The sequence below is a fragment of the Neoarius graeffei genome, chromosome 3, assembly GCF_027579695.1.
Source record: "Neoarius graeffei isolate fNeoGra1 chromosome 3, fNeoGra1.pri, whole genome shotgun sequence".
In the NCBI taxonomy this organism is placed as follows: Eukaryota; Metazoa; Chordata; class Actinopteri; order Siluriformes; family Ariidae; genus Neoarius; species Neoarius graeffei.
The window spans coordinates 50,502,110-50,570,296 of NC_083571.1; the positions used below are offsets into that span (position 1 = coordinate 50,502,110).

At 41.9% G+C, this 68,187-nt stretch overlaps 2 protein-coding genes and 1 long non-coding RNA gene across 3 annotated transcripts; all 3 read right to left on the reverse strand.

Annotated features, from left to right (window-relative positions):
- Positions 1–14,867: 14,867 nt before the first annotated feature.
- LOC132882814 (uncharacterized) lies at positions 14,868–28,721 on the reverse strand. Its single transcript, XR_009654229.1, has 3 exons — positions 28,142–28,721; positions 16,791–16,859; positions 14,868–16,701 (listed from the first exon to the last, which is right to left on the reverse strand). It is a non-coding gene; the product is annotated as an uncharacterized LOC132882814 (long non-coding RNA).
- A 101-nt stretch (positions 28,722–28,822) lies between these two features.
- LOC132883390 (uncharacterized) lies at positions 28,823–34,259 on the reverse strand. Its single transcript, XM_060916968.1, has 4 exons — positions 33,434–34,259; positions 32,745–32,899; positions 32,606–32,659; positions 28,823–30,071 (listed from the first exon to the last, which is right to left on the reverse strand). Exons 1-3 carry the CDS (start codon positions 33,993–33,995, stop codon positions 32,630–32,632), a joined length of 747 nt encoding a protein of 248 aa, XP_060772951.1. The 5' UTR covers positions 33,996–34,259; the 3' UTR covers positions 28,823–30,071; positions 32,606–32,629.
- Positions 34,260–35,113: 854 nt separating this feature from the next.
- Positions 35,114–55,144, reverse strand: LOC132882567 (inactive histone-lysine N-methyltransferase 2E-like). The gene is made up of 11 exons (XM_060915660.1): positions 55,039–55,144; positions 49,456–49,618; positions 49,118–49,310; positions 48,872–49,021; positions 45,240–45,311; positions 43,444–43,605; positions 39,659–39,823; positions 38,908–38,979; positions 38,659–38,764; positions 37,713–37,783; positions 35,114–37,625 (listed from the first exon to the last, which is right to left on the reverse strand). Exons 1-11 carry the CDS (start codon positions 55,142–55,144, stop codon positions 37,593–37,595), a joined length of 1,293 nt encoding a protein of 430 aa, XP_060771643.1. The 3' UTR covers positions 35,114–37,592.
- Between the last annotated feature and the right edge of the window lie 13,043 nt (positions 55,145–68,187).

The following is a 68,187-nucleotide window of genomic DNA, read 5'->3' on the forward strand; positions in this document are numbered from 1 at the left end:
CCAATATATACAGTGCCTTGCAAAAGTATTCATACCCCTTGAAATTTTTCACATTTTTCCACCTTACAACCACGAACTTACAAGTTTTTTATTGAGATTTTATGTGATAGACCAACACAGAGTAGCACATAATTGTGAAGTGAAACGAAAATGATAAATGGTCTTCAAAATTTTAAACAAATAAAAATCAGAAAAATGTGATGTGCATTAGTATTCAGCCCCCCTGCGTCAATACTTTGTAGAGCCACCTTTTGCTGCAATTACAGCTGCAAGTCTTTTGTGGTATGTCTCTACCAGCTTTGCACATCTAGACACTGAAATTTTTGCCCATTCTTCTTTGCAAAATAGCTCAAGCTCATCCAGATTGGATGGAGAGCGTCTGTGAATAGCAATTTTCAAGTCTTGCCACAGATGCTCAATGGGATTTAGGTCTGGACTTTGACTGGGCCATTCTAACACATGAATATTCTTTGATCTAAACCATTCCATTGTAGCCCTGGCTGCATGTTTAGGGTCATTGTCTTGCTGAAAGGTGAATCTCCTTCCCAGTCTCAAGTCTTTTGCAGCCTCCAACAGGTTTTCTTCCAGGATTGCCCTGTATTTAGCTCCATCCATCTTCCCATCAACTCTGACCAGCTTCCCTGTCCCTGCTGAAGAAAAGCATCCCCATAGCATGATGCTGCCACCACCATGTTTCACAGTGGGGATGGTGTGTGCAAGGTGATGAGGAGTGTTAGTTTTCTGCCACACATAGCGCTTTGCATTTAGGCCAAAAAGTTCAACTTTGGTCTCATCTGACCAAAGCACCTTCTTCCACATGTTTGCTGTGTCCCCTACATGGCTTCTTATGCCTGTCTTTCAACAATGGCTTTCTTCTTGCCACTCTTCCAAAAAGGCCAGATTTGTGGAGTGTACGACTTATAGTTGTCCTGTGCACAGATTCTCCCACCTGAGCTGTGGATTTCTGCAGCTCCTCCAGAGTGATCATGGGCCTCTTGGCTGCTTCTCTGACCAGTGCTCTCCTTGCTCGCTCTGTCAGTTTAGGTGTAACGGCCATGTCTTGGTAGGTTTGCAGTTGTGCCATACTTTTTCCATTTTTGAATGATGGATTGAACAGTGCTTCTTGAAATGTTCAGAGCTTGGGATATTTTTTTATAACCTAACCCTGCTTTAAACTTCTCCAGAACTTTATCCCTGACCTGTCTGGTGAGTTCTTTGGTCTTCATGATGCTGTTTGTTCTTCAGTATTCTCTAACAAACCACTGAGGCCTTCACAGAACAAGTGTATTTATGCTGAGAGTAAATTACACACAGTAGGACTCTATTCACTAATTAGATGACTTCTGAAGGCAATTGATTGCACTGGATTGTATTTAGAGGTATCAGAGGACAGGGGGCTGAATACTAATGCACACCACATTTTTCAGATTTTTATTTGTTTAAAATTTTGAAGACCATTTATCATTTTTGTTTCACTTCACAATTATGTGCTACTCTGTGTTGGTCTATCACATAAAATCTCAATAAAAAACTTTTAAGTTCGTGGTTGTAAGGTGGAAAAATGTGAAAAAGTTCAAGGGGTATGAATACTTTTGCAAGGCACTGTATACCCAGAGTCTTGCCCCTCGTGTTGCGTGCGGGTCGCATGCACCGTGTGCAGGTTGCGTGAGCTGCGTGCACACCACACATAGGGGTAGAAAGTGAGATGTATCTCTGTCTTGCGGGCCACACACATAGCAAGTGTGGAATAATTGTGTAGTATTTCTGAGGCACGTCACTCATACAATGACCATGCGTCACTCTTGCGTCTTACTGTCATTGCAAAAAGCCCCTACTAGCCATTCTGTTGACTTGGTTCAGGCGTACAAAAGGAGTACAGGTCCCTTAAGTAGTATATGCGTTCTTGATTTGTTGCAAGACCCGTAGAATTTGCATGTGCAGGACCAAAAGTCTCCACGGGCAGTCTGCGACCTTCTACGGTGCTGAACACACGTAAGTGTCGTGCAAGTCTCAAGCACGGTTTTGCCAATTTTTTTTACCGTGGACTGCCCATAGCAGTACATATGGTGGGTTGTGAGTGAGGCTTAGTCAACAACTAAAGTCAACTTGGCTTTGGGTTGCATGCTTTTGCTCTGCTCAGTTTTTGCTTTAACTTCCTTTTTGATGATGGAAAACTGATATCCATTGCTAACAATCTATTATCTGTATCAAATAGATGCAAGGGGTCAGGATATGCTCGACACTGTCACATAATTAGTTACCCATGGTGAAAATCCAAGATAGCGGTGTGGTGGTAACACGTACACAGCGGCCTCTCCGGATCCAAAATGGGGGGGGGGGGGGGGGGTTGTCATTTTGTTCCTTTGATCGACCCTGTAGAGCACATGGAACCCAGATCAACTGGTGTTCATGTCTACCATCACCAGACACTCCTACCATACAGATACCATTGCAGAAAACATCATAAAAGATTATCTGCTGGACAAATTACGCAACCTCGGCCAGCTGTGAGGAACAGGCCTCCAGTCCTCGGCCTCGCCTGAGGCCCGTGACATGGGGAGGAGTCATCGGAAGCAGTGTGCAAGGAGGCAGAAACGTGGCAAGCATGGGGGTGTTTGTGCTAGGCTAGCAGCTAACCCTAGCCGTCCGGCTCTCCCATCCATTCTACTCTGTTCCCTAGAAAATAAACTTGACTACATCCGACTCCAATGGACTACCCAGTGTGAGTTTAGAGACTGCTGCATCCTTGTTTTCACGGAGATGTGGCTCAGCAACCGAATTCCAGACACCGCCATTCAGCCAGATGGGTTCGCTTCATTCCGAGCCAACAGAGATGTACCTCTGTGTGGTAAGACTTGTGGAGGTGGCGTGTGTATTTCCAGTAACACACAATGGTGCAGGAATTTGGTGCTAGTCTCTGGTTATTGCTCATTGTTAGTGGAGTTTGTGACTGTTAGATGTAGACCATTTTATTTACCACTGTGCTCTGTGTACTGTATGGTGCTATCAGCGAACTGCAGAATGCACACCCAGATGGACTGTTTATTGTCACCGGAGATTTCAACCATGAAAATCTCAGGTCAGTGCTCCCTAAATTCCATCAGTATGTGGATTTTGCAATGAGAGGGGTGAACACGCTGGATTTTGTTTACACAAACATTCCCGGTGCAGGCGGCACGGTGGTGTAGTGGTTAGCGCTGTCGCCTCACAGCAAGAAGGTCCAGGTTCAAGCCCCATGGCCGGCGAGGGCCTTTCTGTGTGGAGTTTGCATGTTCTCCCCGTGTCCGCGTGGGTTTCCTCCGGGTGCTCCGGTTTCCCCCACAGTCCAAAGACATGCAGGTTAGGTTAACTGGTGACTCTAAATTGACCGTAGGTGTGAACGTGAGTGTGAATGGTTGTCTGTGTCCATGTGTCAGCCCTGTGATGACCTGGCAACTTGTCCAGGGTGTACCCTGCCTTTCGCCTGTAGTCAGCTGGGATAGGCTCCATCTTGCCTGCGACCCTGTAGAACAGGATAAAGCGGCTAGAGATAATGAGATGAGATTCCCGGTGCATACCGTGTGGAGCCCCGCCCCACCTCGGCAACTCAGACCACATCTCTGTTATGCTATTTCCAGTATACAGACCGCTAGTCAGATGCTCCAAACCAGTTCTAAGATTGGTGAAAACCTGGCCAGAAGGAGCTATCTCTGCTCTCCCAGGACTGTTTTGAGAGAACTGACTGGGACATGTTTAGGGAGGCTGTAGCCAATGGTGACTGCACTAACTTAGAAGAGTACACAGCATCAGTGACCAGCTACATCAGCAAGTGCATTGATGATGTTACTGTCTCTAAGACCATCACCAATCACCCCAACCAAAAGCCGTGGATTACTGCAGAGGTGTGTACACTACTGAGGCCTCAGATGCTGCCTTCAGAGCGGGTGACAGTGTGGCCCTGAGAGCAGCTAGGGCCAGACTGTCTCAGGCCATCAGAGCAGCAAAGCACACACCCACCCAAAGAATCTGCAGCTACATGTTTCCACTTCCAAGTTTCAGGATCAAACCATGTTCCATGGTGGATCCATTTGCATCTAAATATTGTGTTCATAATCAATTGATTTTGATGGCACCAGGTAAGGAATCTTTCTCCATTATCATTATTTTCTACTCTGTCAGAGTTGTTGTGACCTAGAACAGAGTCCCATGCATTGGAATCCTTACTCTTTGAAGAGATAGTGGCATTGACATGACCTAAAATTATCTGTTTGAATTTGGAACAATTTTTGTTGAGATTTTTTTTTTTTTGCCTTTGTCAAGCAATGATAGAACAACAGTTTTGATGCCTTGTCTGTTGCTGCATATGAATTCAGTAGTGCAAGATGCATCCCTTTGATGATAACAATAGTAGATATAATTCTACCTTTCAGGTGTTCTTGGTACTCATCCATTGCCACATAAGGAGCATATAGTATGGCTACACCATGCTCCTTTTTACAGTCGTATCCATTCCAGATGATTTGCCATCCTTTCATTGAGTCATCATCAAGCTCAAAGCTGCCTTTTTCCATGCATCTGACTTCCTGCAGGGCTAATGCATCAATACCAAGTGGCTCCGTAACCTTGATGATCGTTGCTAGTTTGATATCATCATGCAGTGTTCAAACATTGATGGATGCTATTCTTAACCTGTTATGCTTGTTAACTTGTTTCCATTTCGAGTTCTCATTACCAGATGGTTGGAGGACAGGGACAAGCTGTCACAGTCAGTAGCATGCTTTTCACCAACCTCAGCCTGGCTGGTCACTGAGAGACATGCCCTTTGTTGACCCGCACAACGGATGATGTGCTATAATTTTCTTTTGGTTGACATGTTCATATGCCTTCAGTTGTGTTTTTCTTGTGACACCATCACACCATGGCCAAAAAAAAAGAAAGAAAAAAGTGGTCTTTGAGAGGAGAATCCACATCCCAAAACTGAATTGCTCCACAAAATCATCTTTGCCATGTTGTGACTGAAGAGGAACTGATCTGGTCAGTCGATGTGTACTATTATTCAGTTTTTATTTCAGAAAATCTGTTAGGTAATAGTGAACAGTCTCTAAACATTGTAACATATAAACCTTTCAGCTATTTTCATGGGTGACGATACTGCCCTTCAAAATGAACATGTGTAGAAGTAAATAAAGCTTTTATTTATTCACTGAGCTTCCAGGACTCTCAGGCTGAAGCTGAGGAAAGAGCAAAGATTGCTCTTGAGTCCAGTGGTCAGCTGAAATATAAGAAGTTCATCCTGAAGTACCAGGTAAAAAAGCTGAAAGACTCAGTGAAGATTTTGGCAGAACAATGCTATGAGACTCCCAAGACACATGTCAAATTATGCAAAGTGAGAAAAGCCTGACATTAATCCTTATTTTTCAAAATACTGCGGGATAAATTGCACCATAGACTGAACTCCTGATTCCCAGTAACAACATTCTTGGTGACTTTTGTTGTTGTTGTTGTAGTATTCCTTCTTTTTAACACCTTTATAAAATGTTATTGGGTGCACATTAGAAGAGTGTGAAAATAATGGTCCCCAAATGATATGTTAAATAAATGAAACCTGCAGGCGGCACGGTGGTGTAGTGGTTAGCGCTGTCGCCTCACAGCAAGAAGATCCTGGGTTCGAGCCCCGGGGCCGGCGAGGGCCTTTCTGTGTGGAGTTTGCATGTTCTCCCCGTGTCCGCGTGGGTTTCCTCCGGGTGCTCCGGTTTCCCCCACAGTCCAAAGACATGCAGGTTAGGTTAACTGGTGACTCTAAATTGACCGTAGGTGTGAATGTGAGTGTGAATGGTTGTCTGTGTCTATGTGTCAGCCCTGTGATGACCTGGCGACTTGTCCAGGGTGTACCCCGCCTTTCGCCCGTAGTCAGCTGGGATAGGCTCCAGCTTGCCTGCGACCCTGTAGAAGGATAAAGCGGCTAGAGATAATGAGATGAGATGAGATGAAACCTGCAGTACCACTGCTGCAACCTCCATAAACACTGGAATAAGTGCTTTGACAGTCCGCATACAAGTGTAACTTGTAAAGTATTAAAGCAGATAATTATGATGTGGGTCAAATGTGGGTCAGAAACACATCGATACAGATATTTTATTTTATAACCCCCCACACAGTAATTTACGAAAATGAAGTCTACTTTGGCATTTGGCTGACCACCCAGCCCACATTTCAAGGTATATTCCAGAAGAAAGAAGCTCGGATTCACATCCTGACCAAGTAAAACAATGCCCTGCAATTCATTGATCAGGGGGTTAAATATATATATATTTTTTTAGACTTTAGCCTCTTATATCATGCAGTGAATAACACACAGGACTTACGGCAATGTTTATTATGACAATTTAACACAGACAGATTAACGTCAGAATACGTATTGCATATTTGTGGTAAAGCAAAAGCTTACAAAGGAACCATCAAACTAGAAGCCATCAAATGTGGAAAAAAGAGCAATAGAAGTGACATTTAATGTAATATTATATACCAAAATATTTAATATCATATTGTTGTTTTATATTTATTGCATGAACAATAAACATGAACAGTTTAAACAGTAACTTTTCATTTCTCCTGGAAATAAATGTTATTTACCAGCTGGGAGGTCCGTATAGTGAAATACCGTGACGGAGGTCTTGAAAGTGCTGAGCGAGGCCCTCTGGGCTGAGGTCAGTATTCAAGGCCGAGGTCACGGTATTTCACCATACGGACCGACCTTAAGATGGTAAATAATATATTTATTTTTTTATTTACAAAATTCTAAACAGAAAACGTAAGCGCCTGAAAGGGAAAACCGAGCCGAGCCGCCATTTTGAATCCTCATTCACGGCTGTAATGCAAATGGTTTTGTCCTCGGTATACACATGCACTTCCATGGCAGGAAAAAAACTACATTTTGCTGCCTATGTCGTCCCCTATTTATACAAAATTGAGTAATTCAGGATTCAGCCAAGGCTTTTAGCTTTCTCCTGAAATGTTTTCTTTTATTTCTTCTTCCTCAGGGTAGTAAAACTCGCTTTTGCTGTGAAGACTGTCGTTATCACTATCCTTGATGTAAAATTAATGATATTCTCCTGAGAAATGTATAAATAAATGTTGACAAAAATTGCTACTGTGTTTGTTGTTGTTGTGAACGAGCGAGTCGCCAGAGGTCCATAACCGGGGTCTGTATCGTAGGATACGGACCCGCTCGCCAGCCAATCAGAGCGCAGGATTTGATGGAAACCGGACCGCGAAAAAAATAAAATTATTTCATTAACATTTTTTTTATTAAACCTGTAACGATTGCTAACGCTGAGCAAAAACATGGCTGAATCCTGAATGACTCAATTTTGTATAAATAGGGGACTACATAGGCAGCAAAATGTAGTTTTTTTCCTGCCATGGAAGTGCACTTGTATACCGAGGAGAAAGCAATTTACATTACAGCCGTGAATGAGGATTCAAAATGGCGGCTCGGCTCTCCCTTTCGGGCGCTCTCATTTGCTGTGAGAATTTGGGAAAGAAAAAAAATAATTATTTACCAGCTTAAGGTCGGACCTCCCAGCTGGTAAATAACATATACATATATAATTCATTTCATCCCCAACTAGTAAATAAGGGATCTCTCATTGTGCGGCAAAACATATTCAGTGTTGCCAGATACTGCTGACATTTTCCAGCCCAAAATATGTTCAAAACCCGCCAAAATGCACTTAAAACCGCCCAAAATGTAAAATGTACTCGATGCCTATCTTGTAAAGTAAAAATATGCAGCTAAAGACCAGTATACTATTTGTAAATCGAACAACAATGCAAACAACTTCTAAATGGCAACATGAGACTGTCAGTGCTGGAGGTGAAAAATCTGCTGTCTGGTACTCGGCTCTGTATGGTTGAATCAGATTATAACTTTGCAATCATCTGCTGTGTTCTGAATCCTACATGCACCAGTAGGTGACGCACACACAGAATATTATGTCGGCTCTGATTGGGTCACAGGAGTGTTTAATATGGATTGGATTGGATTGGATGTAGACCAGTGGACGTAGATAGTACATAGAATGTGCTGCATCAAAGTCCTTCTAAGGCTATATAAGTGTCTCTGGCTGCATTCTCACACAATGTTGGTGCGAAATATTTATAAACATCTGATAAAAACCCGCCGAACTAACGTCAAATTTTTGTCAACCAGCCCGAACCGTTTTTCGCCCACAAAGTAGAATTCGAAACCGCCCAATCTGGCAACACTGAACATGCTTTGGTTTGAACCAAATGATTTCAGACATCCCAACCTGCAGAAACTCGTTTCAGGGAGGTGCCGTGACCCCCCGATGGGGGAAAAAAAGTCATGCCCCCCCCCCCCCCCCCCCCCCATAGATATACATAGAAGACTAGATGCCTCACCGCGTATTCCAGAACGTCCGCACAGGGCGGCCATCTTACCACAGGCAAGCTTTTCCACAGAATTTGCAGTACACTGAGGTAAGACCATTGAGATGCTTAAATGTTTATACTCTTATCTCGCTGAAATTTTGACGTATATACAAATGGTTTGATTTCTTAAAACATTATTAATGTGGTTGTAATTCTGGGTGCTTGAACATGCTAAAATCGTACCTTTTCTCTTCAAAACGACTTACTGCAGCTTTGTCAAAGTTGTGTTTCATGCTAGGCTAGCTCGTAGCACCAAGTAATTTTACATGGAAGGTCATGAGATAATATTTTCAATAACTGAAGTTGCACTTGCACATGGTTTTCATTTTCGGGTTGGTTAATTTAAAACAACTTACATTATGATTTCTAGAGGAAATTAAATTACTGACTGTGACGAGATGCCAGACTTCTGCGCGGCTTTCGGTTGCTCGAACCGGCGATGTCTGGAAAGTAGGGCACGCGGGATCACCTTTCACCAGTAAGATACTACATCATTTTTTTAAGGATAGTCGGTAGCGTTATTTACTTAGTGAAATAATGTCCAATACAGTTCCTGATATGAGCAGCCGGGCTTTTTTTGTCACAAACTACTGTGAGTCGCTGTCACTATTTTATACTATTACTTACTCGGACAGTGCATTTGTTATTATGCTATGATGTGAGTTTGCATTTGTTATTATGCTATGCTGTGAGTGCATTAGGTTTTTGAGGTGGATGAAGTATTTCTGAAGTTTCAGAAGTGAGTAAGCTGTTTATTTAACTTTAGCTTCCCCTACAGCCCTATCACATGTAAAAATATTTTCACTAAAAAATGTAAATAAATTGTATGGTTATTTGTCCTAAGGCCGCAGTTATCCATAAGTATGCAGTGTTGGGCTTCTCACAGCATAGTAATTTCAGCATGTATTTTTTTTAAAACATAAAATGATTATTCATCATTAATATCATAAATACATCCGTTTGTTTTTTTTATATATATAACAAACCAAACCGTTTGAATATCGATTGAAATTTGAGGAAGTTACGGTCATCTGAAAAGTACATATCGCTACCAACACAATGTAATGGGTAAGCCAGCTGTCTGAGGTAAGATGGCCGCCATGTGCGGACGTTCAACTTCGTTGACGGGCAACGGGGACGAGGCATCTAGCCTTCTATGTATATCTATGCCCCCCCCCCCCCAAAAAAAAAGCTGATTGGTTGACTCAGCAAAATAAGCCAATCAGGATGCTCTTTGTCGAGCATGCGCTACAGGAACAGGCGCACACGCAGTCTCTCTCGCGCTCCGGCACATGCGCGATGCAGACATTAATGTTGCGTGTGCGCGCTCTTGCTCTAGATTCCGGGAGATATTCTCCGGTTTGCGGGCATCAGGGAGCCGCTATCAATATGCGGGAGACTCCCGGAACTTCCAGGAGACTTGGGATGTCTGCGATTTTCCCTGCAGACGAGAGCACAGAGGAGGGGCTCTGAAATCAGCCTCATACTCACCAGAACCTCAAACATAAAAGGTAGATCAAAAAAACAATTCAAGTAAAATGGCACATATAAAATGATCAGAGTAAACATGGCAACACTTAGCACTAACACGCCTGGCTTCCTGTCTGTGGCCTGGTTGGTGTCAGCAGAGGCTTTACAAGTCACTGTACAGGTGACTACACACACAATTACAGGTAACACACACAAAAATACATTTATATCAAGCATGTATATTGGAAGGAACTGGAACCCAATTGCTAACACACACACAAAGATGCATAGGATAACAGAGCAGGTTGGGGAGAAAAGAACAGCAAGTGATGGATATTTCTGAGTAAGAATGCTTTCTAATGCCACCAGCTGGTGAAGTAGATGCCCACAGAGCCTCACTCCCAATAACAGTTCTCTCAAAATTATACAAATACTCTCTTCTTTGCAAATGTACATTAAAACTGGACTCAGAATCAGCTCCAGCAGGTCACTGAGGAGGAGGAAGATGGCAATGAAGGAGATTCCACCTCCACTCTTATGATGATGGCACAGAATACTGAAAGCCCAAAGCAGAGCTGGAAAACCCGCACACACACCAGTGATGAAGAAGATGTAATAACGGATTGTCAGTTCGTTTTCATAAAAATACCATCTGGGAAAAGGTTGGTAACAGCCGTACATGTCTATGGCTTGTTCTCTCTTCTGCTTCTTTTTGTGCTGTAATAAAGTATGGTATGTGTAAGAAATCAAACATTTTGGAACACACGGTTATAAATAATCAATACCTAAGTCCTGAAACAGACCAACATGTCATGAAGCTGATGACTTTATCAAAAGTATGTTCAGAAGTGTTTTATTGCATTTACACCACAGCAGTTTGCAGTGTTTACCATTTTAAATTTGCAAAAGAAAGGTATGTCTTATTTTTAGACATTTTTATTTCCACTTCATGTTGTGGAAAGTCCACATGACTACATCCTGTACATTTCTGTTATCGTCGCTATATACAAACATTCCCTCAGCAGCCTCTGTTTTCTCTCTGGTTTTAAGTTAATAAAACAGAAAATGCAGCTTGTCATGCTACAGAGAAACTGTAAAGCAGTCTTTGCCTTTGTTCTGTGGATTTTCCCATGGTTACAAAGCCCTGACACTGAAAACTGTTTCCATTAATGTTAAATAAATGTCTCATTCACCATATCAATAATTACATTTTCTTTCTTGAATGACATAACTTTCTTTTATTAATTTATCATTAACTGTCAGTGATGTAGAATGTACTACATACAGGTCCCTGGGAAAGAGCTGTTTCTATGGAAATGATAATGGATTAAAAGGAGTGCATTAATATAAACTGTGATTTGAATTATAGTCAGAACTATCATCAGAGCTACAATACAGAAAATTAATCAAAAATCTTTACCAATCAAACTTAAGAATTCAAAAGTGCTATGGTACAATAATTTTACAATTATACTCATCTCATTATCTCTAGCCGCTTTATCCTTCTACAGGTTCGCAGGCAAGCTGGAGCCTATCCCAGCTGACTACGGGCAAAAGGCGGGGTACACCCTGGACAAGTCGCCAGGTCATCACAGGGCTGACACATAGACACAGACAACCATTCACACTCACACCTACGGTCAATTTAGAGTCACCAGTTAACCTAACCTGCATGTCTTTGGACTGTGGGGGAAACCGGAGCACCCGGAGGAAACCCACGCGGACACGGGGAGAACATGCAAACTCCGCACAGAAAGGCCCTCGCCGGCCCCGGGGCTCGAACCCAGGACCTTCTTGCTGTGAGGCGACAACGCTAACCACTACACCACCGTGCCGCCCTACAATTATACTTATATCTCGAATTATGTTTGTATTTCAGTTACAACACTTACCAACACCACTGATGACCCAGAGGAAAATAACTGACTGAAAACCAAACTGGAGTCACACAATATGTTTACCTGGAAAACATACCAAAACTATGACATAACATATGGTACATATATGGTATTATGTGGGAAAGAAAAAAAAAACATTAAAAACACAAAACATATTTCATAGTTAATTTTTTTCAAAGTTGCCAGTGTTTACCTTGATGCCGCTTTACACACTATTGGCATTATCTTAACCAGCTTCATGAGGTAGTCACCAGGAATGCGTTTTAATTAACAGGTGTGCCGAATCCAAAGTTAGTGTAACTTCTTGCCTTCTTAATGCATTTGAGGTTAATAAACAGTCTCATCTCATTCTCATCTCATTATCTCTAGCCGCTTTATCCTGTTCTACAGGGTCGCAGGCAAGCTGGAGCCTATCCCAGCTGACTACGGGCAAAAGGCGGGGTACAAGTCGCCAGGTCATCACAGGGCTGACACATAGACACAGACAACCATTCACACCTATGGTCAATTTAGAGTCACCAGTTAACCTAACCTGCATGTCTTTGGACTGTGGGGGAAACCGGAGCACCCAGAGGAAACCCACGCGGATACGGGGAGAACATGCAAACTCCGCACAGAAAGGCCCTCGCCGGCCATGGGGCTCGAACCCGGACCTTCTTGCTGTGAGGCGACAGCGCTAACCACTACACCACTGTGCCGCCCGGTTAATAAATAGTAAATAATAAAATCCAGTAAATAGCCCTGTTCCACAACGGCATTAATTTTTATGATGTCAAGAGCCACTCAACTAAATAAAGAGAAATGACAGTCTAATTTTAAGACATGAAGTGTCTTTTAATGAATATAAAGAGAAAAAAACAATGAATTACAAGGTGTGTCCAAATGTGTGTGTGTGTGTGTGTGTATTAGTCAAAACGCCCATGTTTTTTAATGTTCCAGAATAAGAGCATTCATTTAAAAGTAGTTTCTTTTTTTGTCATTTAAAATACATTGTTTTGCATAACTTTCAAACACTTCACCTCCACATTCACATCACACCACACAAGCACACCAATGAAACCTTCATAATGTAAGTACAAATGGAGCAGGACAAATCAAAAGTTGTTTTCTAATAGCTGAAAAAATCTGGCATTCGAAACATCAACACAATGCAATTTCATCAATACTGTTTGCAACATATTTCTGAAAATAATTCATCAGGATTTGATATCCTGTCTACAAATAGTCATTCATTTAAAAAATCACTGTTATGTGAAATAACTCACAGTTTTGTGCAGAACTCTGGTAACCTGGACTGAACTTAAACCGAACAGAATGTTTCATCTGTGAGTGAAAGCCTGTAGAAGATGGAATAAAAATTTGAAAGAGGAAAAGAGAAAGATGGTATCATGTGTCATTTATACCACACCACTGCTGAATTCTTGAATCCGATTGGTCAGAAAGAAGAACTTTATTCATCGCATGTATACTTGTGAAATTCCTCTCTGCATTGAACCCATCTGAAGCAGTGAACACACACACACACATGCACACACACACACTCATACCCAGAGCAGTGGGCAGCCATGCTAACAGGGCCCGGGGAGCAGTTGGGGTTAGGTGCCTCACTCAAGGGCGCCTCAGCCGAAGGCTGCCCCATGTTAACTTAACCACATGTCTTTAAACTGTTGATTCTGTGATATCAGTGTATTAGAGTCTAATCCAAGTAAATATATATATATATATATATATATATATATATATATATATTACACAGTTATAATCAATTAAATATAGTTTTATTTTGTTGTTGTGTTCTTTTTTTCAGAGGTATTAGTGCTGATGATGTTTATCAAAATACTTATGATCATTTTTTAAACACTTATTAAAGCCTTAGACTTGAGGGTGAAAAATATGCAATGGAAATGATAATGACAATGAAGACAACAATTATTATTATTATTATTATCCATGTGTTATTTTATTCATTTATCAACTTCCATTTCTGCAAAATTAATTTATTTTAAATTCATTTGTTAAGTTTTAAAATATATATTTTTAATGTAATCTGTGGTATTTACTGCATGAAATACTTGCTGAATTTGTGGGTTTATGTTTCAAACAAAACACCGTCATTAATCTGCCCTTTGCATCAGTGACATTAAATGGTAAATGATTATAATGTTGCAAAGAGCTGTTGTCATTGATGCATTTTAAAACACTCAGAACAAAAGAGAATAACTAGTAATGCAGTGGGAATAATAATAATAATAATAATAATAATAATAATAATCTTCAGTTGCTACTTTATTGCAGTTGATCCAAAGCCTATTGGTCCCTCACTGAACCACACGACAACTGCTCGAAAATTATAGCCAAACCTGACTAAATTACTTTGTTGTTTTTGTTTGTTTGTTTGTTTGGTTTTGTTTTTCTACTTTTACATCTCTTCTCCTTTTTATATAAAATACACTTTTTTAACTCTTCTGTGTCTTGTTGTGTTCTGGGGATCACTGTAACCTCTTTATGCTCTTGAGCAATAGCTAATGTTTATTTATTCAGAAGATGATTTTATCACAAACATCTTATGTGTGGTACAATACCATCAAGAATAGAACTGAGCGGCTGAGAGTTAAAAACCTTGTTAAGTTTGAACCTAAATCTCTGAGCTACCAGTGCAGTCCAATGTGACAAACCTGTCAAACTTTTTTCCCCCTTTTTTTCCAAGATGTAATGACTGTAATTGGTGAATCTTTTCTGGTATTGTCTCCTGAGCAAATAATAATTTCAACACATCAGTAAAATTAGTTCAGGTTTCTTCAAGTGCAACACCATTTTTACACAGCAGTTTATTGACTGGATGTCCTTCATAACAGCAGCAATTTACACAAGCATTGAATATACAATCCTCTTCTATACATTTTCTGATTTTACTTTTGATGTGAAATAACATTTATCCCCCAATGAGCAAATCTATTTTTGTTACAATTCCACATCTTTTTGAAAGCAATAATCAGAGGGAGTTGGTATAACTGTGTTAGAAGGAGTAAGCCACGTCTTACAGTGATAAAAAATACATCGCTATCGTAAAATAAAATGTTTATTTTTTGGTATCCACATCAAATTAATTGGTGTCAGTAGAAATACACAAGCGATGAAAGAATATTGTGTGCACTGATTGTTTGAGAAATTCAGACTATTTCTCAATAATCACCCCGAGCAACTCAGTAAAATGTTGGCCAATCGCTCGGTCACTGTAAGTGAGGAAGAATTGCAAATGATGAAAGAAAATGCTGTTCCTAAAAGCACTAAGGACTGCTATTAATCGATGTGAATAGCAAGCAGAATAAGATTATAAGAATTAATATCTGGCCAGGCAATTGTGGTTAATTGAAGTTAATTAAAACAATAATCATAATTTCCATGAAGGCAATGTGAAAATTTCCATAAAGCACATGGAATTAATTCTACTGTACACACATTGTTGACACAATAAAAAAAAACATATCAAGAGTCCCCTAATCCCAAATTAAGCCATCTCCCTGTCCTATGATTAACTAAAAAAAAATATTGTAGATATAATCCCAGTCACTGAGGAAGAATAAATACTGTATGTGCAGAATAATAACAAAATTTAAAAAATTAAAAGCAGTATTTTGATGGAAATTTATATTCAATCTTGGCTCTGAGGGAGCTTAAGTTCCAGTGGTGCAAATATCTGCTGTAATATTTGCGATGTTGTAATGTAGACAGTTACAATCACACACACACACACACACACACACAAAAGATTTTTTTTTCCTGGTGTTGCTGTTTGAAATGTCATAGATTTTTCACTTCTCTTTTCATTTACAAACTGCCATTTTATCCACAATTCTCAAGAAGGTAGCTGCCTGATGATGACAACCATAAGAACATTTCTGGTATTTTCTGATATCTTCATAGACTCAGGTCTTCACCTCAAACTGATCTCTGATCAGTGTTCATGTCTGTGTGAGTTTGCTGTTTATGAACCCTGAGCTGCTCCTTACAGACCAGTACACACAGCAGGGGGTCTGAGATCACTCTGATCAAATAGACTGAGAGATGTGATTCTGGTTCATCAAAGTAAAATCCATCATAGGTATTTTTGAAGATAAGCACAAGGCCAGCTGTTGTGCAGAAAGTGATAAGTGTGAATGTGGAAACGATCAGCACTGCTGAGCTGGGCTTGATGTGGTCAGATGCAGGAGAGGCTTTGCAAGTGAGTATGCATGTGATGACTAAAATGCAACAAGGCAAAAAGCTAAAAATCACATTGAACCACATATTTATGAACTGCAATCCGAAGACAATCAGCCACAGAATGATACAGGAAATGGTGGAGCAGAGAGGAGAGAAGACATGAGCAGAGCGAAGCTGGTGTTTGAGAGAAAGCACGCTCTTCAGAGCCACAAGCTGGTGGAGGAAAAGACCACAGATTCTACATGTAATAAATAAACGAATAAAAATCCTGATATCTGTCAAATACGCTTCAATGTAAGAATTGAAAGATCTTGTAGCACTGGACTTTACAAGGCTGTCTATTAAATATGATGCTATAATTGCACTCAGGAGCAGCTCAGCCAAGTCATTGATGATGATGAGGAGGATGAAGGTTGAAATTTGGCCTCCTTGTTTGTGGAGAGTGTAAAGAACAAGAAAAGCCCAAATGAAAAGCGGCAGGCTTACACACACACCAGCGACGAGGGAGACGCTGATCATCAGGCCATCATAATAAACAAGAGGAGGAATGTATACACCGGGAGCCAGGGAATCATACTCCGAAAAATTGTCTACCATCGACATTGATGAGTTGTTCATGATCACGCCTTGATAATATTCCTCAAAATATATGTCGTCTATGATCACAAGCCGTGAAGTGGTATCGTAGCAGAGCAGCCTTGAAAAACAAATCACAATGAGACAGAGTGTGTACTGTGTAGCTTGTGTAAAGTGCAAGGTTTCTACAAGTTTATAACGGCCACTTACTAAAGTCACAGACAGGCCACTGAGATGAAAATCTGCAAAAGCCGCTAGAAGGATGCACCACAAGGAAACCTAGATGAAAATGACATTGTGAAAAGTGCTGCTCTTCGAATTTTTCTTTTTCTTTCTAATGGCTTTTCTGGCTGAGTTAAAATGAACAAGCAAATGCAAAATGATGATTAAGAAAGCTGTTATCTGCTACAGTAAGTATTCTGGCTTCTACACATGAAAAACTGTTACAGTCATCACTGGTTATTTGACATGACACAATGAAACATATGTAAGAAACATTCAGTTCATAACATTTTGGTAAAATGATATCAAACTTCATTCACACTAACCAGTGAATTAAGTAATATCACATGAAAAAGAGTGCTGTTGTACTGAATATGGCACAGCGTGACTGTGATTTCGCTGCAGGTAATCAGCCATGTGAATACTCAGTACAACAGCATTATTGTGAGTGTGATGTTGCTTTTATATAACAGTTCACTAAACAAGAACTTATTATTCAGTAACTTACATTTCAGACACAATATGGCTAAATATTTTGTTTATTTTTGCTACGTCAGCTAAAATATTTCCCAATGAAGCCACAGCTGGATAGAGAGTTGCAGATTGCCATGAGATGCAAAGAGTGAACAGCCCGTAGTGAGTGTATTAACAGTTTCAATGTAAAGATCTTTTGCTATAATTGGAAATGTATGTGGGGAACAGACAAGCTGAGTGACACAAACAGTGAAATGTAACAGTGCTGTTATACTAAATACCAGCATCTATGGAATGGCACTTGTCCAATCAAATTAGCGGACTGAAATAAACTCGATGTTGTTCTTTGTTTCACAGTCAGCAAGATTTGCTATATAATTTCAGAAAATATGAATAAATCCTTTACCTAAAATATTTAGATTACCAGAATATTAGATTTGAGTAAATTTGTACATTAAAATGTAAGGTAAATGAAGCGAATTTGAATCAGAGAAATAATTATGAAATATATAATAATAATTATGAAAAGCATAAAACAGTGATTAATTATGACAAAAATATTTTTAAAAAATATTAGCAATGATTATTGTAAAATTAATTTTAGACAAATATTTATATTCAGAAAAATACACCACATTATTTTGAATCATAAATGGCTTGAAGTTTTCCCTTACCTGAATTCAGTGGTGAGTGGTAGAAATTAACACACTCTTCCTTTCTCGCTTACAATTTAGTAGTGAACATAAGTACATAAACACCACAAGTACTGTCAGCAACATGTGTAGGTGAATGCCTATTTATTTTATTTTTTGAAAGCGCACCAATACATGCACGCTTAGACACTTGTGTATGTGAAAAATGATTGGAGGTAATAAAGAGAGGGGTATATGTGTCTGGGTGTATTGAATTTTGCAGCGCGTATCTACATGGCTTGTAAGCAGCTGAAATGCTGCCACACAAAGACCTCCCTTCCAGATGCACACACCTTTATCTCTGAGGTCATACAGGAATATCTTGCTCCCATACAGTCATCAAACAGAGTGGTATAAAACATGCAACTATATTAAGAAGAAAAAAGCATAATTTATTTTAAATTTCCCCTGGTTCTTCATCAGAGGTCAGTGTCGAACCACAGCATCACTCCTGACTGGATATTTTTGTTCGTGGATTGTTTCTCAGCTCAGCCATAACACTGAAGTTAAAAATCTCAGATTCACTTGTACCAGTGCCACATCCATTAACATTCAAATAACTTGTCAGTGTCACTGCTGTGTTAAGAAATATCCACCATGAAAATAATATCTAGTCAGCTGTGGTGGTTCCTTTCCACTGTTGGACAGGAAGAAGGTGGGTGACAAATACTGCAGAGCAATAGATCCATTACAGTCAGTAACTGTACACTTACAAAGCACACCAGGTATAACTGTAAACTGGCGAATGAGTATAAATACAAGGTGTTATATAAAAACTAAGATAAATATATATTTTACTTGCAATAAAATAGTATTATACAGTGGCCTATTAAATGTATAGTTGCCCAAATTTAGGCTACACTCTCTACTGTCAAGTACAATTTGTTGCTCTGAGCATTTCCTCTCATCTGACAGCATTAGACATCTTAAACCAGTGTCGGTGTGGAAGTACTCGACTCTGCCCTTTGCATGGTGGCGCAAAGAGATGAAGTTTATGTTTGAATGGTGAATGTATACAGTGGCGATCCTAGAGTGATTTACTCCCCGGGCGAAACCCCCTGCATTTTCGGGGGGGTTTATTGAGGGACCTTTTTTTTGGGGGGGGGGGGGGGGGGGGGGGACCGTTTTTTTTTTTTTTTTTTTGCGCCCGCGCTCTTGCCGCCCCACCCGCGATGCCGCCCCGGGCGGCTGCCCGGTCGGACCGCCCCTGAATGTATATATCACAAGTAAACGGGGTTGTTTTCTTTGCTTAATACAGGCCAATAATTTGACCCTTCTGAAACACAGTAACATCTTTCCCATGAGCAAGGGATACATTTTCCCACGTTTGTTCATGAAATGCTCACTGCATCAGTTCAGGTGCATATATATATATATATATATATATATATATATACTGTGTATATATAGGCAAAAAAATATTATATATATATATATATATATATATATATATATATATATATATAGTGTGTATGTGTGTGTGTGCGTGTACAGTATATGTATGTATATAAACAATTCCTGATACATTATTTTTCCGAGTGGAATTTTTCTTCCATTATTCGGAGGCTCCAGCTGGAAGATGGGATAGCATGCTATAGCATATCTGCGATGATCTGGCGATTAGTCCAGGGTGTATCCTGCCTCTCACCCATAGTCACTTGGGATAGGGTCCAGTTTGCCTGTGACCCTGCACAGGATAAGCAGTTATGGCTAATGGATGAATAGATGGATGCTATAGCATAGTGTGGGACATTTGCATACTGTGGATGTCGTGGATCATCCGGGTACCATTCAACTACTATTAAATGCCTACTGGGTATTAAGACACCCTCCATTCTGCTTTTTACGTGCTAATAGTATGTAGATATGCTTATTCGGGCACAGCCTCTTTGTTTGTTCAGCTCGGTGTCCTTTGGGGCCATTATGGAGTCTCACCAAGGTATCCGTTTTGGTGTTCTTGGACCCCAGCTTGAGTTAATGAAGACATTCAGATTCATGATTCTTGGATTCAGTGTCTTTAATAATTTAATGCATTCAAGGTTTCTGTGATCAGTGATGATCAAAACAAAAACTTTTTTTTCAGGTTGTGGCCATGAAATTACTGCTTCTACCTTTGTTTGGTCCAGCTCCACTCACTGAAGCGTGGAAAATTCACATTTCTTCTCTCTGATGCATGATTTGTGTATTCTTGCTTAGTGGATAAGATGATCATAAAATCATATGTCATGCCAAGGTCGTTCAGGAATTCACAAAAGCCTGAATGATGGAAGGGGCATTGGACATTGCAACATTCATAGTGACATGAGACATTGCTCAACATTCATAGTGCCTGAAAGTAGTAATGAAGGCTCTCACTCATTCCTTTCTGTGATGTGTTATATGAACCTCCTATGTGTAACTTTGCAAAGATAGCACTTCTTATCTGTTTGAGAGCTGATGGAACCACTGGCCATTGATACCTGTACTTCACTGTTACTGCAGTCTCTGTCCTTTTTTCCCCACAAAGAAGAACCCTGCAGCTGCAGGACAGGTGGAGGGATGAGTGCAGGCCATCATTCATACTAATCTCACTTCATACTAAGGTGAGAGTGACCTCTGCTGACTAGAAGGCGTGATATCACAGGCTGATGAGACACTCATATTTCTCATCTCATCTCATTATCTCTAGCCGCTTTATCCTTCTACAGGGTCGCAGGCAAGCTGGAGCCTATCCCAGCTGACTACGGGCGAAAGGCGGGGTACACCCTGGACAAGTCGCCAGGTCATCACAGGGCTGACACATAGACACAGACAACCATTCACACTCACATTCACACCTACGGTCAATTTAGAGTCACCAGTTAACCTAACCTGCATGTCTTTGGACTGTGGGGGAAACCGGAGCACCCGGAGGAAACCCACGCGGACACAGGGAGAACATGCAAACTCCACACAGAAAGGCCCTCGCCGGCCACGGGGCTCGAACCCGGACCTTCTTGCTGTGAGGCGACAGCTAACCACTACACCACCGTGCCGCCCACACTCATATTTGTTTTGGTTATTTATCCTGTCCATTTAATTGTGTTCTCATTTCCTTTTAATGTCACAGCCTGATGATAAATCATCTTGTAAGACTGAGTTATAACAGTGATTCATTTCTTGTTCACAAGAATAAGTACAGCTATTTAATGATTTCTGAGTTACATTGCTGGTTTCGCACCCACAATGATAGAAGATGGAAGCTGTATTGCTTTTTTACAGTACACCTTGCCCAGATGCAGTTAAAAATGTTCATGAAGAAAGTAGTGGATTATCCTATGACATATTACACATCATATAATGATTTCAACTGGGATATGTGAGCAACATTAAAAATTTTATATTTATTAAAAAAAAACAAAACAAAAAAAATGGCAACAGTTCAGCTCTAAAGCAATGCTTTTGAATCACATATGCTTTTGTCCAGAACTGTTACACTTGTTCTGAAGTAGTCCCATAATCAGTATTTATATAGTATCTTTATGACACGCCCCTTTTATTTTTAATTTTTATTTATTTATTTACATTCAACTCGCTACATATTAACACAGATTGCTTATCAGCAGGTTGGACTAACCTACCAGTAGAAACCTATTAACAATTCGAGGAAGATGTGGCTACTTGAGTTTGTCAAAACAAGATCTTAGATCTCAAAGCTACAAATGATTGTGATTCTGACAAGTAAGGTTAGGAGGAAAACACATACGTTATGTCCATACTTATATGCTTTAATTAAAATGGCATTTTAAAATGAAAAGGATCTCCGTCCAGATGAGTATTTTAGCTTTGTATTAGAAATAATCTTCATCCAGAATAACATACCTGAAAACGCATTTCACATGACTATTCTAATACACTGGCCATGCATGTCTTCTTCTTTAGTGTTCTGCCTGATGGCAGGTCCATGGCATCTATTCTCTCCATCCTTTTCTATCTTCTGCCTTCATTTTCATTTCACTGTAGATGTTTTCCTTTATCACATCCAGCATTCCAAGTCTTTTCTCTCCTCTGGGATTTTTGCCTGTCGTTCTACCTTCAATCACTTTTTTTAATAGTCCGTTTCCTTTTAGGATATGTCCCACCCAGTTTTTCTTTCTACTTATTCTCACATAGTTCTATTTTCATCTACCATATGTAGCACCTCCTCATTGGTCTTCCAGCTGATTTCCCCCATTCATCTCCAAACCCACATTTCAAAAGCCTTCGGCTGCTTTATATCTGCTTTCCTCAAGGGCCAAGTCTCTGCACCATACAGTAATACACTCCACACTAGTGTTTTTACTGTACCATTCTTTTCTTTAACTTTATACTCAGACCTTTAGTGAGTTGTTCCTTTCTCTTTGTAAATGCATTATTTGCCATGGCGATTCTTGCTCTGATTTCTTCTTCACATTTTCCATCATCTGTCATTAGTGCTCCTACGTATTTGAACTTACTTGTTCCACTTTCTCTCTCTCTATGTAGATGCTCAGTGTGCCACCACTGTGTCTCGACACATTCATTCCGTTTGTTTTCTTGATGTTAATCTTCATGCCCCATCTGTTGGCCACATCATTAAGTGCATTCATGATTCTTTGTAACCCCTCTTCTGATGTTGCTAACATTGCCTGCTCATCAGCAAATCTCACATCTGTTAGTACTCTGCCACCTACCTTAATTCCATCGAACTTATTTTCAACTTTTCAAGTAACTCATTCATATTTTTTTAAGCATCAATTGAAAATAACAATGGTGACAACAAGCAGCCCTGTCTCACACCTCTGCTTACACTGCATGGTTGTGATATTCTCCTCCCACTTTTACTCTTGCACTCTGGTCAAGGGATAGTTTCATGATCATCTGTCTATCCTTTCAGTCAATCCCAATTTCTTTTTAATACTTCCATCATTTGGACCCAGTTCACTCTGTCGAAAGCTTTTTCAAAATCAACAAAGCATAGATGTCATTGTCATGTTCTGATGATCTTTCACATACCCTTCTCATAATACCTATGTGGCAGCGGGGGCATGGTCAAGCATCGGTATGTGACCGGAAGGCAGAGTCAGGGAAGGTAAGTGGCAGAATCACTGCACCTGATGATGGTTAATCTATGTTTGTGTGTCTTCCCCAGTGACCGCGCCCTATATAAAGAGAGAGAGAGTGCAGAGGAAGGAAGCTCTCTCCCTGACCTGACGAATCGTGTGCATGTATGCGGCTGAGAGAGTGAATATAGTTACTGAAAAGTACTAAATAAAGAGTTTTCTTGTGGAACTTAATTCTGGCCTGCCGTCTTTTCTGTGCTCCCCCACTACGAACTGCTACAGTGATGCCGAAACCCCGGATTCGAGCACAGGAAAAAGAACAGCCCCATAGAGTCATCCCCCTTCGCGGACCAGGTCCACGCCCTCGCCACGGCCCAGCAGAGCCAGCACCCGGCGCTAGTCACCCTCCGAAAGGAGCAGGAGCACCGGTTCGACGCCCTGGTGCTGGCGCAGCAGGAAGACCGACAGGCATTCCGGCACCTCCTCGCGTCGGCGGGGTCCACCACCTCCACCGTCGCGGGCCCTTCTCCCCTCACCAAGATGGGCCCGCATGACAACCCCAAGGCCTTCCTCACACTCTTCGAGCAGGCAGCAGAGGCTTCAGGCTGGCCGGTGGAACAGCGCGCGGCGCGCCTCCTCCCCCTGCTAACGGGCGAGGCGCAGCTAGCCGCACTACAGCTCCCCGCCGGCTGGTCTATGCGGACCTCCGCCAGGCCGTCCGCCAGTGGGTGGGGTGCACCCCGAACAACAGCGACAGCGCTTCCGCGCTCTGCGTCTGGAGGAAGTCGGCTGACCGTTCGCGTTTGGCCAGCAGCTCCGGGACGCCTGCTGGCGGTGGGTGAGGGCTGACAACCACAACGCCAAGGGGATTATCGATCAGGTGGTAATGGAGCAGTTCATCGCCCGCCTACCAGAGGGAACTGCGGAGTGGGTCCAGTGCCACCACCCGGCGTCGCTGGATCAGGCTGTTGAGTTGGTGGAGGACCATTTGGCAGCTGTTCCGACGGCAGGACATCCTCTTCTTCCCTCTTCTCTCTCTCTCCTTCTCTCCTCCTGTGTCTCGTCCTCGCCCCGTTCCCCCAACGAGGAGGCGGGGGCCGGCCCCGCCCCAGCCGGTCCGTTGCACCCAAGGTGCCGGCCTGTTGCACCCGCGGTGCCCTCCCGTTTTTCCCTTCAATGTCCGTCTCTTCCCCCCCCCAGGTGAGTGAGCCCCAGAGCGCCGGTGCAGAGAGGAAGCCCGGGCCGGTTTGCTGGCGCTGCGCGGAGCCGGGCCACCTCCAACAGCAGTGCTCGGCGATGGAAGTGGGCGCGGTGGTTCGGATCCCCGATGTGCCAGGAGCCACCCTCGATCAGGCCGGAGCGTATCACATACCGGTGAGTATCCAAGGGGATACATATCAGGCTTTGGTGGACTCTGGCTGTAATCAGACCTCAATTCACCAAAGCCTGGTGCAAGACGAGGCACTGGGGGGAGCACAGGGGGTGAAGGTGTTGTGTGTGCACAGGGATGTTCACAGCTACCCTTTAGTGTCGGTCCACATTCTTTTTCGAGGGGAAAAATTTAGAGTAAAGGCGGCGGTTAATCCTCGCCTCACCCACTTGATAATTTTGGGGACTAATTGGCCAGGATTCGGGGAGTTAATGAGCCATCTAGTGAAGAGTGGGTCCTGCCGTAGTTTAGCAGGGGGAGGTCCCAGTGTCGCTTTGGCGGGAGCAGCTGTTACAGAGCCGTCTACGTCATCTCCGCGTCAGAGTGAGGCAGCAGGCTCCTCCTCCCTCTCTTGGGGAATTCCTTGTGGATTTTCCGTTAGAGCAATCGCGAGACGAGTCTCTGCGGCATGCGCTTGACCAAGTGAGAGTAATCAATGGTCAAACGCTCCAGCCAAACGCCACCCGGTCCTTCCCCTATTTTTCTATTATGAAGGATAGGTTATACCGAGTGACGCAGGACACTCAGACTAAAGAGCAAGTCACGCAGCTTTTGATTCCAAAGAGCCGCCGGGAATTGGTATTCCAGGCGGCGCACTTTAATCCCATGGCTGGACACTTAGGGCAGGATAAGACACTAGCCCGACTAATGGCCCGGTTCTATTGGCCAGGGATTCACGGCAATGTCCGTAGGTGGTGTATGGCTTGCCGCGAATGCCAGTTAGTAAATCCAGCGGCCATTCCAAAAGTGCATTTGCGCCCTCTCCCATTAATCAAGACCCCGTTCGAAAGAATTGGGATGGATCTCGTCGGGCCATTAGATCGGTCAACACGAGGGTACCGCTTTATTTTAGTTCTGGTTGACTATGCAACGCGATACCCAGAAGCAGTGCCTCTTCGCAATATCTCAGCATGCAGTATTGTGGAAGCGCTCTTCCAAGTCATCTCCCGAGTTGGAATCCCAAAAGAGATTCTGACTGACCAAGACACCTCGTTTATGTCACGTACACTGAAGGAACTGTATGGGTTATTAGGTATTAAGCCGATCCGCACCAGCGTTTATCACCCACAAACGGACGGTTTAGTTGAATGGTTCAATCGCACCCTCAAGAATATAATTAAAAAATTCATAAGTGAGGATGCACGTAATTGGGATAAATGGCTCGAACCCTTGTTATTTGCAGTGCGAGAGGTCCCCCAAGCTTCCACAGGGTTCTCCCCGTTCTAATTGTTATATGGGCATAAGCCACGCAGCATTCTGGATGTGCTGTGAGAAAATTGGGAGGAGGGACCTTCACCTAGTAAAAATCAAATTCAATACGTTATGGACCTGCGCGCAAAACTCCACCCACTCACACACCTAACCCAGGAGAATTTATGGCAGGCCCAAGAACGGCAAACCCACCTGTACGATAGGGGTACGTGCCTTAGGGAGTTTGCACCGGGAGATAAAGTTCTCGTACTGTTGCCCACATCGAGCTCCAAATTAATCGCCAAGTGGCAAGGACCCTTTGAGGTCACATGGCGAGTCGGGAATGTCGACTACGAGGTGAGGCGAATGGACAGGGGTGGGGCACTACAGATTTACCACCTCAATCTGCTCAAACTCTGGAACGAGGAGGTCCCCATGGTGTTGGTGTCAGTGGTTCCAGAGAAGGCGGAGCTGGGGCCAGAGGTTCAAAAGGGAACATTGGCATCGCGTACCTCTCCGGTCCCCTGTGGGGACCACCTCTCCCTGACCCAACTTGCGGAGGTCGCCCAGTTGCAGACCGAGTTTTCGGACGTGTTCTCGCCCCTGCCCGGCCGCACCGACCTCACAGAGCACCACATTGAGACGCCCCCGGGGGTGGTAGTGCGCAGCCGCCCTTACCGGTTACCCAAACACAAGAAAAAAGTGGTTCAGGAAGAACTCGAGGCCATGCTCGAAATGGGCATCGTCGAGGAGTCCCACAGTGACTGGAGCAGCCCGGTGGTCTTGGTACCCAAGACCGACGGGTCGGTCCGGTTCTGTGTGGACTATCCGGTTCTGTGTGGAAAAGTCAACGCGGTGTCTAAATTCAACACGTACCCAATGCCTCGTATTGATGAGTTGCTCGATCAACTAGGCATGGCTCGCTTTTACTCAACACTGGATTTGACAAAGGGTTATTGGCAGATCCCCTTGACTCCATTATCCCGAGAAAAAACGGCCTTTTCCACACCGTTCGGCTTACACCAGTTTGTCACACTTCCTTTTGGGCTGTTTGGGGCACCCGCTACATTCCAGCAACTGATGGATAGGGTCCTCTGCCCCCACGCCACCTATGCCGCTGCGTACCTAGACAACATCATTTATAGTAATGACTGGCAGCGGCACCTACAACACCTGAGGGCCGTCCTTAGGTCGCTGAGGCAGGCGGGTCTCACAGCCAACCTGAAGAAGTGTGCGATTGGGTGGGTGGAAGTACGGTATCTGGGCTTCCACTTGGGCAACGGGCAGGTGCGTCCCCAAATTAACAAGACAGCAGCAACTGGGGCCTGCCCGAGGCCCAAGACCAAAAAGGGGGCGAGACCGTTCCTGCGGCTGGCTATCATAGGTTTATACCTAATTATTTGGACGTCACCAGCCCGCTGACTGATCTGACTAAAAAGGGGGCACCAGATCCGGTCCAGTGGACGGAGCAATGCCAGCGGGCTTTCTCTGAGGTGAAGGCTGCACTGTGCGGGGGGCCACTGTTACACTCCCCTGACTTTTCTCTCCCCTTTACATTGCAGACGGACGCATCGGACAGAGGGCTGGGGGCCGTTCTGTCCCAGGAGGTGGAGGACCGCCCCGTCCTGTACATAAGCAGGAAGCTGTCGGTGCGTGAGGGGCGCTACAGCACCATCGAAAAGGAGTGCCTGGCGATCAAGTGTGTGGTCCTCGCCCTCCGCTACTACCTCCTGGGGCGCTCTTTCACCCTCTGTTCGGACCACGCGCCCCTCCAGTGGCTCCACCGCATGAAGGATGCCAATGCGCGGATCACCCGTTGGTATCTGGCACTCCAGCCCTTTAATTTCAAGGTGGTCTACAGGCCGGGGGCACAGATGGTCGTGGAGGACTTCCTCGCCCGTCAAAGGGGGGGGGGGGTGTCAGCTGCAGGCCGGACGGCTGCCTGGCCTGAGTCGGGTGGTGGGGGTATGTGGCAGCGGGGGCGTGGTCAAGCATCGGTCTGTGACCGGAGGGCGGAGCCAGGGAGGGTAAGTAGCAGAATCACTGCACCTGATGTTGGTTAATCTATGTTTGTGTGTCTTCCCCAGTGACCACGCCCTATATAAGGAGAGAGAGAGAGCAGAGGAAGGAAGCTCTCTCCCTGACCTGACGACTCGTGTGTGTGTGTGGCTGAGAGAATGAATCGTTACTGAAAAGTACTAAATAGAGTTTTCTTGTGGAACTTAATTCTGGCCTGCCGTCTTTTCTGTGCTCCACCTCTTCGAACTGCTACAACCTATTACTTCTCAAGTCCCACATCCTTTCTTGAACCCAAACTGTGTCATCCCGATGTAACTCATTGCTTTTGTTTCTGCTCTTCTCTTCAATATACGCAGCATGATCTTAGATGCATGTACAATTAATGCCATCGTTCTATTCTTTTTGGATTCTCGGGTATTCCTCACCTTTGGTATTGTTACCATCAACAGTTCTGTGAATTCTGTAACCCCTATGAAAATAGGGAAACTAACATACCATAGATGTAGTGGTATGCAACTTCCTATAGAGGGCACATTATGCATCTCAGAGTAGAGCATCTTTCAAGTATGCGCTTCCTCTGCACTCACTCTTCCACTTGAATCTTTTTTCCCGTGAACATGCCTTTAATCAGCTCCTGGTTTCTGGAATGAAATTGTAAAGAACATAAATGAAATTATTATTTTCATTTCACTGTACTTCTCAGTTTACCCTCTGCCAGAAATTCAGCTGTGAGCATGAAGGTGAAGAAGTTTTGTTGAGTTTTTCAGTCATTGGAACTCTGATTGGTTTTTTGAATGACAAGATAGAATCTGGATCCAAGATGGCGAGCCCAGCCCAGTGAGACTGGACGATCGTGGAAGCGGTGTAGCCAACCATGCAATCTGTCCCAGAGAAGGAACCTGACTTGTTGATTCGTTCATCGAGATATCTGATAAGAGTATCCATACTGTTGACTCTACAACAGGTAGAATAGTCATAAGAGCACATCCTGTCCATGTTCAAGGAACTGAAATTTTGGAATCAGTACGCACACACTTGTTTGAGGAACTGAACTCTTTGGAGTCAATACACACAAGATTCGTGGAACTGATTCCTCTTTGGAAACACACACACACAGGTTTATATGGATTAGATGGACTTTTTCTCCGAACAGGCCCGGTGGTGGTTTACATGGACTACCCTTTCCTGAGGTCCTAGAGCAATGGGAGTTGGATTAAAACACTGCAAAAAATCTGAAAAAAAAAAATTAGGTCACTTCAGCATTCACGTACGGGCTACACAACTTCATACACAGCACCCCAATCATATTGTGGTTTACATGGACAGTTCTCTTTTTGACAAATGTGTGACTTACGAGGACAAAACAAAACATTTTTGGGTCTTTAAAGGGACAGTGACATCACTTTTAAATAGCTGATCATTAACATAAATACACACACCTGACAGCACAAAGCATTACTGGAACAGTTATTTTATTAACTATAAAGTGCTCTTAAACTTGAAATATTCAGCACGTATACACAATACTAAAATGTATCAGCATATAAACAAAAATATGTATAAAAATAACTGCACTTCGTAATTCTATTAATTATCTGGCTGCATATATGATTTGTTTTTGCAATGCCAATTGAATTATGTTAAAATGAACGTTAAACTGAACTGTAGTTACACAGACAGTCAACCACAGTCACAACTTTGAACGCTCACATTAACTTTCCTGCCAATACCCCATTATTATCGAACTTGCAAAGACCCATTTTAGAACAATGGATGCAAAGGTTGATAAAACCTTAAGGCATCAGCACAACCCCAACAAAAAGAACAAACTATATGTTTACAGCAGTAGTTTTTGACTGCCCTTTTGCATGAATATTTAAAAGTTATCTGGCTACATATGGAAATTTTTCATACAGCCAATTGCCAAAGTCAAGCAGTTTCATTTTAAAGGTGTATTTGTTTGATGCAGAAACATCATTTTGTTAGGGAGTGACAGTGACTAACAGCTACACAACAAAACCTTTTAAAACCCACAAGCTTTCCAGTGAAAATCAGATCCTTAACTAATTTAGAAAACCCACGTTGGAAACAGATGGATTTATGAAACGAGTGATTCCATCAACATAATCACAACATGTATACAAAAAACCCAGAGTGGATTCCCAGTGGAGTTACAGCTTTTGTTTCTGTGACTGCCTCTTTGCAGCTATTCCTCGGTTTCTGACAAAGTCCCTTATATTTTGCACTGTTCGTTGTTCTAAAACAGGGTCTTCTGCCAGCTTACAATGACTACATTCGTTTTTTGTGGCCAGTTTTCCTTTACTTATGTGATCCCTGAAATATCGCATGACTGCAGCAACCTCAGCCTTAGACCACGGTTTCTTCAGCAATCTTCTGGACTCATGTTCTTGACCAGTGTCTTGTCCTGGTAAATACACAAAGTGAAAAAATATCACACAAAACACAATGAGTTGGCCAGTTGGAGCAATCACAACCTTAGTTGAACTAATGCCACAGATTTCTGTTAACTTGTTTGTGATTTTTTTATTTTATTTTCAGTTGACTACTCACTTTATTTGATTGTACACCTAGATTTGGCTAAGTCTTCATATTAGCTGCAGCTGACTTTAAGGTATACAAGTACCGTACATTAAGCACTGTACAAAGCTCTTAAAGTACAGTGAGGATGCTTTCAAAAACAATGCATAGCATGTAGTTTTTAATTCAACACTTAATTCTATACAAGGTGCAGTAAGCAGAAAAAGACCTATAAACCAATCTCTGGCACCACTACAGCAGGATCAGTTCTCCTTAGTACACCTGCACACAGTTTTCAGGTACCTCTAGAACAGAGGTGGGCAAACTACGGCCCGCGGGCCACATCCAGCCCGTTGGCGTTTTTAATCCGGCCCGCGGAAGACAATCATATAAACACGATTGAGCAGATCTATAAACTATAAGCGTCAGTGTTACCACGTAGACAGGTGTTCTAGAGATCCGTCTTTCCAGTCAGTCGTATTCACGCGAGATTACATTTGCAGAGTGGTGCAGCGCGTGCCATGGAAGTCATTCTGGCGCCCGTGCCACCGATGATCTCGAGAACACAGGATAAAACTTTACAATGAGTGGTCCTAAAAAAAGAAAAGTGGACAGTGAGTGCAGGGTGTTCAATAAAGAATGGACAACTAAATATTTTTTGCTGAAGTCCGATCAAAGGCTGTATGCCTTATTTGCAAAGAAACCGTTGCAGTTTTAAAGGAATATAACATCAAACGGCACTTTTCCTCCAAGCATGCTAATTATGCTAACAACCAGTCAGCGCAAGCATGGACGAATACAGCTCAGCGGTTGCTGAGTGAATGTGAGTATTAACACTTTCTCTTTTTAAAACTATGTTGGAGCTGTAATAAGATGGTAGTCACATGTTTACAGACATAATAATATAAAAAGTATAACTCTTAGTAATTTTGGTTGTCGTGGGTGGCTGCTGTAGTGCTGGTGTTTGTTTTTAAGTACCATGTGCTTTTGGGTGTCTGCTCCGCCCCTCATTTATGTCCCTGCCTGCTATTATAGGTGTATTATGAGCAGCTGACCTTGCTTCTGCTTATATCTGTTCCTGGACTTTTGCCTGTGGAGGTTATTCTGATCTATGAGTGGCCTTTTGGAATATGAAAACCTGTTTGGAACCTGTGTTTTGATTTTTTGAGGACTGGAAATATTTCAGTGAGTGACTTTGAACCTGAAAACCAGTTTGGAGTTTTTTGCTTTCTTGAGCTGTTTTGTTTGATTTTGTGGGCTGGATGGATCCAGTGCCAAACCACTGAACTGCAAACATGTTGGCATGGTGTGGTACCCAAACTGTTGGACTGCAAACATTTTGGAATGGTGTGGTACCTCTCCTACTAATGGTGGTTGGTTGTACTGGCAGGCTGGAAGTGGATGGTTAAAAAACAAAACAAAAAACACTCAGGTGTAAATCTACAAGTTCAGTGAAATGTACAAAAATGATATGTACTGATATGTAATTTAGTTCAATTTAATGATATGCAATTTAGTTGTATGTATAAAATGATACAAATATACAAATACACTGGCATCCTACTCATCCTGGCAGCTCAAAGATGTAATTTAAGAATTAAGTGTGCTACTTTTCTTACCATCACGTGTGTGTGTGTGTGTGTGTGTGTGTGTGTGTGTGTGTGTGTGTGTATTACTTTTCTGGATGGATCCAGTGCCAATCTATTGAACTGCAAGCATTTTTCTGCTCTGCCTTTGTTGACTGAGAACTAAAATAAATGTCAATCTGATCTGCATTTGGGTCTCTGTCAGTGAAGGCCTTACAATAACACTAAAGCTTTTCCGGTTTGTGTTTGATATGTATGAATTTGGTGTTGGCCCGGCCCGCCTGGCAAATTTCAAAAGTCAATGTGGCCCCTGAGCCAAAAAGTTTGCCCACCCCTGCTCTAGAAGTTGCACAGCTGTGTCTCTGCACTGTGTCTCGTCATGTAATCCCAGATTGATGATGCTTTATGAATCTGGCTGTATGTTTGGGGCTGCTGTCATACAAGACACCTCACTGATGGTACTGCATGATGGATAAGAACCTAAACATCTAAAGTGCCAAAATCTTTTTTGACAGTCATCTACTTTATTAATTGGGATCACTTGTTGTACAGATGTGGTGCGGTTTGCTACTGCCTTATTTTTTTTTTTTTAAATTAAATTAAAATTTTAGTTTAGGAGGCTGTATTGTGATGTGTTTTAAGTAGAAGACAATTGGGGCACCCATATATATCATACACTGTACTGAAACTGCAATATTGTTTTCTAGTCCTATATTTATTCCATTTTACATTATTTTTATATTTTATCCTTTTTGCAATTTCTATTTGCATTTTGCTTTTAATATTATCTTTTTGTGTCTTCTGTAAAGGTGCTTTACAATCAAACTTGCCTTACCTTCAGACAGAGGGACAGTCTCAGTTACTGTCGATGTAACAGATGACACTGTTCCTGCCAAACACATAATTTGACAAAAGTTTTTTTAATGAGCAAAAAATTATCAACAGAAACACAACTATAAAGTGAGGTAACTTACCAAAATCACTAATGTCATGGACTTGCTCTGTGATAGAGTCTGAGGGAGCATCCACAGGTTCACTAGTCCCACACTCTGATGCCGTGAATGCTGTGCCACTGTCATCGGATTCGCTCTCACTTCCTTGGCGTCAGTGTCACTGAATGGAATTTCGTCTAGGAAATGGTATTCGTACAATTCACATGAACAGCTTGGCAAAAAATTTAATAACTTAATATTGGCAATAGTATTTTAGCCCAATCTATGTAGTATACGTAATGTCGTCCACTTGTGATTGACCTGTCATTATGTTGTGTGGACAAGATAGAATTTAATCATTTGTGCACACAGATTAACATCATAAAAATATCAGGACTTCGATGACTCTATAATTTGGGTCATTACAATTGAAATATTAATTTGGATAACAATAACATTAGTAAAATTATTACACAGTATGATGCTGTTAACACAATACAACTGAGAGCCATTAAACCATAATATTGAATTTTTGCCCAATCTTATTATAGGGCTTTTATGTTTGTATTTCTGAGCTGTAGACGTTGGCTTTTATTTGGACCTTTTGTTTGCTTAGAAAAGTTTGGTGATCACTGTTCTAAAGCATCCATGTGCCTCTAAATTAATATTAAAAAAAAAAAACAAATAAATATTCTGAGAAAATATCTGCAAGTGCTAATTTCTGCACAAACCTTCAATTTCAGTCTCATCCAGTGATTTCCCCTGCAGGCTGGAAAGATGTCCTTTCTCCACTGACAAAAGCAGCTTGGAAATCTTGGCCAGCTGTGTTGTGGGAACTGGTAATCTGTAGAAATCGCGGTGAACACGGATGTCGTGACCCAGGAAATCTGCAACCTGGTCAAGTTCGTTATTTTTTAAATTAAGGACTTGTGAGAGTGTGGCCACATGTTTCCGAAGTTGTGTCGACCTCAGGTGCTCAGGGTGCTTTGCCCCACACTGGTTTGCATGAACATGCAAACAATCTTGTCCTCTGTAATTGGTCACTGATTTGAGTCTTGCAAACAGGAAGACATTTGTCTCACAAACACCACACTCAGTCCTTTCACTGGTCAGTAGTGAGAGAGCATCCACCATGCTTGGGGTGAGCAGAACTGCAACCTTTCTTCCCCTTTTTCCCATGATTTCGACACGGCTGAAATAGTTGCAGAGTCTTTGTTCAGTCTTTGACAACCCCATGGCAACATCTTCATGGAGCTTTGTGTTGTCTCTTTCATAAAAACTTCTGAGGCGCATTTTTGAAACTTCCCCAGGACGTCTCCGATTGAACACAATGATTTGAGCAAGTGTAACTTTTGCAAGTTGAGCGTAGTTCTGAGCGGTGGCTTCCTCCTTCAAGTTGCAAAAGGCACTTTCTGCAGCTTCCTTAAGGTACCGGTGAAGAATCTGAACATCTTCAGTGAAGGGTAATGTTGATGGCTTGTTGTACTTTGCATCGCTCAGTGTGTTCAAGGCACTGTGAGACACCAACTCAGACCACTTGAACTGTACAATTTCTTGAATATATCAGTGGACTTGATCAGTTCTTCATCTTCTGCCATGAGGGCCCGACAATGGATGATGTCACAGATTTTGTGTAGTGTATGTCCTAATTTCAGTGCAAGGCTTTTTGTTGTGTAGGAATGTTTTTCCTCATCAAAACCTGAAACTTTCTTCACTGCTTGCACAACTCTCTGGAAGTTAGCAGGTTTAACAGCCTCTTCCACGTTATGAACTGAGAATTCTGTGCGCAGACATAGTAACAAACGCCCAACTTCACGGAGCTTCTGTCGCATGTATTCATACTTTGTAGGGTCTTGTCCATGTTTGTTGTACAGTGACTGGGCAAACTGAATAATAGAAAAGTCATTTCGCACAACTGAAGCAACCTCATCCTGTTTCATGGCAGTGAGGAGCTTCCACACTCCACTTGAGATCTGATGACAGGATGCAGACTCTAGAGCAGCAGCCAAACCCAGTACTTTGGTTCTCCCAGGTTCTTTAGTCAAATCTTCATTTTCTGGCTTGCAGGGGCATCTGCGGACATGTCTCCAGAGCTCTTTCCGAAGGTACATCCCTTGGCAGTGTATACAGTGAATAAACCTTCCTCCCACTGCTTTAGCCTTTGGTCTTCTCTTCACTTTCAGTGATCCCGTTCCACCTTGTAAAACTGCAGTGTTATGTTTAAAGTTTCCCTTATTCCTCATTTTCTCTAATAATATTTTACGCTCTTTTGAGCATTCAGGGAGTGTAAAAGCATGTACAATTTCAGCATGTGTAGTGTGTGTTTTCAAGTGGTGGGAAATCTTACTTTGTGGCTTACCACAAATGTAACAGTAATTTCTATTACTTGTCAGATATGCTGATTCTTGGTTATTACGCTCTGCTCAATCCTGTGGCTTTTCCTTTGATAACTTTTTGATAGAATTTGATGATTCTGATGATTCAGCAGCATTGAAAACCATGTGATCTTCAAGAGTTGTGCTGTGCACAACTGAGATGCTTGTATCTGACCCATAAGATGTCCCATCATCTGGTATTACTGGTTTTATGTGAATCTGTTTAGCTTTCATCTGATGAGGCAGAAAGGGGATGCTTGCATCTGAATCTTCATTGTCCTCATTTTCTGACTCAGAGTCTGGTATGCAATCCTCATCAGACACGTTCCGAAGATCATCTGATACTTGATCCAGTTCTGAATGTGATGCGCTATCCTGATCTGACAGAGGTTCATCCCCAGAACATTTAGGCCCTGTCCACATGGCAACAGATTCAGGTGAATCTGATAAAATTGTTTATCATTTCGGCCTGGCGTCCACACGGCACCGGCGTTTTGGGTGCCCCAAAATGAAATCTTTTGAGAACGGGTTCCAGAGTGGAAAAATCTGGCAACGGCGCCATTGCAAAGTCGTCTGGATGAGTAGAACGGATTTGTTTACGATGATGTCACAACCACATGACTGTGAGTGCTTCACGCCGGGTAGAAGTGTAACGAACTTGATGCGAGTTGTCAACAAATAAAAAGGGAAAAAAAAAAAGGAGCGATCTCACCTCTTCAGATGTTGGTTTAAGTCCGACAATACATTCCTCAAAAAGGGCGTAGAAGAACAAAGTAATCCATCAACGTGTAGCATTCAATTTATTCCGGACCATTAAAGAATTCTGGAGGATATCAGAATGTTGGCATACCGGCTTCCATCTATCCCCATTCATTCCTCTTTCCACATCTCCATTCAAAAAACGAGCAGAAGGTGTGTGCGTGTGACAGTGACAGGGTGAGTGACACGGAAGAAGCTAGGCTCATGCTCGCCCTGAATTTCTCTTAAAGTGAAGGCAGAAGAACGTTCAGCGCCTGGCCAGGCTTTCTATGTATTAATTTACATAGACGTTTTAATATGAAGTATAAATAAGTGTCTTAGACCAGAGATTCTCAAACTGTGGTACGCGTACCACTAGTGGTACGCGGGCTCCATTCTAGTGGTACGCCAAAGAATCACTTAATTAAATATAAATTTTAAAAAGTGAAATACTATCCATAATATCCGAATGGATGAAAATATCTTATCAACCGATGACAAGAAAATGAAAGGAAATACAAATTAAGTTAATAATTTAAAAAAGCTTGCAAGTGCTTCTGGGTAGCCATACGTAGCGTACGTACGCATTCCCGCCGGTTCCGCTGACAGATGGTTATCCGCCATTGGTAGACTAGGCTGTGATGGGAAAAGGTGGAGGTGGCTTTGCTAATTATGACGAGTACGACAAAATTACTGTCGTGGCTTAAATCCGCGAATGGGAGCGTGGATCAGGAGAGAGGGAGAACTGAAGAGGACGTGTGTGAGCCGAGCGCAGATGCTAACGACAGTGGCAAAACCAGCCCCAGAACTGGTAGCAAATGGCAGAAACCAGTAAGGAGGAAGTATGACGAAAAATACATAAAACTGGGATTCATTTGGAGCGGGACAGAGGAGCTGCCCAGGCCGCAGTGTGTTGTATGCGGGGACGTTCTGAGCAATGAGTCCATGAAACCGTCGCATCTCAAACGGCATCTTACAACCAAACACACAGCACTAAAGGACAAACCAATGGATTTTTTTTTACGAAAAATGATGAACTGAAGCAGTCCAAGTCCACCATTTTGTCCTATGGTACACCTGTAGCCAAAGCACAGGAAGCTTCATATCGTGCCAGCCTCCTGATCGCCAGAGCCGGTAAGCCGCACACAATCGGGGAACTGCTGTGTTTACCATTAGCCAAAGAGATGACACGTATCATGTGTGGAGAGAAAGCTGCCAGAGAGTTAAACTTTTATGTGCAATTAATTTTATTTGATTCATTATTTAAGGACAGTGTTTTATTTTCCTATATTTAAACACAGTGTTACTGTTCAAAGTACTGTGTGTAATGTTACAGTGGCCAACAATATTAAATATACTTGTTAAATAAAACCTCCACCTTGTTTTTAATGAATACTTAGACCTACTACGCTACTGTATTTTAATGTTGGTCATTATGGTGGTACTGGGAGAGCCAAGTATTTTCTGAGGTGGTACTTGGTGAAAAAAGTTTGAGAACCACCGTCTTAGACAATAGATACTATTTTACGCTACTGATTAATAATCAAAACTTTATGTGGCTGATGCTACAGAAAAAGGGGTTTATGCGCATGCGTAAACCCCTTCTTCTATTGTTCTGGTGTCTCCGACGGGACAGTCTTACAGCGCACCTAGAGGTGTGGCATGTGTATTGCATCATTTTCAGCAAGCGTTGCGTTGCCATATGTACCTGAAATTTTACTGATCCGTTGCCCATGTGGACGCGATATTGAGAAAAAAAAAAATCTCGTTGCCGTTGTCATGTGGATGTAGCCTTAGAAAGCTGTTGCTCCTGAAATGTTGAGAAAAATTATTTTAGCTAGTGATGGACACTTTATAGACAGTTTAGAAATTCAAGAACCCTTAAGTGGATACTCACCTGTGACAGGTGGTGGAAGTTCTCATTCGTAATTTGTCTGAGGCAGGATTTATGCCAGATGCCTGAACAAACTGTAACACATTTGAATATATTATTTTTAACTCTGTTGGTCTATTTAAGTTGGCAGTAATTTGGAATAAACAAAACAGCAAAAAAAAAAAAAAAAAAAATCACTGTTAAAGAGATACATAATTGATATGAATGTTTGCACAAGACTAATTCAAAGGTAGATTCAGGAAAACCTCAAGCATGGCAACCTCATAGATCCCACTGTTAAGTTTTTAATGAATCTGTTTAATAGCGGTAGATTTTGTCCATCCCATTTATATTAAATAAGGTTAACAAAATATTAGGAACACACCCCAGTATACCAGTAGAGTTCAAGAGCCTCTAAAATGACCATTAAAATAAACAGAAACCTCTGTCAAACAGATCCAATAAAAACTGTATTTTGATCCTCACAAAGGGAGGTTTATTACAGGCCCGTTCTGTTATACCTCATTAGTTTTAGTTAGGTGTACCTAATATACTGGCAAGTCAATGTGACAACAATCCTTTTGGATTTGTGGAAATGGAAATTTGATGAAATATGGAAATTAGATGGTGATAGTTATCAAATTGAATGCTGAACTATTAGTGAGATAAAAGACACGTTTTGACCGGGCCCTGCACTAGTTGATGTAAATGGATTAGGCAAAGTAATAAACACCTGTCAGTATAACACAATACAGCACAATACAAATGCTGTCCTCTAAAATAATCACACAGTTGAATCTCTCTAAAACTGTTTCAGCAAAAACACTAACCTTCATGAAAGAGAATTTACTGCAGGACTGCTGTATTAGACTGCATTAGTTTTAGCTAGGTTTTGTTAACGAACTGCCAAATGAGTGTATATCCACCCACTGCCCTTAGCTGCACACTACAAATTCACTGAATATCTCACCTTTGCATTTATAGCCAAGCCACTTGAAGGAGGATACAGGTCCTATGCACTGAATGCACTTGTCCAAGGAGGATACTCTTGTGCACACAAGGCGATGATTTTGACACTGATGGCAAAATTTTATGGCAACATTAATTTTTTGTGAAACAGTTTTAGTGGCAGAATATTTAACATTCACATTTTGACATCTACACAGTCCTAGAAGAGCCAATACATTTCAATCCAATATCAACGTGACAAGCAATTTACCTTTCCACTGTTGACAACTGGATCCATTTCACTTGGACTAGTGAACTGATTCTGGTTATTTTCAGTCGTCATCTAAAATAGATAAGAGCAGAGAATTTAAAAAATACCACAGTGATTACTGTCTGTTTTATTTCAGATGTTGTTAAATCAAGAAAAGAACTTTTCTAGATGCAGCAAGATAACTTTTAAAATTCTATGAAGAATGTCTTAATCTGTCGTTTTTCAGTTACTGTTGTCAGACAACGGAACGAGTATGAAACAGTGACTCAAATGTGGCACAATAAGATGAGATGTTAACTAGCAGTCACTTTCAAAAAAGATACAGAATGCACTGATAGATTTTCATCTTTCATGAGGATATACCTCTTCAAAATATTTGGAAATTTGTGGTCTCAGAAGCTCTGGAACTTCAAATTTTGCCACAAGTATTGTCATTAGGCAGCATTAGGCACCATGCATGCAGCCTGTTGCAGTTGCTCTGGCTCGTTTCGCGTCTTTTTCTTACTTTTATACAACTTTCTTCCTTTTTTTCCCCTCTGAAAGTACTGTAGTAACTTTTTGAAGCCACGCCCTCTCTAAAGTAGGTCGTAGAGAGAGTTTTTATTTACTTTTCATGTTGGAAGGTCTACTTTCACTTCCACTTCCCATCGGATATGCTGCTCGCACTGTTTACTCCAGAGATCAGCTGATTGAGCTGAAGCTAGCTTTGGAACTAGACCCGCTGATCTCCCAGATTTGGAACTTGATTTACCTTTCCATCTCTGCTGAGGCGAATCTTGTTCTCCTCAGTCAACTGAATCTGGTTCCCATCAGTCATCTTAATCGGGTTCCCCTCAGCCATCTTAATCTGGTTCCCCTCAGCGGTCTGAATCTGGTTCTCCTCAGCTATTTGAATCTGGTTCTCCTCAGTCATCATCTGAAGCAAATAAACCATGGAGGAAAGGGACAATAAATACACAGGCACTAGCAATGCACCACTTAAGAGTATATTTGAGGATTGAATGAACTAAGAATCCACCTTTTCACAAAAATTAGGAGAGGAAAAGTTTGCTTTGATCCTCATTAGACAATTTAGTAAAGACACAGAGTGCAAAATGTTAAGGATAATCTATCTTTTATGAAGATATACCTACGATATCTACAACCCCGATTCCAAAAAAGTTGGGACAAAGTACAAATTGTAAATAAAAACGGAATGCAATGATGAAGTTTCAAAATTCCATATTTTATTCAGAATAGAACATAGATGACATATCAAATGTTTAAACTGAGAAAATGCATCATTTAAAGAGAAAAATTAGGTGATTTTAAATTTCATGACAACAACACATCTCAAAAAAATTGGGACAAGGCCATGTTTACCACTGTGAGACATCCCCTTTTCTCTTTACAACAGTCTGTAAATGTCTGGGGACTGAGGAGACAAGTTGCTCAAGTTTAGGGATAGGAATGTTAACCCATTCTTGTCTAATGTAGGATTCTAGTTGCTCACCTGTCTTAGATCTTTTTTGTCGTATCTTCCGTTTTATGATGCGCCAAATGTTTTCTATGGGTGAAAGATCTGGACCGCAGGCTGGCCAGTTCAGTACCCGGACCCTTCTTCTACGCAGCCATGATGCTGTAATTGATGCAGTATGTGGTTTGGCATTGTCATGTTGGAAAATGCAAGGTCTTCCCTGAGAGAGACGTCGTCTGGACGGGAGCATATGTTGCTCTAGAACCTGGATATACCTTTCAGCATTGATGGTGTCTTTCCAGATGTGTAAGCTGCCCATGCCACACGCACTAATGCAACCCCATACCATCAGAGATGCAGGCTTCTGAACTGAGCGCTGATAACAACTTGGGTCGTCCTTCTCCTCTTTAGTCCGAATGACACGGCGTCCCTGATTTCCATAAAGAACTTCAAATTTTGATTCGTCTGACCACAGAACAGTTTTCCACTTTGCCACAGTCCATTTTAAATGAGCCTTGGCCCAGAGAAGGCATCTGCGCTTCTGGAACATGTTTAGATACGGCTTCTTCTTTGAACTATAGTTTTAGCTGGCAACAGCGGATGGCACGGTGAATTGTGTTCACAGATAATGTTCTCTGGAAATATTCCTGAGCCCATTTTGTGATTTCCAATACAGAAGCATGCCTGTATGTGATGCAGTGCCGTCTAAGGGCCCGAAGATCACGGGCACCCAGTGTGGTTTTCCGGCCTTGACCCTTACGCACAGAGATTCTTCCAGGTTCTCTGAATCTTTTGATATTATGAACTGTAGATGATGAGATGTTCAAACTCCTTTCTGATATTGCTCCACTATTTGTCGGTGCAGAATTAGGGGGATTGGTGATCCTCTTCCAATCTTTACTTCGGAGAGCTGCTGCCACTTCAAGATGCTCTTTTTATACCCAGTCATGTTAATGACCTATTGCCAATTGACCTAATGAGTTGCAATTTGGTCCTCCAGCTGTTCCTTTTTTGTACCTTTAACTTTTCCAGCCTCTTATTGCCCCTGTCCCAACTTTGAGATGTGTTGCTGTCATGAAATTTCAAATGAGCCAATATTTGGCATGAAATTTCAAAATGTCTCACTTTCGACATTTGATATGTTGTCTACGTTCGATTGTGAATACAATATCAGTTTTTGAGATTTGTAAATTATTGCATTTCGTTTTTATTTACAATTTGTACTTTGTCCCAACTTTTTTGGAATCGGGGTTGTACTAGTGACTGGGTCCCCAACCATCAAATGTAACATAACTTATTATACACATTAAACTAACACAGATCAAATGCAGGGTGTCCAGGTATTCTTAAAAACTAAGGCTACATCCACAAGACAACGGCAACGAGATTTTTTTTTTTCAATATCGCGTCCACATGGGCAACGGATCAGTAAAATATCAGGTACATATGGCAACGCAACGCTTGTTGAAAACGATGCAATACACATGCCACACCTCTACGTGCGCTCTAAGACGGTCCCATCGGAGACATCAGAACAATAGAAGAAGCATGCGCATAAACCCCTTCTTCTACCCGGCGTCATAGACATATAAACATAGACGTCGCATTGCGGTGGTGGCCCGTTGCTGGGATACGTCAGAGTGTCCGCCATATTGGATGTGGCAAATCTTCCCTGTAAACCAATGCAAGTAAATGGACTGAACTTCATAAAGCCCCTTTCTACAATAATGTTTAACTCGATGCCTTTTATTCACCCATTAAGACACACATGTATATATTTGGGAACAAACAGGCATCAAAACAACATATATAACTTTTAATGTGATGGTTATAAATAGTGTGCGAAATACCCGTCAACATTCCATGGGAGGTGTGACCACTTTTTTTTTTATTCCGCTGCTACTATCGTAGGCTACTAACGATATCTACACATCAAGGCATGTTTTGGAGCTCAGCGGGGATCGTGTAGAATAATGGGCTGTGCTTACGCTGCTGAAGCCGTGCCGTACCGTCTCCGCATCACTTTCATTAAATGCCGTGCAGATAGGCTATAAAATGTCTCCCAAAACAATTTTTGCAATATACAGTGCTATATGGAAAAAATTCAATTATACCATACAATGGGATTGCTCCATGTGATTGCTTCACAGTCTGACATGCTTCCAATCTCTTCTATTTTTGAATGTGCCATCACCATCTGACAGCTGGTGGTGAAATTGGTTGGGTGGGCTATGAAATAAATTATAAATTTATTTATAAATTATAAATTGTCTGGAGACAGGTTTCACCGAGCAGCTATTATGCGCGAGACTTCAGAAAAATCAGAAAAAGTCAGAAAAATCTGTTCGTAAAATTACGTTATAATGACCAAATACAATGAAAGTATTTTTCCAGTCTCACCTGTGAAAAGTAATCCCATGTGATCTCGTTTGGACGGTAAACCTGTTGGTACAGTTAAACGCAGCACATGAATGAGGCATCTTTATTCTCTGCTTTGCCCCATCCAATATGGCGGCGAGGATGACGTATGATTCTACGCGGAAGGCGGCGTCTACGTTTATGTGTCTATGCCCGGCGTGAAGCACTCACAGTCATGTGGTTGTGACGTCATCGTAAACAAATCCGTTCTACTCATCCAGACGACTTCGCAACGGCGCCGTTGCCAGATCTTTCCACTCTGGAACCCATTCTCAAAAGATTTTGTTTTGGGGCACCCAAAACGCCAGTGCCGTGTGGACGCCAGGCCAAAACGATAAACAATTTTATCAGATTCACCTGAATCCGTTGCCGTGTGGACAGGGCCTAAAGTAATGCCACAATCAACCCCACCAGGAAGAAGGTCCTAATTAACTGTATGGACCTCCTAAGTCACATTTGGGTGGTTCACTGCTTAATACACACACACACACACACACACACACACACACACTACTCAGATGTTGCAGTGACCTACACTTTCAGAAGTATGTGATGATGTCCTTCCATACCGTTGTCCATATAAATCATATCACACTCAGGTAACCAAAAACACACACTGAAAAAGCGTATTGTCATTAATCTGCACATTGAATTTAATTTACCTTTCCAACTCTGCCAAGTGGACTAAGCACTGAACTTGTCTGGATCTGGTTCCCCTCAGCCGTCTGAATCTGGTTCCCCTCAGCTGTCTGAATCGGGTTCTCCTCGGTCATCTGAATCTGGTTCGACTCAGCTGTCTGAATCTGGTTCCCCTCAGTCATCATCTGAAGCAAATAAACCATGGAGGAAAGGGACAATAAATACACAGGCACTGGCAATGCACCACTTAAGAGTATATTTGAGGATTGAATAAATTAAGAATCCACCTTTTCACAAAAATTATGAGGGGAAAAGTTTGCTTTGATCCTCATTAGATAATTTAGTAACACACACACACACACACACACACACACACAGAGAGAAACAACAGTATTGTCATTAATCAGCACACTGAATTTAATTTACCTTTCCAACTCTGCCAAGTGGACCTGAACTTGTCTGAATCTGGTTCCCCCTCAGCCGTCTGAATCTGGTTCCCCCTCAGCCGTCTGAATCTGGTTCCCCCTCAGCCGTCTGAATCTGGTTCCCCCTCAGCCGTCTGAATCTGGTTCCCCCTCAGCCGTCTGAATCTGGTTCCCCCTCAGCCGTCTGAATCTGGTTCCCCCTCAGCCGTCATCTGAAGCACATAAACCATGGAGGAAAGGGACAATAAATACACAGGTACTGGCAATGTACCACTTAAGAGTATATTTAAAGGAAAACTCTGGAGTGAAATGCTTTTTAGGTCTATTTTCGCATTATTGGCAGTGCATACGTTGAGTTGCTATCACAATCACGTCAATCGGATGTGTTTTGAGAAAATTCGTTATTTGTGATTTCAACCAGAAAGCGCTAACACAAGAGTGCCCGGGGCATGTCTTTTTGCCAATACAAAACGCTAGTTTTAAAACCACTGCAAAGCTCAAAACAACATGACAGTTCTGTGGAAGTGAGCAGAGGGTTCCTCCAAACAAAACGAAGTGTCCCTGGCTCTGCAAGTGCACGGATAGAGTGTGTAGAAGAGTAAATACAAAGCCAGTGACCTTACCTGAAGTTGGGCTTCCTCAGACGCCATCTTCAGTGGATAGTCCGTAAAAGTCGAGTGCCGAGTGCAGAGCCCATTGTGCATTTCCAGCGGGATGGGCTCTGCACTCGGCTTTTACGGACTGTCCACTGAAGATGGCATCTGAGGAAGCACTGCCAATGATGCAAAAATAGACCTAAAAAGCATTTCACTCCAGAGTTTTCCTTTAAGAATTGAATAAACTAAGAATCCACCTTTTCACAAAAATTATGAGAGGAAAAGTTTGTTTTGATCCTCATTAGATAATTTATTAAGATACAGAATGCAAAATATTGAGGAGAATCTCTCTTTTATGAAGCTATACCTACTATATCTACTAGTGACTGGGTCCCCAACCATCAGATGTCTCATCTCATCATCTCTAGCCGCTTTATCCTGTTCTACAGGGTCGCAGGCAAGCTGGAGCCTATCCCAGCTGACTACGGGCGAGAGGCGGGGTACACCCTGGACAAGTCGCCAGGTCATCACAGGGCTGACACATAGACACAGACAACCATTCACACTCAATTTAGAGTCACCAGTTAACCTAACCCGCATGTCTTTGGACTGTGGGGGAAACCGGAGCACCCGGAGGAAACCCACGCGGACGCGGGGAGAACATGCAAACTCCACACAAAAAGGCCCTCGCCGGCAACGGGGCTCGAACCCGGACCTTCTTGCTGTGAGGCGACAGCGCTAACCACTACACCACCGTGCCGCCACCATCAGATGTAACATAACTTATTATACACATACCTCAAGAACTTCAGCTTTTGATGGGGAATTTGTGGTCTCAGAACCTTGCTGAGGCATTTCCTCATCAAGACCCTGCATTAAAGAAAAATAAGATATCATAAATATCTTGAAGACATGTTGTTCCCTGTGTAATATTATGTGGGGAAAAAACACTGTTTTAGGCACTCAACAGGTCAAATGACCACGAAAACTATAACATGGATTAAAGCAAAAAAAAAATAATCTGACTGAAAAAAAAAGCTCCATGTCGTTGGCCCCTACCACGTCAGCGACGCGTCAAATTTTAAACGCCGTGTTGTCCAATATCCCCTAGGCCCCTACTTATAGTACATTTACATAATTTTAACAATGACTAAAGCTAAGGCAAGACTTGACCATTGTCATTACTGGCTATAAATGATGAAACATCAAGTTTTCAGCGCAAAGTGCAAATTTATTTCAACAATACTTTAGTAATGCACAACAGTGGTTCAGAGAAAAGTGCAAGTGCAGTCGAACTTGAACCATGCTTTCAGAAGAGTGGAACAGAAAGAAAAATAGGAAAATCTGTTGAAATAAAGTCAGGAAACAAGAAAAGTGAAAGTTCACTTTTTCTGCTTCTTCGCAGTGAAGCCAAAGGCATCTAGTTTGGCAACACCTGATGCCTGTTTTTGTTTCTTTTTCCTTGGCACAGCAGCAGGAGCTTGCCATTATCGCCCATTTCATTTCGCCAAGCCCATCTCCACTTATACTTTACCGTTTTGTCGATGTCTGACACATCTGTGCCTTCATTTAAAAGAAGCGCGTCCATGCTGGCAAAACCGAAAGTAATTTGACGTGCTCTAGTGATGGAAATCGAAGGGCCTATGTCAGGTGAAATATGGCCTTATACGCAGTACTTGAGTTGGGGGGGGGGGGGGGGGGGGGGGAGGCATCCCCCCTTCTGAAATAAAAATCTCAAATCATCCCCCTTATAAAACGGCCATCCCCCCCATCACATCCCTTGGGACATTTTACCAATTAATGTGGAAATTAGCCTACTATTATTTTAACAAATATTACTACCATTTCAACATTAGAGGCTTTGCGCAGTGATAGCCTACATGTAGCCGGATAAAAAAGACACATATTTATTTATTCGGTTGCACCTCTCATTCACACCTACAGTACCAGTCAAAAGTTTGGAAACGCCTCTAATTCAGTGGGTTTTCATTATTTTAAAATTTTCTGAATTGTAGATTAATACTAAAGTCATTGCCATTATGAAGAAATATATATGGAATTATTTGGTAAGCAAAAAAAGTGTTAATCAAACCAGAATATGTTTTATATTTTAGATTCTTCAAAGTAGGCACCTTTTGCTTAGATGACAGCTTTGCACATCTTGGCATTTTCTCAGTCAGCTTTACGAGGTAGTCACCTGGAATGGCTTTCAGTTTACAGCTGTGCCTTGCCAAGAGTGAATTTCTTGACCTCTTAATGTGTTTGAGACCATCAGTTGTGTTGTGAAGAGGTAGAGTTGGTATACAGTGAATGTCCCTATTTGAGTACTGCTCTAATCCATATTATGCCAAGAACTACTCAACTAAGTAAAGAAAAACGACAGTCCATCATTACTTTAAGAAATGAAGGTCAGTCAGTCTGAAAAAGTTTGGGATGAGTTGAACCGCAGAATGAAGGCAAAGCAGACGACGAGTGCTCAGCACCTCTGGGAACTTCAAGACTGTTGGAAAACCATTTTGAGTGATTACCTCATGAAGCTGATTGAGAGAATGTCAAGAGTGTGCAAAGCTGTACAGTAATCAAAGCAAAAGGTGCCTACTTTAAGAATCTAAAATCTAAAACATATTTTGGTTTGATTAACATTTTAAAGTTTACTAAATGATTCCTTACATGTTGCTGCATAGTCTGGATGACTTCAGTATTCATTTACAATGTAGGAAAAAAAAATTTAAAAATAAAAACATCGAATTTGAAGGTGTTTCCAAACTTTTGAATGGTACTGTATATGGAGGTTTCAGTCACTGAAAACAGCTACTTTCGCAAACTCTGGGCAGAGTGGAGATTTCTGAAAACTCCATCTTCAGACACTCGTGTAAATAGGGAAAACGAAGCAACAGTGGGCGAGAGGGCGCGCGTGAATATAATGAGTCATAGGTGTGAATCTTTCACCGAATGCCAATTGTCCCGGTTCTTCATGAAATCGCACGCGCATGCACAAATTCATTCGGTTAACTTTCAAATAACTGTTCTTGTGCACTTGCGACACCGTAGCCACTTTCCTGAATTTTGAGCTTCGGAGTATTGGCTTCTTTATCTATTTAATCAATGAATTTATTTGTCACATACACTAAATTACTAATGTAAAACATTAGTAGCCTATTTAAGCAATAGCTGTTTTCTCCACTGTTTTCTGACCTTTTGTGCTTAGTGAACAAGACACTTCATTACACTCCACTGACTGACTTCCAATTCCGGACTTTTTTGAAAATGTAAAATATAGACCTACGAGATGTTTTTTTTTGGGACTTAATTCGCGTTGGTCCTTCACTATTAATTTTTGAGACTGACGAGGCACTAAATACTGTGGAATTATTTTCTCCTTACTATTAAGTTTGGCATCTTAAACAAGTGTCAGGAAATCTTGCAGCCCGACTCTGCAGCCTCCAATGTTTAAGCGAACTGCTGAAACCATAATGTTTAAAGATTAAATCGTAGGCTAATCAAACCAAAGAGAAAAACAGCCTTTCCAGAACGTTGTCTGCCGAAGCCTGTTTAACCTACAAAAGGCTTAATAGCAAAGATCTTGCTGCGGCTTCAACAGGGCTGTTTAGATTTTTCACCTGATCGCCTTTCAATAGGCAAATATCATCATTTATTATTATTATTATTATTATTACTACTACTACTACTACTACAATAGGCCTAGTATTAGTAGTAGGCAAGTAGTTGCCTAGTAGTAGGACAGCCAAATTGTTTCATCAGTGGAGCCGCCGTTAAAAGGAAACTGATGCGGAGCGCCGCGGCTCGCCTCGGGGTGAATTGCGTCCCGAGGCGCGGGGCTGGCCCGCCCTGGCAGCACTGGTTCGTTGGGGAGAGGGCAGAGGTCGCTGGCTGCCAAGTTTGGAGAGGCTGGGACCTCCCCTGGCCGAGTTACGAGCGTGCAAAGTCGGGCTGGAGCCGCCGATAGAAACGAAACTCAAGCCGAGCACCGCGGCTCGCTGCCTACGCCCAGCCTCCCCGGGACTAGACAGTAGCGTAGGCTTTATTTATTTATGCCTATCTAGCGCAACAACTTATTCCCTTACATATACTCAAACATAGCACAAGAAAGAGTTCAACAACAGGCAATCACAGCAGCTTGGTGAAGTTCTAAATCACATCGGTGTCAGACCTATGTCTATGCCTACCCCCTTTTTTTTCCTCGGATCTGCGTCACTCTCATTATTGACCTTTAGCGCTCCCAGTTGACGGAAATCCATCGTAGCGACGGAAAACTTTAATCCATGCTATAAGCTTGCAATTTTGACTTACTATACACATTAAACTAACAGATCCAGTAGATGTAGTTCTACAACCCACCAAACACGTTATTTCTGTTTCATGCATGTGACAGTGCAGGTGCGTTTATCTTGTATGAAAATGTCACTTACTCTATCGAAGCCTTTTAGACAACCAGCTGATGCACCAGTAGATGCCTTTTTTTGCTGCCGACTTGCTGATACCTTCTGAGCACTCCTAGAAAGCTCTGATGTATGTGGTACCTCTCCGTGTTGACCCTCTGTGGACATTCCTCCTGGTTTCTGAAGAATTTATTGACAAACATCAGGCCAATGACATTAAGTACAAATAAATCTAATACGAGAACTATCAATTCCACAAAGTAAACATCTGATCACCTTGCATCTCCATGGCCAGTCTGAGTCTCTGTAATTATAGGTTATCTCCTCCCCTGGACTTGTGTCTCTTATAGCAAATAGACACAGATGGGGCTTCCCTTCCACTGTCAAGTACTTCATCTTGGCATTAGGGTTTATATGGTCATCATTAACAAGTCTTCCAAGAGACCCATCCTCACTGGCTGCATCAACACTACAAAAGCACAAGTAACACATAGTTGGGCAGTATTAATTAGCCTAAATTAAGAGCCTTCTGTCAACAACACTTGTATTTTCAGTAAACCAAGAGCAACATGACATTTAATTCTGATTGGATGAAATAATAACATAAAACACACCACCACAGTGTCCCATTAAATTGGAACTCGAAAATGAACACCTTAAGGCAGTCATGGTATATTCTCCGTCTCCTCTCGCTTGTCTGCTTGCTTATTAGTTCACCTTGATACTCCAACAGGAAGCCACTTTTTGCAAATGGAGTGGTAGTGAAGATGCCACGACCTAGTTAACACACACACAACAAATAACTCACAAAAAGTAAGGTGACATATGTAGGTGCATTTGGTAATTATTAAGTGATCTCATTAAATCAGTCTCATTAAATCTGAAGGTTAATAATTAAATTGAATCAGTCTCATTTGAATCATACCATTGAATCATTTAAATTGAATCAGTCTCATATTATCATGAAATCACTCATGGAATCAGACTCATTAATTAATACCATTAATTTTGATGCTTAATAATAAATTGCCAAACAGCTAAGTTATGGTATATTCCAAATTATGATCACTTATCATATTACATAAATTATATGCACCTTTTTGAATTCTTTGGGAGATTGTGTGACTTCAGAAATATTGGAACACAAATAAAACACACAGTTTCAATAATAAATGAATTTATTATAACCAGGGCTTTGAACCGGAATTTTTTTCCTATTGGTTCGTTCCGAACAGAAACGGAATTTTAACGTTTCCGGTTTTGGGTTCCACCATTAAATAGACGTTCCCGAACCGGTTAGAACAAAAAAATTTCGTTCCCGGAACGGTTAATTACGTTCCCTGTCAGCTGTTTAACAAATGGCTATAAAATTATGTCTCTGTCTCATCCAGCTTAAGCCAAATGTAGGCTAATTCTATTACAACCTTCATTAAATAAGACAAGAAATAATTCAAAACAATTATTATTTCAAATGTTGGCGATTTGGATTCTCAGTATGTCTTCCCATCTACACAAACAGAAAAAGTGCCAAAAATGAAAGAGAATTCGTTTAGTGTGTTACCAAAGGCTAGTCAGGCCCTATAGAGGGCTACCGCATGACGTCACCGCGCCGCGAGATTTTGTTAGGCGCCATATTGGAAGTACACATCTATGCAAGTACATACATTCATAAACTACACCTGAAATGTAGCCAGGGCCGGTTCTGCCCTAATCTGGACCCGGGTGCAACATCGCGCAACCCCCCCCCCCCCCCCCCCCCCAAAAAAAAAAACCACCAGTCTAAATCAGGACAACCATCACATAACTATAACTATAAACATTTTATATCAACTATTTTAACTAAATGGGCTATAATAAATAAGCCTGCAGGCAGCCACGGCGGGCTGCCTCAGAAAACTAACCATTCAATGACAACTGAAAGCCTGCAGCCACGGCGGGCTGCCTTAAAAACTAACCATTTGTCCTACCTTAAAACTCGTTTTGCATTTTCTGCCTCCTTTTTTGTATTTTCGACCCTCCGTTTATTTTCTTTCCTTTTCTGAAAACCCGATTTGTGTCCAGACATTTTGTTCTGCTACCAACGAACTAACTCGTCAGGTCTCGTCTCTCGAGCCCGCGATGATTCCCGTGGGAGGGGCAACAACTGATACATTTTTACAAACAGCCAATAGGGAGGTTGCATCGTTCAGGCTCTTCTTTGCTCAGACACTCAGTAATTCACCTAGTATTCACTAGTAGTCCACCTTCCCGCTCTCTCCATTCAATCAGCGAACATCACACAGGAAGTGAACCCCAGCGGGTCATAGAAACTTGCGCAGGAGAAGAATGACTATTTGTAGGCTACGGAAACTTTGAGGAACGAAATAAAAACCGGTATTAACCGGTTACCATTATTTTTAATAAGCGTTTCTGTTCCGGAACATAAAAAATAATAAAGTTTCTGGTTTCGTTTCTGTTCCATGTGAAATAGAAAAAGTTCCCGGTTTTCGTTTTCGTTCCTTGAACCGGTTCAAAGCCCTGATTATAACAAAGGTAAAAATGGATAACGGCAGTTGAAATATATACAAACAGTGAAGTGTGTGTGTGTGTATGTGTGTGTGTGGGTGTGTATATGAGAGGCCTTGTGTGGGTGTGGCCTACACAAAAGAATTAGCTTTGGTTGCTAAGACAAAGGGGGTGTTATCTAATGGCCCTTTTCCACTACCCTTTTTCAGCTCACTTCAGCTCGCTTCAGCCCGACACGGCTTGCGTTTCGACTACCAAAAAACAGCACGACTCAGCTCGCTTCAGCCCTGCTTAGCCCCTAAAACTCGCACCGTTTTGGAGTGGGGCTGAAACGAGCCAAACCGTGCCGAGTGAGACTGGGGGCGTGAGCAGACACTCCCCTGTGCACTGATTGGTGAGGAGGAGTGTCCTCACATGCCCCACGAGCACGCTGGGATCTGTAAACACCGTAAACCCGGAAGAAGGAGAATTACGAATTACGAGAATTATGAAGCCTTATGCGCCTCGCCTCATCTATACGCTCTTGCCAATATCTGTTGGCGTTGTCGGTGACAACAAGCCACAGAACCAAGACCAGCAACACTAACGACTCCATGTCCTCCATGTTTATTGTTTACTATTCGGGTTGTGAGACTACCGCTTAAAAGCTCACTGATGTCACTGTTTGCGCTGCTTAACGACATCACGTGACGTCCACCCACTTTCGCTAACTCCACCCAATGTGTCCACCCACTTCCAGCCAGCACGGTTCAGCGCGGTTGTAGTCGAAATGCAACTCCAACAGCCCCGCTCAGCTCGACTCAGCACGGCACGGCTCAGCCCGACTCAGCCGCGTTTGTAGTGGAAAAGCGGCATAAGTAGAACAAAGGATTAGCTCTGTTGCTAACTAATGTGTGTTTGTGGATGGTGGCCACGTGGGGGAGTTGACCACGTGGTGAGGCCTAGATTAGCTTTGTGTTGCTAAGTAGACAAAGAATTAGCTTTGTGTGGCTCGCTAAGGAGGGTGTTTGTGTGTGTCCCCATGTGGTGTAGGCCTTGTGCCTTAAGCAAAGGGTTAGCCTAGCTTGCTAACGAGACAAAGGAATTAGCCGTGTGGCTAGCTAAGGCCCAAGGACCCTACTTCGTGGAGTTAAAACAAAGGGGTGTGTATGTGAGTGTGGGGGGGAAGGACCGCCACGTGTTAAGGCCTAGTGTTCCCTTGAGACAATACAATTAGTCCTGGAGGATAATGAAACAAAAGGATTAGCTTTGGATGCTAATGAGCCAAAAGAAATTAACCATAGGCTAATTTCACTAGCTTATAACAGTACTGAATCCACTGAAACCTTGATAAGGTCAAAATGTGTGAGGCCAAAAAAAAAAAAAAAAGTGTGTGTTTTTCCGGTTACGTAGATTTCAAAACTAGGGTCGGTAGGCAGGCATTTTTTTTTTGAATTTTTTTTTCAAGATGGCTGCCATAACCTATATTTAGACAGGAATAATTTCACAAAATATAATGAATTTCTTTGCAGGTCACCTGAGTTACCACCTTCTGATGAATCTGATGCAGCATGAGACACCTTTTAACATGATTTTTTCTGTAAATATAACAGCTCAATACACCATGAGAGAGAGAGAGCAGCCCTGCCCCTCTCTGCTCCCTGAGTGCAGCTCATCGCCTTGGTAACGGTGCAGGGAAAAAAGACAATATAACAAGCAAAGAGCGCTTTTTCTCAGAGTTCCCTCTCCTCGAACAACGCTGATTTACACGGAAACAAAAGGAGCTATTCACAAAATTCTTTCACATTGAGTGCTACAAGGCTCCCATGAACACAATGTAATTTTTTTTTGTCCCTAGTAATGTGGACACTAGAGCGAGTTAAAAACAAGTGACTTTTCTGATTTTGCAGTAAAAGCACTGCCACGTTTATAATGTGAGTCTATGGGAGAGCGCGGCTATCCTCTCCTTACTTTCAGGCTTCTCATTCAAAAACTGTAAATCCTATCGCTCAGGTAGACACTTGTCTTGATTCACACAATGTGTGACTACAACTTTTGAGAAAATTGTGTGTGTAGAGTGAAAATTGTGGCTGAGAAAACAGTTTAAATGAGAAAGTTAGAGCTTTTTTTTTCAAGCCCTCTACACTCGAAACTCCTGAGCCACACTGGTGTGTAACGCCATAGACACCCATTATAAAGTCTGAATTTCTCCAGATTTGCTCATGGGATTTGATCTGTGACTGATCAAAAAGTATAGAACCCAGCAAAAAAGTTGAATGCCAGATCCACACAGGAGAATTTTGTCTCCGTTTTAAAGTTTGAATCATGTCTCTAGGTGAAAGACAAAATAAGCGTCATCTCTGCTTCTGTTCCCTCCGATGGCCCAGACACACTACTGCCTCCGCCGAGTGTGCGCGCACACACACTGCATGTCGGGGCAGCGGAGGAGTTACTCTCCCCTGATCAACGAAGTCTGCGGGGAATTTGTGGTTATTATCGGTACAAACAGCGCGAATCACAACTTAAATGAGTGCAGTTCAGTTTGACATTATTGTCAGTCCGTTAGATAAACATTTAATTTTATTAAAATCGAAAATTAATATTTAGAGCCTGTGGGCTACAAAAATAAGTCATTAAAGTAGCCGGCTGGACTTAATTGTGTAGTCGGCTGTATGGCCGGCAGCCGGCGCTTGTGGAAAGCCCTGATTTTCCCAGTGAGTGACAAAAACTTCCGGTTCACGAGGTTGGGTTATATGTAAAAGTCGCGACTGGGGAAAAAACGAAAAAAAAGTTTAGGGTCGGGCAGTACGGATTAGGGTCGGTCGGGTAACCGGAAACACACATTTTTTTTTTTTTGGCCTGATAAAGAAATTAAAGTGTTAGTCAGGGATAGAGAAGAGCATGCACAGTCTATCTATTAAACAATTGAAAGAACATAGAACAAAATAAATCAATTCAACATGCTGCATATTTACAGTGTAACAAATAAACCTGGGTTTAAATTCACACTATTTCAATAAAAGCTAAATTCCTAAGACTATGTTTTTATTATGCCCAAAAATGCCAAGTCTTACTTCCGTATCCTGCTTCTACGTGAGATTATGAGAAAGATGTCCTGAGACTTTGGAGCTTTTCACCGTTGTGAAGATCTCCGTGAAGTTGCTTCTGTAGAAAGCGCAGAGAATTTCTTGATCCAGCGTGCGGTCGCTCGTGATGAAAAGAAAGTCTCTGATCAAAGTAATATGCACAGCGCTTCAATCAGGAGGAATTCTGGTCGCTCCTAATTATAAATTAACTGCTTTGAGCTGCAGTCGTACGTACTTAATGAATGAAACCAGTTGTAACTCATCTGAGTTAGATCGCGCGATTCTGGATTTTTACCGTGGCCAAAGGTAAACAAAGAAATCGCGCTAACTCGTGGATCTTGCAAGAAAGAGAAAAGAAAAGACGTCTTTATCTGGTTTGCTCACGGAGCGAGCCTTCCTCCCTGTGTCCGTGTTGAATCACGGCGCCGAAAGAGGAGGAAGTGGAAGCGTGTTCCGTTACTTATGCTTTCCTGTAGGATGTGACGTTGGTGATCCCGCCCCCGTGTGACGCAGGTCAACGCGGAAGTTGGCTGATGGGAAATGTAGTTTCTTAAAGAGACGGACTGAATGTACCTACACATATTTAAAGTTTTGTCATGAATGAAAAAATCAGAGGATTCAACTGACCTTTGAAGGCATTAATGTATTTTACATCGAGTCCCACTTTGTCCCTTCCATTGCGCACATAAAATTTTGCATCTTCTTTTGGATTAATGCGTCTTCGCCTTTTCATGTTTTCCTGGCATGTGACAAAAGCATTTTTTACCAACGTAAATGACTGTCATTAAGTTCATTTGTAAGACAAAGATGATCGGAACAGAAAAGGACTATAACTTTTAAACATAGTTATCTACAAGGAACATCTGGACAGAAGCCAGATGATGTGCTCATAACTGTATTATTTATATTTGATTTAACACTGTGTAACAAAAAAAATGCATGCTCACAATTCTGCCCCTGCCCTCAGTTAATACAGTTTACAGCTTTGCATAAGCAGATAACTAACACTCTGCATGACACCAGATACCTGTAGCATTGTTTCCCCTTACTTTTATGTTGATAGGTTTATAATACCAATTAATATCAGGCAAATAACCTATGTGGAACAGGCTGTCATCTTACTTATTTAGTTATGTACACTAGCAGACCTACAAAAAGATCTTATTGATGACATTTAGGAAATTACATGAATGCATCAAAGTTGCACACTGGTATTAATGTTATCCTTTCCAACCTGTGTCACTAAAACAGTTGTGCATCTTTACATGGAAATCTACATCGACTACACCATAGTGCTTAATATACTGTGTATACTTGATATACACAGGCCACTTGATATCATTTATAAAACCTGTAAACTACAGGTGTAAAACATCTTACTTCAATTTTTCTTAGACTTAGCCTAGCTAGCTTATCACAAGCAAGAAAAAACAGCTGTGCTATATTATATTTCCTTTCTTACCATTTTTCTTTTTCAATCTAGAAAACCAAACCTGAGCTGCGCAGTAATATTGCCTCTGTTGCCTTCTCTACCTGCTGTCCTCTTAACAGCCAGGAGTGTAATAGTGCAGCAGATTAGTGTAAGAATCAGGCTTTCATCTAAACGGGGGAGCTGCGCCCTCTTACTCTCGGCGTGCGCCCCGTTACCGACTCCGTGAAAACATCCCAGCAACACTACGTGACAATGTGTCTGATCATCAAATACGTTATAACTGCTCCAAAAATATTCCAATCATAGTAGATACACCGCCAGACGGTGCAAAAACAATCCGAATTGGCGTTTTCCAGACTGAGGCGCCATGTTGTTTAGTTGTTTACTTGTCGCGGCTGCTCTCGCGAGATTTGACATGGGTTACATACAAGGTCAGCTGACTTGTAGAGCGAGATTTCTTGAGACTGAGACCCCGTCCACACGTAGCCGGGTATCTGCTAAATCGAAGATATTTTTCTACGTTTTGGCCTGTCATCCACATGAAAACACATCAAAAACGAATATTTAAAAAAACTCCGGGCAAAGTGAAGATTTTTGAAAACTCCGTGTATGCCTTTTCGTGTAGACAGAGATAACCGGAGGTTTGCGTTTTAGAACGTCACAATCTGCGCCAAAAAAATGACAACAAATCTGCCCTGACGTCAAACGTGCAACCTTTGTTTACTGCAGAGGCCAGATTAAGCATGGACTTAAGCTAGCCGCACACTACGGCGATCCACGCGGTACCGAACCGACCCATTTCAGAGCCGACTCCCGACAGGGCACGCACATATCCCCCGACTGTTGACGAGTGCAGTCGCGATTGAAGCGACACGTGACAACTTAATAGCTTTGTGATTGGCTATTGGATATAGTTACTGTTAAATCCAACACTTGAAGATGCTACAGGCTGAATTACAAATGACACAACACGGAATATGTAGCGCACTATCTAGGCTGCATGAGCTATTATTCCCAACCTTAAATAGTGCACTTATATAGGGGAGTTAAAGCGATTTGGAATTCAGCCACACAACTTGAGCAGAGTGGCTTTCCAGCCCACTGTGTCTATGGATAAAGCTTCAGTCTATGGAATTACAGTATATACCTGCATCAGGTGCTACCAACACGTATTTCTCGCGCTAGAAATTGTGTTTAATGATGTCACGTGTTATATGCGAAAGATATGATTGGCTATTGCTAGCGACTCTCGCCGATCAGTCTGGCTCCCGATTAGTTTTTCGAATCGGCTGTGAGATGAGTCGGTACCATTGAAAACTAGTCTTTACGCCTGACTCGCGACTTCAGTTGGCTCGGTACGCTGAAAATCGGCGTAGTGTGCGGCTAGCTAAAGAGTAATGGATCGGAGTAGTGCCTTGAAAGCGTTAATTATTGTGCAGGTGCTATTTACATGTTTAATTTTAGAAGCCCAACTACTGCTCCAAGAGCACAGGCGATGTGATTAGGGGGGAGGATTTGGGGAAATAGCCATCTACAGGTTTGGAATGCTTATGAATGTGATTGAAAACGCAGATGTTCGGTTATGTGTGGAAGGGATTTTTTTCGAAGACGAGGTGGTGTGGATAAAACATTTTTATAAACGGAGGGGGGGAAAATGTTCGGTTTTAAAAATACCCGGCTACGTATGTACATGGCATGAATGACCTTTCACCCACCGGCGCGGGAGCTTTTGACAGAAGTAGTTCGCGAGTTGTTTTTGTTGACACTTGGGCATTTAAAGATGTCATCCCGCGGCACGAAGCGGAAGAAAGCCAAAGACTGTCCGGGGCAGAAGAAGATTACTTCTTTCTTTTTCAATGTTGACAGACAATTTGCTACAATTTCCCTCTCAGACAGCCTCAGAATGACCCATTGGAGCATTTTTCAAAGGCTTTGCATGGCGGGGGGGGGGGGGGGGGGGGGACAACTGCCCCCCCGCTTCGCTCCCTCGCCATGGTGAGTGCCCTCATACTAAATTTTTCTACAAAAAACTCTGAGAATAATTCACTTTGGGATACAAGCATGAAATTTGGCACAAATCTTCTTCTAGACCTACTTTACCTAAAAAAAGCCCGTTAGCCACGCAAAAAAAAAAAAAAAAATGGCCGCCATTTTCCAAGATGGCCACCCTTCTATGTGTTTTTTGTCTCTATTATGATCAGATAACGGCGGCACGGTGGTGTAGTGGTTAGCGCTGTCGCCTCACAGCAAGAAGGTCCTGGGTTCGAGCCCCGTGGCCGGCGAGGGCCTTTCTGTGTGGAGTTTGCATGTTCTCCCCGTGTCCGCGTGGGTTTCCTCCGGGTGCTCCGGTTTCCCCCACAGTCCAAAGACATGCAGGTTAGGTTAACTGGTGACTCTAAATTGACCGTAGGTGTGAATGTGAGTGTGAATGGTTGTCTGTGTCTATGTGTCGGCCCTGTGATGACCTGGCGACTTGTCCAGGGTGTACCCCGCCTTTCGCCCGTAGTCAGCTGGGATAGGCTCCAGCTTGCCTGCGACCCTGTAGAAGGATAAAGCGGCTAGAGATAATGAGATGAGATGAGATGATCGGATAATCCATTTTTAATGATCTTGGTGTCTAAAAATAGGTTTTTGAGTATGGGAAATTCAGTTCTGCATTTAGAAATTCTAAATTGTGGTATATTATGAAGATAAAAAACAAATGAATTGCATAAATAGTGTATTTTGGCACTGAATTTGACACGATATCGGGCTAGGTGGTAGAGTATTGTCTTGGAATGGCAAATTGCATAGATTGCAACTAAAATGAATCATCACATTTGCAGGCACACAGGTGTGTACATCTAATGCCAAAGCGGTAGCATTTGCACCTTCCAAAGCATTCAGTCGTGCACCTGCATTTGTCAACTGTTGACAGCTCTAGGCTATTGGTGGGAGTGTTGTCCAAACTATTTTCAAAATTTCACCTTCTTTTCGCCAACCCCAGTTGGCTGGGCTCTCTGTATGCATTTGACAAAGTTGCTTGGGCCCAGATGCAGGCAGCTTGATAAGTGGCACGCTTCACATGCTGTACAAGGGATGCCCTTGTGGGTGGAATGGCATCATAAGACCATTGCTTCCGGGCAAACGTCAAGTCTTGCATCATCAACTCCATCAGCAGTGCTGTTCTTGTTGTACATAGTGATGACAAATTTCTCAAGCATGTTGAGATCTGCGTCATCTGTTACTGGTGGGTACTGGCTGAGTTTCTGAAAGACATGAGACACTTCAGGGCATAACTCCCAGGTTTGCCATGCAGTCTTTTTACCTTTGCCCACGAAAGGCTGACACAACATCACATCATGAGAAGTTTACCATCACTCAGGTTACGAGCACATTTATTGAGTCTGTCATTCAGCTGCATGGTCATTGCCTGCCGTAGTTCAGACACAGGTTCCATCTTTTCACAAAGGAAACACTGCTGCACTTCAAGGGTAGTTCTTCGCATTTTTGAGTGTCCCTCATCAGGGTCATTCTGGATGCCTGCTGCCCTTTTTCTTGCACGCTCAAGCTTGCTGTTACTGAACATCAAACGGCAGCTTTGGTGATATTTTGCATTATTCCTTCGCAGTGTGTCTTCAGTACCACCTCAATCATCCAATCGTGACACATCTAACCTGATTGGCAGCTGATTAATTGCTTGAAAGAGTGGTAAATTTGTGGCAATCATAGAATAACCATCAAGACTGCAAGGATAATGTGTTGGAGAAGTTTTCAATTCTTCCTTTTTATCTGTCTGACAAAAACAACATTTTGTCCAGTCAGTTTGAGATACACCACTCAGCAGATTGGAAGTGGGCATTTTGTGTGACGGTTTAGGCCGAGGGGCTATCCTTTTACCACCCAACCATAAAAAACTGTGAAAATACCAAAGCACATTGAAGTATGGGATACAACTAGGTTCAAACATCAGTGCTCTACACCTAGCCCGATCGTTCATCCAGTGCCATTTAAGTCCCGTGTGATCTGTACACCATCTGGGTAATTAAAGCCCCATTACCCTTGGCTCGGCTATCCCGCACTGGCACATCCTGTCAATTCAGGTGCGGCTATCTAACTACAATACTACAACTATCTAGACTAGGCCTACTAGTTGGTGTATATACAGGGCTGATTAGATAGCATTTGGGACACTACACTATACTGTAACTACAGTGAGTCCTACAGTTAGTACACTATAACTAGTGAGTATAGTACTTAGCTGACACCGAACCCCATGCTGAGTCTCACAGCAATGATGTCACCAGTGTGCCCTGGTTGTGCTTTGACATCACTCTCTTATAAAAAGAACATCAATTGAGATTGATTACAGTATTTTTACGTGGATAAAGATCATTTGGACCTTGGACTGTTACTACTTTTTAAAATCGCATTTCTAATCAACTTATGATGGAAACTGAGAATTTGAGTTTAAAATACCTGTCGTCTTGGATTTGCTTTGGCACTAATGAGTGTGTCATGCCAAATTGTATATAATGTGATGCCCAGAACATCACAATATGTCCATACACTCAATTTCTACACTGAAAACCTTTACTTTCCATTTAATATGGCGGCCATCTTTAAAAGGGGCCGCCCTCTTGGATTTTCAGGCGGCTAACGGGCTTTAATAAAAAAGTGGGTCCTAATCATTGTTCATGCCAAATTTGGTGCTTGTATCATAAAGTGAACGATCCTTCTGGAATATTGACTTAATCTGCTGCACTATAAGTCTTTAGCGAGGCTTAACGAGCCGGGCCTCGCCTCTCATAACCTGCCGCACTCTGCCTCATCTCCTCGGGCTAAACTGCGGCAGGTGCCGCTGGCTCTCCGACCGAATGATAACACTTCATTTACAACAATAAGTTGCTGTTACTTGCAAAAACACTTGCTCAAGCAAAAAGCTACTATATTTATAAACATATAAGTTTATTTCAATGATTACTGTTTACTTCAATTATTCTATTTTTTATTTATTGCACTGCCTGTTTGCACCGTGGGTCAGAGAGGACTGAAATTTCATCTGTGCTGTATGTCGAGCATGTTTAGCATATTTAATAATAAACTTGACTTGACTTACCTGTGCGTGTTAATCACCCAGCGAAACATTAAGTCCTTTAATGATGACGTCTGGGCGGAGGACCACGTGCAGCCCAGTGGGTACCGCCCACAACCGAAAACTAACCAATCACAACGAAGCGCGCCAAAAATGCCCCGTATGCATCAGAATGTGTATGAAAGTGCAATTCAGCCACCGCCTCTAGGGTGCGCTGTGTTATACACTGGGATACACTCAAAAATCAGGTTAGCGGTAAAAAGGGACTTTCAGAGAAAAACAGCTATTTAGACACTGCTGAACCCGAATTCGCGCTTTGAATTACGCGGACATCGGCATGGTCCTCGTAATCCCCTCAGGTCCGCGTAGAGTCAGTACGAAGTCAGGTGTAAAGTCCGGCCAAACCATAAAAACCAACACACACACACACACACACACAGACAAGGGTAAAGGACTGAACTAAAACCTTTTTTTTATGTTTGTTTCTTATTTTTAAGAGCTCTTCCTTTTGTTTATTTCATTTCTTGTATGTTTAATGCAGTGTAAGTTGCACTATTATTGGGATAAGCAAAAAAATTGTCAAGTTATAAACTCCTTTAACTTTTTGTGTGAGCTTACCTCTCTTCTGAGCCGAGCTAGCTGTTTAGTGCTTATTTGACTGGTCCAGGTCTACAACCACTACAGTTCCTTTGGCCATTCAATCTTATTGTACATTTCATGACAGAGACTGAGCAGTGGTCGGTTTCCCAAAAGCCTCTTAACGATAAGGGCATCTTAACTAGGAGAGAGAGTGTTTATTGTGCTGCTTGCTCAACCATTTCATGATGATTTTTGTTCTACGATGCTTTTGGGAAACTCGGCAGAGTTCTCTTATTCCCTTGTCTTCCACCTTATTTAACAACTCTGCTGGAATTCCATCTATTCCTTCTGTTTTTCTGTTTTTCATGGCTTCAAGTGCTTCTTTAATCTGACTGAGGAGTGTCTGGCCCTTTCTGGTCTCTGTAGACTTTTTCTTCTAGTTCTAGGTTAAAGTCTGCTTCACTGGGCTTTCCATCTTTGTCATAGACATACTTCCTTCCTTCCTTCCTTCCTTTATCTGTCCACTTCTACCTCTCGGGCGTTGTGGGGAGGTGGAGATATCGGTCCTTTGCTAGCTGCGTGGCCTGCTGCAGTGTCATTCCATGTTTCTGGAGAATGTCTCTGACTCCGTCTATCCATCTGCGGCGGGGCCTCCCTCTGGCTCTGTAGCCAGACTACCTGGTGTTATAGGCCCGCAGGACTGGCTGGTTGGGTGGTGTTCTCATCAAGTGTCCGAACCATCTGAGCTGCTGCTGTGCTATATACTGGTCGACAGGAGTGGCACCAACCGTCTTCCTTATCTCTTCATTCCTGATCTTATCCATTCTGGGTTTTTCGGCTGCCCTCCGGAGGCATCGCATCTCACATACTGTGAGTTTTCTCTGCTGGGCCTTGTTTAGAGTCCACTTTAAACCAGTCTGTGAGTGCACATGTGGTCCGCACTGCACTTTGACTGTTGTTGTAAATCACTCTGATGTTGTCAAGGAGTTGTCCTTTCACACCATACCATTCCAATGTCCCCCAAAGCTTGTTTCTGTCCACTCTATAGAATGCCTTCTCTTGATCTAGGAAGACCAGATGTAGTTGTTTTTGGTACTCACAAGCTCTAGTAGTATGCTGTAGTATGCTCTGGCCCCATCCCAATGTGGCGTGGCGATGTAGCTTATAGCAGGTTATGGTTGCTGAACTGCTGGTTGTCCAGGTGGTGCTCTGAAAACAGTGTGGGCTTTATAGATAACTGGGCTAATTTTGAGGGCACTGCTGGCCTGTTAGGGTGGGACGGTATCCATCCCACTCGGGAAGGTGCTGCTCTCATTTCCTGTAGCATAAGTCATAGTCTCAGAACAGGCCTAATTAATTTCTGACAATCCAGAGCCAAGGCCAGGGAGCAGACGAACAGGCTAAACTGACTGTCTGCTAGCTGCACAGAGTCGTCACTCAGGGTCCACTACATCGAGACTGTGTCTGTTCCCCGAGCTCAACAAAAAAGTAGAAATATTCAGAGAGTTTGTTCCAGTAACCTAATCAATATAAAATTAGATCATACTGACTGTACAGCCACTGCCAGCACCTTTGATCTAAAGGTTGGGCTATTAAATATTAGATCGCTTACATCTAAAGTGCAAATGGTTAATGAACTTATTTCTGATCAGGAGCTTAGTGTACTTTGTTTAACTGAAACATGGATTGAGTCAAATGAATATATAGCATTAAATGAAGCGAGTCCTCCTGGATACAGTTATATACGAATCGATGTGAATAGCAAGCAGAATAAGATGATACGAATTAATATCTGGCCAGCCAATTGTAGTTAATTGAAGTTAATTAAAACACAATAATTATAATTTCCATGAAGGCAATGTGAAAACCTCCATAAAGCACATGAAATTAATTCTACTGTACACACATTTTTTTCACAATTAAAAAAAAAAAACATCTCAAGCATCCCCTAATCCCAAATTAAGCCATCTCCCTGTCCTATGATTAACTAAAAATTTTAAATGTAGACATAATCCCAGTCACTAAGGAAGAATAAATACTGTATGTGCAGAATAATAATAAAATTTTAAAAATTCAAAGCAGGATTTTGATGGAAATTTATATTCAATCTTGGCTATGAGGGAGCTTAAGTTCCACTCGTGCAAACATCTGCTGTAATATTTGCTATGTTGTAATGTAGACAGTTACAATGACCAAAAATAAAAAAGACTCTTTCCTGGTGTTGCTGTTGTTTGATATGTCATAGAGTTTTCACTTCTGTTTTCATTTACAAACTGCCATTTTATCCACAATTCTCAAGACAATAGCTGCCTGATGATGACAACCAGAAGGACATTTCTGGCATTTTCTGATACCTTCATATAACACTCAGGTCTTCACCTCAAACTGATCTCTGATCAGTGTTCATGTCTGTGTGAGTTTGCTGTTTATGAACCCTGAGCTGCTCCTTACAGACCAGTACACACAGCAGGGGGTCCGAGATCACTCTGATCAAATAGACTGAGAGATGTGACTCTGGTTCATCAAAGTAAAATCCATCATAGGTATTTTTGAAGATAAGCACAAGGCCAGCTGTTGTGCAGAAAGTGATGTGTGAATGTGGAAACGATCAGCACTGCTGAGCTGGGCTTGATGTGGTCAGATGCAGGAGAGGCTTTGCAAGTGAGTATGCATGTGATGACTAAAATGCAACAAGGCAAAAAGCTAAAAATCACATTGAACCACATATTTATGAACTGCAATCCGAAGACAATGAGCCACAGAATGATGCAGGAAATGGTGGAGCAGAGAGGAGAGAAGACATGAGCAGAGCGAAGCTGGTGTTTGAGCAAAAGCACGCTCTTCAGAGCCGCAAGCTGGTGGAGGAAAAGACCATAGATTCTACATGTAATAAATAAACGAACAAAAATCCTGATATCTGTAAAATATGCTTCAATGGAAGAATTGAAAGATCTTGTAGCACTGGACTTTACAAGGCTGTCTATTAAATATGATGCTATAATTGCACTCAGGAGCAGCTCAGCCAAGTCATTGATGATGCTGAGGATGATGAAGGTTGAAATTTGGCCTCCTTCTTTGTGGAGAGTGTAAAGAACAAGAAAAGCCCAAATGAAAAGCGGCAGGCTTACACACACACCAGCGACGAGGGAGATGCTGATCATCAAGCCATCATAATAAACAAGAGGACGAATGGTCAAATATGGACCCCCAATATATCTGTAGTTACTTGAGTTATAATAGTCCTCAGAATATCTGACATCCATGATCACAGAGTATGAAGTGGTATCGTAGCAGAGCAGCCTTGAAAAACAAATCACAGTGAGACAGAGTGTGTACTGTGTAGTTTATGGGTGTGTAAAGTGCAAGGTTTCTACAAGTTTATAATGGCCACTTACTAAAGTCACAGACAAGCCACTGAGATGAAAATCTGCTGAAGCCACGAGAAGGATGCACCACAAGGAAACCTAGATGAAAATGACATGGGGGAAAATGTTGCTCTTAGAATTTTACATTTTATGCCATGTAAAATTTTACATTCCATGCCTTTTCTGGCTGAGTTAAAATAAATAAGCAGTTGGACAAATGATTATTAACAAAACTATTATGGTCTACTACAGAAAGCATTCAGGCTTCTAAACATGAAAAACTGTTAAAGTCAGGGGTGATTTCTCAGAGACAACAAGGGAAGCCGAGCGTCCCCTAAAATTCTCTCCCCAAACTGCAGCGTCTACGACGTTGAATTCTCATTAAAACAATAACTTGCATAACATAATATATGCCCAAGATTGTATTTATGTTCATATTACTATCCTGTAACTTATTTGAGCAATGTCTGACGAACTTGCAGTTCGCTACGAGAATCACCTTTGCTGCCAGGCTGTAACCTTTCTTATTTCAATGGGCTCTATGGACTGGCAGCAGTGTTGCCAGATTGGGCGGTTTTAAGTGCATTTTGGCGGATTTTGAACATATTTTGGGATGGAAAATGTCAGCAGTATCTGGCAACACTGACTGGCAGCCAGGTATCCGTTGCAGTCTACGAGACGGCTCTGAACAGCCAATTTTGGTTAGTTGTTATTGGTTAAAATCAACAAAATTGTCACTTCCAGGGAAGCCGGGCTTCTCTGGGACTAAACGAGACAGTGGGAGGGACAAGAAGCCGGACTGATAAAGGATTATTGGACGTAGTGTTTGAAAGACATGAGGAGGGCGGTACTTCGGCGAGGAACACGGAAGTATGATCAGTCAGTCCCTAGCGGATGTCGAGAAAGTGTAGTCGTGTGCTAAAGTGCTGTCCGAATTTATTTTCATATAAACGGTTTTTCTCATTGATGTCTCTGTACATTACTCTGTAAATAAATGTAAATATTACTCGTTGTGCTCCGTTAACTTTCATCCATTCTATCAGTTTGATCATTCGTGAATTCACTCGTTTATTTCATTTGTAGTTCAATCTGGTTGTAGGCTAGCTTGAGCCTTATTGGGATCTGCAGTGCTAGCTGCTAACAGAAATTGGTAAAGTCTCTGGAAAGCACAACCAGCTGGTATGACAGGGTCACAGACCATTTTCTGGAAAAGGAGCGGAGGGCAGAATTTGTGTATAAATAGTATTCATGTTCATGAATCTGAAGTGTGTATATTATTCAGTAATGTTAAGAGAATGGTGGGCTCTGTGTTATAGATTATACCTGGGTATAATATTCAAGGTTCTGTGTGTTGCATAGCCTACCTGGTTATGAATTTCCAGACTGTGTTGCAGAAGATGTTCAAGGATGTGTTGCACAGCTGGGTGTTGTGTTAAAGACTCTGTGTTGCATATCAGGGTATGATGTACAAGGCTCTTCGTTGAATAGCCAGTGATTTTTGGATGTTTGATATTTTTGATTAAGGATATGAGGCACTAGCCTGGCAAGCCAGACTATAACATGAAATGTACAAGCAAAAATACTTTCTGCCACTAGGTAGGGTTGTCTAGTTCACTATGCTAAAGGGGCACACCTTTCTATGCTTTGATATCCGGCCTACAGGTTTTACGATGAATGCGTAAAATGGGCTTCCCCTGTTTAAAAAACCAGCAGCCGCCACTGGTTAAAGTCATCGATGGTCATTTGACATGACACAATGAAACCTAAGAAACATTCAGTTCATAACATTTTGGTAAAATGATATCAAACTGCATTCACACTAACCAGTGAATTAAGTAATATCACATGAACAAGAGTGCTGTTGTACTGAATATGACACAGCGTGACTGTGATTTAGCTGCAGGTAATCAGCCATGTGAATATTCAGTACAACAGCATTATTGTGAGTGTGATGTTGCTTTGATAGAACAGTTCTCAAAACAAGAACTTATTATTCACATACTTACATTTCAGACACAATATGGCTAAATATTTTGTTTATTTTTGCTACGTCAGCTAAAATAGTTCCCAATGAAGCCACAGCTGGATAGGGAGTTGCAGATTGCCATGAGATGCTAAGAGTGACTAACAGCCCATAGTGAGTGTATTAACAGTTTCAATGTAAAGATCTTTTGCTATAATTGGAAATGTATGTGGGGAACAGACAAGCTGAGTGACACAAACAGTGAAATGTAACAGTGCTGTTATACTAAATACCAGCATCAATGGAATGGCACTTATCCAGTCAAATTAGCGGACTGAAATAAACTCGATGTTGTTCTTTGTTTCACAATCAGCGAGATTTGCGATATAATTTCAGAAAATATGAATAAATCCTTTGTCTATAATATTTAGATTCCCAGAATATTAGATTTGAGTAAATTTGTACATTAAAATGTAAGGTAAATGAAGGGAAATTAAATCAGTGAAATAATTATTACAAAGACTAAAATAAGTATTAATTATAACAAAAATATTGAAAAATATAAAAAATGATTATTGGAAAATTAATTTAAGTAAATATGTATATTCAGAAAAATACAACACATCACTTCGAATCATGAATGGTTTGAAGTTTTCTCTTACCTGAATTCAGTGGTGAGTGGTAGAAATTAACACACGCTTCTTTTCTCTCTTGCAATTTGCTAGTTAATGTAAGTACATCAACACCATGACTACGATCTGCAACATGAGTTACCTATTTATTTTATTTTATTTTTTGAAAGTGCACCAATACATGCACTCTTAGACACTTGTGTATGTGAAAAATGATTGGAGGTAATAAAGAGAGGGGTATATGTGTCTGGGTGTATTGAATTTTGCAGCGTGTATCTACATGGCTTGTACGCAGCTGAAATGCTGCCACACAAAGACCTCCCTTCCAGATGCACACACCTTTTTCTCTGAAGTCATACAGGAATATCTTGCTCCTATACAGTCATCATCAAACAAAGTGGTATAAAACATGTAAATCTATTAAAAAGAAAAGAGCATAATTTCTGTTAAATTTCCCCTGATTCTTCATCAGAGGTCAGTGTCGAACCACAGCATCACTCCTGACTGGATATTTTTGTTTGTGGATTGTTTCTCAGCTCAGCCATAACACTGAAGATAAAAATCTCAGATTCACTTGTACCAGTGCCACATCCATTAACATTCAAATAACTTGTCAGTGTCACTGATGTGTTAAGAAATATCCACCATGAAAATAATATCTAGTCAGCTGTGGTGGTTCCTTTCCACTGTTGGACAGGAAGAAGGTGGGTGACAAATACTGCAGAGCAATA

Coding starts and splice junctions, on each gene's coding strand:
- LOC132882567 (XM_060915660.1), bottom strand. CDS start 55,144: ATGAAAAGGCGAAGACGCATTAATCCAAAAGAAGATGCAAAATTTTAT. Junction 49,311..49,455: donor TTTAATGGGACACTGTGGTG/GTGTGTTTTATG, acceptor GTGCTTTTGTAG/TGTTGATGCAGCCAGTGAGG. Junction 38,765..38,907: donor CAGTTGTCAACAGTGGAAAG/GTAAATTGCTTG, acceptor TTTTGCCATCAG/TGTCAAAATCATCGCCTTGT.
- LOC132883390 (XM_060916968.1), bottom strand. CDS start 33,995: ATGCGCCTCAGAAGTTTTTATGAAAGAGACAACACAAAGCTCCATGAA. Junction 32,900..33,433: donor GGATGAGACTGAAATTGAAG/GTTTGTGCAGAA, acceptor ACCATTTCCTAG/ACGAAATTCCATTCAGTGAC. Junction 32,660..32,744: donor CCATGACATTAGTGATTTTG/GTAAGTTACCTC, acceptor TGTGTTTGGCAG/GAACAGTGTCATCTGTTACA.